This window comes from Cyprinus carpio, chromosome B5 (assembly GCF_018340385.1).
Source record: "Cyprinus carpio isolate SPL01 chromosome B5, ASM1834038v1, whole genome shotgun sequence".
Taxonomy (NCBI): Eukaryota; Metazoa; Chordata; class Actinopteri; order Cypriniformes; family Cyprinidae; genus Cyprinus; species Cyprinus carpio.
Genome location: NC_056601.1, coordinates 2,288,794 through 2,349,741, shown reverse-complemented (window position 1 = coordinate 2,349,741; position 60,948 = coordinate 2,288,794). Strand labels below are relative to the sequence as shown.

General features: G+C 35.7%; 1 long non-coding RNA gene across 1 annotated transcript; it reads left to right on the top strand.

Moving 5' to 3' along the window:
• The first annotated feature begins 3,857 nt into the window (after nucleotides 1–3,857).
• Nucleotides 3,858–58,105, top strand: LOC122137415. Its single transcript, XR_006154815.1, has 3 exons — nucleotides 3,858–4,095; nucleotides 56,809–56,878; nucleotides 56,993–58,105. It is a non-coding gene; the product is annotated as an uncharacterized LOC122137415 (long non-coding RNA).
• The last annotated feature ends 2,843 nt before the right edge of the window (nucleotides 58,106–60,948 follow it).

Sequence of the window (60,948 nt, the reverse complement as noted above, 5' to 3'; positions counted from 1 at the left end):
ATAATACCTGTGTTTAAATGCAAAATATTTCAAGTGTACCTAAAGTACATTTGCAATAGTTACAGTTTAGCACAATCACATATACTAAGTATATCTTTAATTGGACTTCACCACTACTTCATCAAGTGCATTAAGTGCAAAATTAGTTGTTCCAACTTGGCAGACTTTAAGTATACCAGTTTAGTATACTAAAAGTACAATTGCAGGGCTTTTTATTTAGTACGTAAATATGAAAATGTATTTGTAGTATACTTAGCATGAAATAAATGTATTTAAAATACATTTAAATATATTTATTTTTCACTAGGGTGGTTTAAATAGTATACATTAGAGATCTCATTTTTATTTATTTTTTCTTTCTAATAGGTTCTTTCAGTCTCCTCTGTTAATTCAAGGTTGAAGGAAGGCTGCTTGAAAATCTCGATTAAAGCTCAATGCTGAATGTTACACGTGTGAGTGTGTGTTTGGGTGAAGTTTCATGCTTTTCCCACACTCTCTAGCATGATTTCTCCTCTCGTCTGTTTGCTCATTAATAAACTGACCTTGGAGAGTCAGTGTTAGACAGGCTGCTGGAGGATTTAAAGATTAGCCTGCCTCTCGCTTCAGTCCATCTTTTGTGCTCCACCTTTATGGAAGTATGATATGTTTATTGGCCTGCCAGACACACGAGAGAGTCATATAAACCCCCACCAACAGCCTTCGCCTTCCACCCAATCTCTCTCTCTCTCTTTGTTTCATCCATTATCTACCTCATCTCTTCCAACCCTTCATGCACTCTCTTTTATCCCGTGTCTTTTCCTTATTAATTATCTCTGGCTTGTGATTTTCTTTCTTTTCACTCTTATATGAACTGCAGATTTACAGCTAATAATCAAAATCACCATCTTGCCTGCTCGATCTCTATTTCTGTCTTCATCTATTTCTGTTTCACTTTCTCTCTCTGTAACGTGAACACACTCAGACTCTTTATGTTAAAAACTAGATGTAAAAAAAAATAAAAAAATAAAAATCAAAGGGAAAAACAAAGGACTGGGGTTTCAGGGAATCAATCTATTATTGCATTTTTTTTTTTAATCATTGAAAATCTTTTGCATACATGAGCGCTCTTAGTGACTGTGGGATGTCAGTCTCAAGAAGAAGAAAAAAAGACTTATTACAAATCAGTTGAAGCTATATGATATTGTCTGTGTCATCATATGGTTTGAAGCAACATAAAAGTGAATAAATAGCAGAAATTTTTGGGGTGTACTCAATCCATTGTATGATTATTTGTAGATGGTTTATTACAAATGTAGGGTTAAATAAATAGAAAATGCTGAGAATTTACTCACCCTCAGGCCATCCAAGATGTAGATGAGTATATTTCTTCATTGGAACAGATTTGGAGAAGCATTGCACCACTTGCTCACCAATAGATCCTCTGCAGTGAATGGGTGCCGTCAGAATGAGAGTCCAAACAGCTGATAAAAACATCACAATAATTAATCCACACTACAGTCCATTAATTAATGTCTTGTAAAGTGAAAATCTGTTTTTTTTTTTAAGAAACAAATCCATCAAGTTATTCCATAATCCATAATAATCAGATTATTTTGCACATTTTGCACATCTCAAGCAGGTTTTCCAAAGAAGTAAACTGATAAATCTTCTACCAAGGACAAAAAAAAAAAGAAAAAAAAAAAAGAAAAAGAAAATGCTCTACACACTTATTAAAGAGTGTAAAATAGGTGGACGAGGTGAAAAGCATGTGATGCTTCTCTGATGAATAGCAGCATAGTTCAAAGGCACTTTAGCATAATATTCAACAATAAATCAGCTCATAATAGATTAAAAAAGCATTGCTGTGATACTGTAGCTCTGGTGGCATATGGCATGATGTCTTCAGTGTTTTGTAGTACAGATCCCTGACTCTGCCAGGGAAGTCATGCTTTGATAAACAGCCCAGCTCCATTCTCAACCTCCATCTATCTTAATGTTTTAGAAATCATCCAGCAGAGAACCAGAACCACTTAATCTTAACAGGCCTTTAGGTGAAAGAGAGCCGAGCCAATGGTGTGTGAGCAATCTGAGCTGGAAGGTCACAGGATAGACGTGAAAATAGGCTTGCTAAGACTATTACATCAACATTATTGAATGGTATCATAAAATGGACATCAATTATCTGAAATTTACAGCCTAAGTTGGCACAGGTATGTTGCATCAGGAGGGGTTTGTGTGATGGGGGGCTGCATGGGAGAAGAGAGGCAGAAGAACAGTGAAAACAGCTAAAAGGTGAAAACAGCTCTGCTAATTCGTTAAGACATTCATTATCACCTGTGGCTATGCTAGTGCATGCTTTGATATCTGAGTCTCTCTCTTGCCATCACATATACTTTAAGATCTCTAAAAATAGACATAGTGACAAACTGGAAGGAACACCTAATTATAAAACAGATTTGATTGTGAATGAAGCAAGACTGACCAGAGCAGCATTTGGAACCACACATGGACTGTGTCTCAAAACCGAAGGTGGCTGCACTGCTGGCTTGCTGGACTCCCAGTTAATGACTTCGACAATGAAAATCATGTCATTATGACTATAACTACAAACACTCTACTGTTCAAACATTTTGGGGTCAGCAAGGTGGTATTTATTTAGTCAAAAATACAGTAAAAACTGATTTGAAATATTATTACAATTTAAAGCACATAAAAGCAATTTAGTGTTTTCTATTTTTATATATTTTAACATGTAGTTTATTATTGTGCTGGCAAAACTGAATATTCAGCAGCCATTACGCCAGTCTTCCTTCAGAAATCATTCTGCTGATTTGGTGCTTAAAAAGCATTTCTTATTATTATAAATTTTGAAAACAGTTGTGCTGCTTAATATTTTAAATGTGAGGATTTTCAGGATTTTTGGATGAATATAAAGTTCAGAACTATGGAGGGCTAAATTACACAAAATTAAATCATTAAATAACTGTTGAAATTTATAAATATATAATTAAATACATAAATGCATAAATAAATATTCATCCATTCATTTCCTCCACGTTGGGAAATGCCGACAACCGTAACCTTGAAAGTGAAATGTGGATGAAATGAATGAATGACTGACTGAATGAATAAATAAATATTTATTTATGCATTTATTTCTGTATTTAATTATTTACTTAATGATTTATTTAATATATTTCAATATTTATTTAATGATTTAATTTTGAGTAATTTGGCCCTTCATACCAGAACAGCATTTATTTAAAATTATTACTTTTGATCAATTTAATTCATCCTTGCTGAATAAAAGTAATAAATGTTCAATAATTCAGAGACCCACTATGGGGTAAGAAGGCCTCCTTTTAGGTATTGTATAAATCACTTTTGGTATCCTTTTTATTAATGTTTCTATTTATACATTTTTTAGAGTGTCATTATTCTATTCTATTTTACTCTATTCTGTTCTGTTCTGTTCATCTTACAATCTAATGTTGTCATTTCTCCTTAAAATAAAATAAAAAAACTTTTACACAAATCCTCTGAGAAATAAACAAAATTACCTTTGATGCTCAACATAGCTTGTGTCAGATCGCTATTTTCCAGAGATACAAACTTAGATCATTAACATATAATCATATATAACACATAATAAATTTAAAACTGCTTTGATTAAATCTTACAAATATTGCTATTCAGTTTAATTACAGCATTAAGAATAGCATTAAATAAATTAATTAAATGTTTTATCATTATTATTATTATTATTTCACGATTTCTTGGCGTCTGCACAAATGTTAGTGGAGTCTAATAGCATGAAGACGCCTTTAATTACTAAACTGACCAATCAGAATAGATATTTAAATGACGCAACGTCGTTTGCTTCTGTCCAAAATGCGGCCTAAAGAGGCACAAGGTGGGTGAATGAATATTTTCTCGTTCCGCGTATATAACCGATCATCACAATCACAGGTGATGTTTTAATATACTGTAAGTGCGTCATCAGGCCTTCATGTGTTTAAGTCAAGACAACAGGTGAAGAGAAATTCTGCCAAAAATAACGACATACAAATGATTGGCCATAATGAAGCAGTGGAGGATGGAGTTCTTTACGCACAGGTGAGTAGATGTTGGATGGAATGGGGCCCTCCATTCACATATATTCGTTTATCAGTCTGTGTATTCTGCGCGATGTTGGTGATTGGAGAGATTGTAACGTGTCATTGATTATCGAGACTGTTTTAAGATATCAAGGATTTTGATATCTTAAATTTTAATATTTTTAAATTTGCTGCAATGTTTTATTGGTTATTTATGTAATCACTCCGACAAATGTGTTCCTGAAGTAACATTAACGTTAGGTGCAGCATGGATAAAAGTGTGCCAAAACAATATTCCTTGATTAAATTTAATAACAAGTCGAAGACTTAGACTTCGTTTTGTTAAATATAGCATTAAACCGTTTGTGTCAGCATGCTTACTAATTATGCGCAAAGTGATTGACCTACAGTCTCTGTCAGAGATTTATTCATAGAAATATTGTAGAGTGCGATGTTATGTTGCCACATTCAAATGTCACTAATTTAACAAGTATATGTTCAGCTGTCAGCTACTCTCTCAAACAATAAGCGGATATGCACATAAACAGCCTTTTATTATCTGAGTAGAATAATCATGGCTGATAGTTAGACAAGCAAACTTAAAGGAAAACCAAACTGGATGCAACTTGTTAATGAAAACAAGGATATAATCAAAGGAAAATTTGAAGTTGGGATAACCTTCCAAACCAAAAAAAAAAAAAAGATGTGTGGGAAACATGTTCAAATAAATGCAGTGTGTTTCTAAAATGTTTATGTTCCGAGGCAGATTGCTGGCAACAGCCATTTTATCCCTGCTAAAAAAAACAAAACAATATAAACCATTACAGAATTTGTAATGGTTTTACTATTTATAATGAGAATTGTATTGGTTTTAATGGAAACTGAAATGGACCCTGTGGGTTTCTGCTGGTAATTGGTCGCCTTCTAATGTTGACTTGTTAAAAACGCTAAATCCTAATGGAATATGTCTCAAAACATACTACAGGAAACCATTATTTAATGAATTTAATGGTTAAGAGTTGATGGTTTGTAATGGTAACCATTAGAATTGCTGTGATGGCTTGTATTTTATTTATTTTCTTCTTCAGCAGGTAGGATAGTTTGTGATTTGGTCTTAGTGACAAATGTCCTCTTCACTACTCCTAATGTTTCACAGATTTAAGAGCTAGTTTTAGCTCTAAAATGCTTTGTGAAATACTCTTTGGACTGACACGGCCATTATTTTTGAGATTTTCTCCTAAATCGGCAAGTTACTGTATGAGCTACTGTTTTGTGAATACAGGCCCAGATATATCTTAATATTCTATCTTAGGTCTAACTTTTAATTATTATTGCATAAAACTTTTCAGATATATAATTGATGGCAATAAATTGATCACCCCAAAGTTGACATTAAAATACGGCACAAAAAATGATATCATTAGAAAATGCAACTGAAAATGAAGTCCAGGGGACAAAAATGGCCTCTCAGTGGAATGTTATTTTCTGCCACTGGTTTGCACTAACACTGAGAACGTTTGCATGGACAACAATACTCCGATTTTACGATTAAGACAATACTCTGATTAGGAATCTACCATGTAAACAGAGATTTTTAATTACCTTAAATTACAGAAATCGTGTTAAGACGTGGAGTATTCCTATTTTAGTCGCATTACTGAAGTGCAGAATAGAGATGTTAACACCTTAATCACATTATTACCGTCGTTTAGGACTTTTTAGCCGCATTTTGCACACAGGATACACATGGCAGTGCTCAACCGTTTGACGGCAAATAAAAGAGCTTCAACACCGCCATACAAATAATTAACTGCAATTGAAGCTTTAATAAAATTCAAAATGAAACACCCAAAACTGTACATGCAATCATCACGAAGACAAACTGCATGTTTATACGTGAAATTCCGGAGGGGACATGATGGCGTCACAAGGGCAACTCATGTAAACACCATAATCATAATACTGGCTTATTTAGAATAAGGTAAATAATTAGATTGCTGATGTTCATCTAAACACAGTCATTAATGCACGTCAGCTGAAGTGTGCTTGGTCCAGACATGACTACCATGTGCATGGATGTGTGATTAGTTACCGTGGTCTCTTCCACACGAGTGCCCCCCTTACAAAGCCTGCATGTTCTGCTGTTTACAGCAGTGCCTTAAGTATCCCTCACAGAGCCATTAGCAGAATCTGCAAGCAGAGCATAATGAGAGACTTTGTGGCATTTCTTATTATTATTTTATGATTGTTAATCTCGGCGCATCTTTGTTACTCTGCAGCAGGCGTCTGTAATGTCCTCTCTTAGGACCGAGGTATTTCTGCTGGGCTGGTAGTAAATAATCTCCCTGTGATTGTGCTGTGTGTTTATGGGCTATCAGAGACAGCTGGGCCAACTAAACTTAATCAGTTTATTAGTAGAGTGCTGAGGAAATGTGATATACGATGTCTAGGGTAATCAGAAGTCATCATGCTTCACTGCCCGGCCTCAAAATTCATAACGGTGCCAATTATTCCTCAGTTATTAATTATAAAACATATTTTCCTTTATTAGCGCTTCTATCGCCCATGTTGTAGATTTAGGAGAGGATGCGTGCGGGAACAAAGCCAGTTGCTGGTACCTCTGGTAATATATGAGAAGAGATAATTAGCTTCCCCCATCCTGCAAAAGGTTTTACACCTCTGTGGGGGTGCTTGAGCGAATTGGAAACTTGGATTGTGAATTCGAGAAGCCTGGATTTGAATCCAAATATGCTGTTTTGAGTGAAAAGGAAAACTTGGTTGTGTTATACAGATTTTCTTTCCGCAAGTCACGACCTAGCATGATGTCATCATTTCAGATGTGCCACAATAGCTTTTCATCATGCTTATTTTTGCTTTGTGATGAGACTTGAGTGAGTTTGACTATATGTGCTTGAGGTCTTCTTCTGAGCCCATTTTCCTTTTGATCGTGTTTTCATTCTGGGTGAATTGCTGCAATTTCCCGGCTGATCTGACGGTGTGTTGGTGGCCCATGATCAGAAAGAGCAAGGGAGTTTCAGAATTTGGGCTTGCCAGAGGAAAAGGAGAAATCCTCTTTGAAATTCCAAAACATAAGCGCTTTCATTACGAAGAGTGTCAAAACATTGTCTAACAGCCAGAGCGAGTGCAACTCTGTTTAGAAAATGTTTATAATCTTCTACATCGACATTGGGATCGCTTGAAATCACTTGCTTTGCATGCATTGCTTTATGCCTTGAAGATTTGGTTTGGTCCGTGTGAAAGTTTTCACAGCCTTTAAGGTGCTGTAATGTGCTATTCTCTCAGACAGAAAGGTGAGTCATCGCTGGTCTAGTTAAGTCAAAAGTTTTTGGGGATTTTAAGAACATGGACCCATTTTGTTATTTCTGAGGAGATTAACAGAATTTCTACTCCAGCTTCTTTACTATAGCTTCAAAAACTCCCCATTAGCATATTCAAAATGCGATTTTAACTCCTTTGTTCAGAAATGGTGTTTTATAATATCATGTTTAATATTTCACAATTGTTTAAAGCTGCAGTCTGTAAGATTTGCCTCTTTGTCGCCATCTGTTTGAAACCTGCAATTATTGTATAAACATTATATGGAACATTAATCAAACTTTTTACATTGTTTCAACATGGAAATTTATATTGTGATAATTATCGTTATCTTTTTAACACCCAGCCCTACTTCGAAAGAAATCGTTCTTTAACCTCAAAAAGCAACTTAATGTTTGTTATGAGAACATTATTACAAGCTTAGCGTGGTGAATTGGGCTAAGGCAAGAGATTTGAACACTGAATTATGTACTTACTCAGTAATTGATTTTGATAATTTTCAACAACAAAAAAAGTTATGGACTGCAGCTTTGTTTAATCTGCTTTACATTTTTAATGTACACAATATTCCAACACAATACTTGAAGGCCCCCACAAGCAGTAGGTAGTATTTTACTATTTTAATTAATAGAAACTTGGAGTATTGACATTAAATTAAGCCATGACTTATTATGCGATTCCAGAAATTTAAATAAGAGGATTTTTAATTTTTTTTTTGAGGTTTATTTATGTACTCTTTTTTTTTTTTTTTTTATTTTATTTTTTTATTTTATTTTTTTTTGCTGAACCCACCATGAACCCTGGTTGTGGAACACTGCTCTAAATGATAGCTTGTAGCAGTTAATCTTTCTGTAGATTAGATGGTAGTTTAGCTAGTTAAACGTTTGAGTGGCTTTCCCAGCACTGCTCAGTAATTCATCACAGTAATCAATTTGTCTTAAAACCTTATCTGACTATAGCAAAGAAGGGAAGGGTACAGGACCCCTGAGTGATCTGGATCTAATAAGTCGAGGGGTCTTGTATTATCCAGAGGGGTTTATTTGATAATGACCATCTGACTGTGCATTATCCTTCTTATTAATTATTCTATAATGTGACAATAAAGAGACTGCGTGTGTCCAGGAGCACTTAATCTCCACAGAGTCTGCTATGTTTATTCTGCAGTAATGACTCTGGCTACTTAGTAAATATATGGATGGAAATGAAATATTGATTTGAGTTGACATTACTTTCTTAGCTTACATAGAGAGTCCATAGAGAGACAGAATATGAGCACAGCTATACAGGAAACTGGTTTTCCAGCTGAAAGGTCATTTATCCCACGTTGCTCTGGACAGCAGTCATTATTCTGAAATATTTTACAGAATACCACAGTTGACCAATCACAAGTGTTTTGTGTAAGGAAAATATTTGAATTTGTCTTTTTTTTTTTTTCCTGTAAATTCATCAGTGTTGAGTTAGCATCTCTGCTTTGAGTTTGTTGAGAATAGCATTGCGTGGCTTTGAAACCAAGCCGTATGAGGTGTATTTTAACCAAGTAGGCCTGAGGTTCATTAGAGGCTGTGTGTTTCTGCGCTCTGACAGTGTGTCAGCCGAGACGACAGCAGCTGGTGCACAACATCACCTGTGATGATGTGCCTCTAATCAAAGGCTTCCTCTTTGGAGGTGAGCCGTCTTAGATCTTACAGCCTTAAAATAAGGACAGAGATCTTTATGAATGTATAGCAGAGGCACTTGTGCAAACACTGCAGTTATGCTCAAAGATATTGTGCCCATGCAGAACTCTTCATTATTATCCATCTTTTCTGTAAAGTCCAGTTTAATTTCCATGGTGGTTTAAGCTGGTTTGTTGCTGGCTTGTCTATTTTAATTATATTAAAATATAATTGTTCTTGTATTTTATTATTATTCTTACATGCATGTCCAGCCCGATCTTACGGCAATTCGTACATATTTTACGAGGTGGCTAATTCGTACGAATTTGTACGAATTACCTACACCAAACCCCGCCCCTAAACCTACCCGTCAGTGGGGTCTAGGCAAATCGTATGAAATCGTACGAGTGAGGTCGTACAAATTCGTACGAATTAGCCACCTCGTAAAATAACAACTAAATTATGCAGAAACAAAGTTTTAATCTACTCTTTTGTTTTCTGTCACTTTGTAACTGTATCTCTCTATTCTGAGAGTTATTAGTTTTACTCAGGTAAGTAAGCGAACAGCTGTAGTGTCAACCTGACTAACATGTTCTCGCTGTCTCTGTCTCTTTCGCTGTCCTTCTGTTTCACAGTGGTACTTAAAGCAGTTCACTTTTCCACTGAGTGACACACACCTGAGATTTCAGCTGTGATTGTGTGAACGTTTGTACGTTGTTACCGATTTGACTATCCAGATGACAAAATCTGATGGCAGTGTGTTCATGTGTGCTTTGTGACGTTTCCTAGAGGTTTGAATCTCATTAAACAGTGTGCATGTGCACTCACACATGTTGAGCTCTAACGGTTTGTCACCTGAGGTGTAGCCAATTAAACTTAAAAATACATAGTCTATTAAAAATCTCTTTAACAGCTAGCAGACAAGCCTTAACCCTCTGGCTCTCTTCAAGAGTCACACTTACCTTCTTCGCGGTCAAAGGTGACCGAAGCCTTGAAATGTAACTTTTTTTTCTTCAGGAAAACCAATGTAATATATTTTTGTTCAATAATATTTTTTGATTATTATTTATGATTTTTAGGGAATTTTATGATACTATGCAATATTTATACAATTTTAATGAGCTATTTTCTCCATTAGAATTAATATATATTTTTTTATCTCTTTATTTATTTATTATTTTTTAATAAATGCAATATTTCACATTAAAATAGAGTGAAAGCATTTAAAATCCATTTTTTGATGTGAGAATTGGGCAACCTGGAGGCATTAAAAAAATAAAAACTTGTGTAATGTTGCGTAACCTCTTGTATTAGCACCCTATATAGATGTATACAGAGGCTTTTGGATTCCTGTAGTTTTTTTAGGTTTTGCATTTAGATCTATATCTAGACATTCTAAAAGATTACTTTTTGTCAAGGTTTAGATATTTTTGGTTAGATAAGTATCAGGTTTTACATTATGATTACAGTTAAACATTAAAATCTTGTTATAAAACTAAAAAACACAAAACACACACATTACTCAATAACTGATAATTAAAAAATCTAAACCATGAACGAAAAACAAAATAAGGAATGAAAAGTGATCATTCAAAACACTATACAAACATTTTGTAATTAATATTTTATTCAATGTACTTCAATAAATGTTAATAAAACTTCAGAAGGGAACAGCAATTATGATGAAACATAAACTAACAACAGCAAAAACAGTCAGTATCAAACAGCAGATGTCAAAAAGAGGAATAAAAATGTAATAATTTAAACAACTATTTTGCACTCCTGATATTCTGGAGAGTCACCCCTTGATTGCTGCACACTTTTTTCCTGACCAGTGGCTGATTTGTAGTTTGTACCACTAAAAGATTTACTGAGTTTTCACTTTTTTCGTATTTCCCATTCATTTCCTATATCGGTCATTTTTGACCTCGAAGAAGGCAAGTGTGACTATTTTTTTTTTTTGGACTCTTTAACATATCCAAATCATGTCCATGATTTTTTTTGTGTGTTCATATTGCTAATGTTACAAAATCACCAAGTGTCATCTCATTCCGATGAAGCTACGATTTTTTTAAATTTCAAAATATAAAATTTTTCGGTCAAAAATGACCGAAGAGGGCCAGAGGGTTAAACCAATGTTTGGCCAATTTAATTTGAGGGTCTTGGGTTTGACTTGCATGATTGTTTGTTCAGTTTGCTGATGATAAGGAAGATGGTTAGGCCTACAGTGGAAGATCTGAGGAAATATCAAACCTTACAAGATTTATGTAGACTCAATTGTAAAATTTAAATAAATGGTTTAATTTAATAAAGGTCAATGTGTGTCGCATGTCTCCTCCACATTAATACAAGTTTCAGCACAAAATAAACATGACTAAACATCTGAAGGTAAATTACAACTTAATCTCAATCAGTGTTTCAGCCACACAAGATGTCAATATTACGGCTTGTAAATAATGTCACGTAACGTCACATTTGCCTCAGAAAAAACATATTCGGTGACCATAAACTCATTAGTCAGCTAGAAAAATAAACTGTAGAGAGGGGCATTAAATATATGCACTATATAATATTTTTAACTTTTAATGTCCCTCAATGTTTAATTTATATTTTTTTTAATGACATCCACCATTTAAATGTTTATATTTAAATTAGAAATATTATATAATATTATTATATAATATTAAAGTAGAAATATTATGTAATTGTAACTTTTATTAAAAACTTCAAGTGTAATTTAAGCATTTGTATAGCCTAAAAAAATCAAATCAGTCAGTTTTAACCTTCAATATTATAGTAATGTAGTACCAACTGACTCTCATGTATATTTTAGAGCATTAGTTCAGAATTTTTTTCCTTGAGAAAATTTGGTATGTGTATGTCCAAAATAATCAAATTGAATTGGGAATTGAAACGAAATTTGTCAATTTGTGTCAAAACCCAGCCCTAATACAGTATGTGTAGATTACTCAATTCATTCTGATGTATTTTCGTCATACAGTTGAAATGTCAGTTGTGTAAAATCTCCAGATTATTATTAAGAAGAACTGTGTGTGTGTGTGTGTGTGTTTCTAGGAAACAATGCAGTTTAAGCATTACAGCAGAAAAAGTAAGTGGATTTTTGAGCATGCTATTTTATATTTGGTTTCTCAAAATAACCTTACATGGACATGCAACACTGTTCGTGTAATATAATAATGCATCTCTCAAAATAATGCTCTGCATCAGATACAGTTTTAGCCATATCCTCCTCAGAAAATTTGCAAAAGGACTTGGAAGCCTTTTTGGATGTCATAGTTGAGTAAATTGACATTAAAGACCATGGACCACGACATTTCCTGCATCCAACAGAAATAGCCAGAATCTTCCAGAGGTACTTGACAGAGGAGAGATTTTGAAAAATGGTTCATAGGTTGTTTGATGTGGTGTCTGATTTTGGCTCAGCACTTATATTGGCTCATGACTGTTGCTCGAGATTTGCTCTCTCGGTGTAAATATTTGCAGGAACAAGTGCACTCAACTCTCTGTCTCTCGCTCGCTCGCTCGCTCTCACACACACTCATTTTGAGCCTGGAAACAGTGAGAGGTGAGGTCAGAATGACACACGCACCTGACAATACTCCAAAGTCTGTCATCTCACCTCAACAGCATCTCTTCTTCATGTTGACATGCTTACTGCTCTATTTTACTCTTATGTATTGTAAACATAACACCACACAACTGAACATATAAATGCTTTAAAAACACAAACACACTTTATCAGTAAAAGTGGCATATTATGTGACAAGAAAATGTCAGATCATTGCATATTTCATTTATTATATGTGGTTGAAGTGACTGTAATTACTCTGTTTTATTATGGACACTGTAGTTTAACACATTATGCTGAATAAACACACTCTCAGAAATAAAGGTACAAAAGCTGTTACTGGGGCGGTACCTTTTCAAAAGGTACACTTTTGTTCCTATTAGGTTCTAATATACACTTTAAGTACTAATATGTACCTTTTAAGGTACCAAAATGGACCCTTTAGGAACAAACATGTACCTTTTCAAGAGGTACCACCCCAGTGACAGCTTTTGTACCTTTATTTCTGAGAGTGCACTATAACAAGTTACAGAAACGGATCACTTATGTATAGTGTATTATGTTATGCATTCCAGCACCTCATGCTAAAATTTATATTTGATGGCAGTACACATCCACATAGCTTTGACATATGCTGCAATACGACCATTCTGTACAGCAAGACCCGTCTTAAAATGGATGTATGTGTGTGTAAATCCGGCATTTCAGCGTTTGACTGTATGCGAATATATTCAGGGAGAGCTAGGCTGAGGTGGCCTGCTGTTTTTCATGAAAATAAATGAGGCATGAGGAGGTACGCTAAGGATTGCTGTGGTGTATGATCATGCAAGGCCTATCAGCCAGTCAGATTCTAGTATTTCTCCAAAGCTAGTTATAATGCTTGATAATTCACCAGCCACATATTTAAACAGACCCTTAATCTGCTCTCTTAAAGTAAATGAAACAGTGCTGTGATCAGCTGAGCTGCTCTTTAACAGGCAGAAAATGGGACTCCCACTTTGTCCCCCACCCTAGCTCTCTTGGCTATTGTGCAGCTGTCAGCACTAAGCTCCGCTGCCAAGGAAGACACGCCATCGGAACAGCACACAACCATACAAGCACCTCTTCTGTGGCTACAGAAATAGATAAAGAAGGGAGAAGCCAAAGGGGAGACGGGAAGGCTTGTGCATGCAGTGGTGTGTGTGTGTGTGTGTGTTGAGAGAAACTTAAAGCCGGAGAAAGAGAAGGAGCAGTGTGCAGGAGAACTACTTTGAAACTACCTCGCCAAGCTACAAGTTAATTATAAAGTACATTCTGCAGTTCAAGAAACTCTTTTAAGGGAAAAAAGTAGCTAACTACTTTGCTTTAATGTAATATTCTCCTAAAAACACTCTACAGGGAGTCTAATTGGAGAATCACATTTTGAATCTTTTCATTCCTCAATTACCAGTCATACGCAATCATTCATAATGTGTGATTCTAGCACACGTAAGTTTATATATGTTTATATGGAAGTGAAATTTACATTAACACACAGACCGCAACTAAAATGTAAGCCAGTTAAACTTTAGATGCATAGTGTTTGAGTTATTTTAGTTTCACAGAATATTTGATTCATGTAATAAGTAGGCCTAGTTTGAACTTCTTGTATTCAGTCAGTGACGTATGTTCAGTATCTTCACATGTACAGTATTTAACACGTACAGTGCCGTGAAAAGGTTTTTGCCCCATCACTCAAAAAATAATATAAAAGATTGTGATCATAAAACTAAATTCAAATCATTAAACAAATTTTAATATTACACAAAGATAATGCAAGTTAATGCAAAAAAGCAGTTTTTAAATTAAATTATGATTTCATTTATTAAGGGGAAAAAAGCTGTCCAAACCTGCCTGGCAAAAACTGCATTTTGTATTTACTTGTATTATCATTGTGTAATATTAAAATTAGCTTGATCTGAATCTTTTAAGTGTGACAAATATTAAAAAAAAAAAAAACACGGAAGGGAGCAAAAACCTTTTCACTCCACTGTATTTACACTACCTGCCAGAAGTTTGGAATAATTAGTATGCAAGGCTGTATTTATTTGATAAAAAATACAGTAAAATAGTAATATTATAAAATCTAGAATTTAAAAGCAGCAAAAACAGTTTTTCTACATTAGCTATGTTTTCATCCAAAGATTCGACTTGCGTGCAAAACTGGAATATCTCACAAAACATATTCAAATAAAGCACCGTTTCCATCCAACGAGTCAAAGAGAACAAAATCATCACTTCCTGGTAAACTGTAGCACTAAATCTCTAAAAATATAGGAGAAGCCACTGAATATAATAATTTTTATATATGATATAAATTACTTGCACCTCAGAGCAAACAGACGTATCACAACAAATAAAGTCAATGCTTTTGGAGTTAGATGCTGCTGTTTGGGAACGGTTTGGGAGTCGTTTAAGACAATTATACAGAAATACTTTGAGGACAGACTTTGCTCAGGCATTTCAGAATGACCAAAACAACATACAGATGCTGTGAACGAGATCGGTCCGCTGTAGTCAGGTTATCCCATCTCACATGACTTTTTTGATGCACATGGAGGAATTTATTTGGTAAATGTGTTTCCATCGTAATTTATGCAAATTTTTTCTTATCGGATAAAAAGTTTATCCTACTCAAATGTGTGCATACGTTTTGTTTTTTTTATGCACATTTTTAGAATTTACACGCATCTTGCCGTTTCCATCCAGCGTATTTATTTTTTTATGAGATATTCCAAAATGCACATAAAAATAGGTAGATGGAAACACAGCTATTGGTAATAATTAGAACCATTATTAATAATTGAGCACCTGTAATAATTAGGCAGCAAATAAGAATATTAGAATGATTTCTGAAGGATCATGTGATGTTGAAGACTGCTTAAAATTCATCTTTGCCATCACACAAATAATTTTCACAAATAACAAAAAAAAGCTATTTTACAATATTACTGTTTTACTGTATTTTTGGATCAAATAAATGCAGCGTCGTTGAGCATAAAAGGCTTTAAAAACATTAATTAAAATGGTAACTAAAAGATTTAAATACTGTGTGTAGATTTTATATGCTTTTATTTGTGTATTGTATGTTTCTGCATACATTCAAAGAAAAAAAAAATTCTTTGTGTAAACGTTATGCATATATACCAATGAATGCTTATAAGATCAGTGTTCATTTAAATCTAAGTGAAGAGATTCACCAGAATGAATTAGGTGTTCCAAAACTACATTAAAGCGAGGACCATTCGGAAGAGTGTTTGATTTTTCTCCCAGATCACTCAGATTGCTGATATTTAAAAAAACAGCAATGTAATGTTTGGTCACGCTGCAATTCTCCAGAAAAAGCATCACTATTTGAAAAACAGCCAAGACTGCCATTTCGCTTTCTGACGTGTTTAACTTTAGTAGCGTCGCTACTTTTAGTTAGTTACCAGCACTATGTGGGAGGCATTTTTTCCTTCATCCATTAAGTTTAGTTTGTTAATATGGGGTTTTGAAACTGTGAGTCAAGAGACGGCACACTCAGCGCTGCCTGTCCCACTAACAGTGGCATAATTCAGAAACCCACTGAAAATCCGCTCATGAAAGCAGATTATGAGACTTCTTTAGTTCCACATCAGCGCAGAATATCTTCATTAGAGTTTCTTGTCTTTATAGTGAAAAACTATCAACAAAGTCAATTTTTTTTCCCCAAAAATGGCACATTTGTTATAAGTATTAGACAAAGACATAAACCCTATACGTTTTTCCTTCAAGTTACCTTTGTAGTCTTAATTATACTGCGCTTGCTGCCGTCCCCGTGGGCGATCTTTGACATGGGAGAGCTCGAAGTTAGCAGTAACATTCATCATTTTTGCTTTTCATGCCAGTCGAACGGTTGACTCATGTTCATATACTCAGGCCTCCAGTGCTGCTTTGAGCTGCTTCTGTGTGTCAGTGTCTTCTGGTTTGCTTATACCTCACAGGATCGTCTTCAAGCTCTCCGTGCTTCTGCTGTGTGGTCTTGCAGGTCTATGCGTGGGATCCTCCCAAAACAAACTCTCTCTCACACACACACACACACACACACACACACACACACACACAGAGTATCAGGTGTATCAGTAAAAATGAGAGCTATTTATCTTCAATTAGTGGATCACTTGTTTTTACATTGATGTTCTCTGCAAATTAAAATTTGGCATCTTGCATTACTTTTTATTGAAGATAATGAGGATTTGAAAGAACTAGGCAACAGTAGTCATCGGGATTTTATGGAAGTCCATTTCTGTCACATACACTGTAAAGAAAAGGAATTATTTTTTCACGGTATGCGGTATTATCACGGTATTGAAATTAAGTTTTAAAAAAGTGGTCATAATACAGTATAACAGGTTAAATAACTTTTTTTCTTATAACAAAAATAACTGAACATTTAAATAAAGCAATACAAAAAATATATTTAAAGTTAAAAATTTTACACCGATTAAAGTGCAAAAGAACTTTAAAGACCCATAGGTATCACTTTACAATAAGACCTCATTAGTTAACCTTAGTTAATGCATTAACATTCACAATGAGCAAGAGCTACATTTGGTACAGAAGTTACTAATCTTTGTTAAAAAATACAAGAATAATCTCACATTAGCACATTAAATAACACAGTTGCAACTTTCGATTTTAACTAAGTGTTATTAAATATTGGAATACATAAGATTAATGAATGTTCAGAAGAATTTTTCATTGGCAGTTTGTTAACTAATGAAGCCCTAATGTAAAGTGTTAATGAACAATAAAGAATCAAAACACTTTCAAACAATATCTAGGACATGTTATAGTCCAGATTAAAATGGAAAAAAAATTATGGAAATATATAAATATTATTTTATATTATTTAAATGTTTAGAAAGTAGCAGCTGCTTTTATTTATGGGGTTTCCAGGGTAAGTTCTGCAGTTTAGCGCCGTCTGCTGTCAGAGAGTGAATGAACTTTCATTCAGCGCTTCTCTCACGTGTTCCTCCATGTGCTTCTTGTGCGTGCTTGTTTACATCGGGTCTTTAAAGCAGCATACAAACGGTGTTGTGCATTTTGACCAGTTGATGGGAAAAGTATTCTTAAAATGCATTTCAAATTCTGAATAATTTGTAATATATAATTATTCTCGGTATTTGAAAGTGCCCACGATAACAATATCGTGCATATTCATTACCGCGATATATCGCATTACCGAATACCGGCACAAGTCTAATTGAGTATGTTTTTCAAGAAAATACTGTTTCAGTCCCTTCCTCAAAATGTAAAAAATAAAGCTTTATTAATAAATAATTTATTACATTTCTTTCAATTATTTTTTTTCATTCTGTGTTGATTTTTAAATATTTAGTCCATAAATATGATTTATCGAATTATTTATTTAATTATTTATTTCTTTTTTTTTTTTTGTCAGAAAGGGCCTATCATAGGATTTTGCCGACTACATACAAAAAACTATTTATGTAAAAAAAAAAAAAAAAAAAAAAAAAAAAAACAATAATAATAATATAAGGGTTTTATGCCAGTTTAATATATTCTCTATCCAGTAGCCAACTGACCAGCTAGTTTAGGTTTAAGTAAAAGGATGTAGGTTTGGGTGTTTTTCACATTTGTAAAGGCATTTTAAAATTCATCCTCAGCAAATGTTTGTTGCCATGACAGAAAAACTGACTGTACAATGTGAGTTTATTTCAATGTCTGCTATATCCTTGTAGCAACACTGAGAGTGCAATGTGTACTTGCACTGTGCTTCAAAACACAATAAATCATGAATTCAAACTTGCATATCTAGAGGCATCTGCATTCATATTTGCATAGAGTATCTTTTCGGCCTTAGTGTTGATAATAGTGCTAGAGTCGTGATACTCCCTCACTAAGACGCTGTTGCAAAAGATGGACTGGTTTCATATAAATAACCATTAAGCCTTTAACACCATACTGAAATAAGAGCTAAACTAATGCGGCTGAAATTTAAAAAATGCATTAATCAAATAAATCAAATATTTGTACTCAACAAAGAGACATAAAAGTGAAACGGAGTACAAAATTGAGGCATTTAGATTAATTCTGCACCCTATGTGTTCGTAAACATCAAGCTCAAGGAGAAATTACAGGCTTTTGAGTGACAGGTAAATATTAACAATCAGAATGTGTCAGGTATTGGCGTTGATTGTGTGTTAACTCCTCCCTCTCTGAGGTGTTTCCCCTCCGAGTGACCCCGCTGGAGCTCCATCTGTCGTAGCTCTTTGTGTTGTTCCCTGTAGAACAGAGTGGAGAAGAAGTTTATCGCTTCAGATTCTGCCAGCAGGAGGCTTTGTTTGGAAACGGCTTTGATTCTTCATCTTGCTCTCTGAATAAAAGCTCCAACACACACAAATGACTCGAGGAGAAAACTTTGGGCAGGCATGCATCCTTCCGTTTTGTCTAGAAAGTGAATTGTGTGTCTTTAGAGAGTGTGAAAGTTTTGTATGGGTCAGCTATACAAACAAATTACCAATTACAAATTTTCTTTCAATCCCTTGTTTTCTTTTGAGACTGGGTTACTGAGAAAGCCAAAATGATGTCAGTCACATGTGGCAGATGTTTCCACAGTTTTCTGGGTTATCTAATTCTGTAGTCTCTGCCAAAACAGTGGTAAACTTCTACACAATTAAATCAAAACGTCTAGGGAAGATATTTTGAGAAATCTCAGTTTGTTTGTTTTTTAACTGCAACCCTGTACGGACACCTTGGCAACTGAATTGCCCTTGGCTAGTAAATATTTTAGTTTACTCGCCAGACTGATGTATGATATACATATATACATACATATATAAATACACAAATATATAAATAAAAAAATAAAAATAAAAAAAAAAAAAAAACACGTATAGATAATATAGAATACCATTTGAAAAATAAATAAATGCATAACTGTAGTATTTAAAAAATAGTATTATTTAATAATAGAACTTTAGTAATTAGAAGGAAACTTGATAACTAGGTCTGAATGCATATTAGTCATTTAAGTGAACATTTTAACTGGACTGGTGGTGGTGCTTTTTTGTCATTCAGTGTTTCTGTAAAAAAAAAAATATTGTAAACAAACTATCAAAAATACTGATAAGATAATACTGATACAATTTCTAATCATAAGAACTATAAAACACACTAAGGATTAATGAGCTGCTGGATTCATGAATATTAATCAGGTTTTGTGCATTAGCTCGAACTGATTTGCTGAAATCAAAACAGGGGCGATAATAGGTGAGCGGCAGCCAATGAGATTGCCGTTTGCGCATTAACTCCACCCACTACCGGAAAACCCGGTTGTTCTTAAAAGCTGAAGACTTCCATAGGAACGCCGTTATTTCAAAAGTAAAATACAACAAAGAATATTGTTTAAATGTAGCTCGTCAATTCTCTCGCACTCTGCGTGTGTCAAAAAGAAACCAAAAACTAAATACACGCCCGCACACCATACATTACGGTACATTAAATACAGGTGCGCTGTGCATCCATCGAGATAAACTGAAAAAAAGCACAGATCGCCTGACGGAGAGTGAAACTGAAGCGCTCAGTCAGAGAGTGTTCGCGAGTGAAAATATCTATGCTAAACTTATACTTAGCCTCTAACTAACACACTGGCCAGTAAAATCTGAGAATTTATTAGCCATTGGCTAATATTAGACATCATATAGTCGCCAGAATGAAGATTTAGTCGCATATGCGAGTGATTTACTCTCAATGCAGAGGGTTGAACCGTAGTGTGGAAATCAGTAGTAACCAAAACAGTTTCGTTAAGATTCTTCCAAATATCTTTTTTGTGTTTCACAGAAGAAAAAATGTCATACAAAATTATGACAGAATTTTCATTTTTGGGTGAACTATCCCTTTAATGCTACAATATTGATTACACTTGGAATAGCATTTAAAGGGATAGTTCACCCAAAAATGAAAATTCTGTCATTTACTCACCCTCATGTCGTTCCAAACCTGTATGAGTTGCTTTCTTATGTTGAACATAGAAGATATTTTGAAGATTGCTGGTAATCAACAGATGGCGGTTGCCATTGACTTCCATAGTATGTTTTTTTTTTTTTTTTCAACTGTGGAAGTCAATGGCCACCACCAACTGTTTATTTGTATTATTTTAAATGTCTACTCTAGAGCAAGTTACAGATTTTAAGCAACTTATGAATTATGATATGTTTAGCGACATTTGATTTGAAATTCTTCCATTTTGCATTTTTTTGTAATACATTTTTAATTGCAAAGTATTATGACCGTAGTAGTTTGAATTAAAGTTTTATATAAACATATGCCAATGCACAATATTTCATTAATTTCTACTGTTCTTACAAGTGGCTTGTTTTGTTTCTGTGACAGATGTCAAGGTATACAGTATGTGATCCAAGCTAATGCAAAATAAGAATTAATATTAAAGCTTGTGACAGTTGGTGACACCAAAACATATTTCTGGATAAGACGTGACAGCCATAGCTTCATTAAAATGTCATATTTTCTAGAATGCTAATTGTCTCTGAGGTACTTAAACATTTTTTATGTTATAAATGTAAACAGGCATGACCTTGAAACGATCCAGCTAGTTTAGATCCTACTTTGAATATTGTGTTCAGTGTCTAAAGAACAAATGCTGATATTTATAGATGCAACTATTTTATATATATATATATATATATATATATATATATATATATATATATATATATATATATATATATATATATATATATATATATATATATATATATATATATATATATATATATATAGTACACATTTTTAAAGAGGAATTGTATCCTTTTAAACTATTTTTATTCCTAAATGTGACCCTGGACCACAAAACCAGTCATAAATAGCACGGGTATATTTGTATCAACAGCTTCTTCTGATAATCAATACATTGTATGAGTCAAAATTATCAGTTTTTCTTTTATGCCAAAAATCATTAGGTAATATTAAGTAAAGATCGTGTTCCATTAAGATATTTTGTAAATTTCCTTCCGTAGGGCTAAATATCAAAACTTATTGTTTGATTACTAATATAGATTCCTAAGGACTTCATTTGGACAAATTTAAAGGCGATTTTCTCAATATTTAGATTTTATTTTTCAACCTTAGATTCCAGATTTTCAGATAGTTGTATCTCAGCCAAACCATACATTCATGGAATGTTTATTTGTTCAGCTTTCAGATGATGTATAAATCTCTCTCTCTTTTTTTCTTTCTTTTTTCACCCTTATGACTGGTTTTGTGGTCCAGGGTCACAAATGTATTTTTATATTTATCATGTTCAAATGGTCTCTCTTTAGTTGGTAAAAACGGATACTGCTTGATGGCAGTCTTTGGAAAATGTTGCTTTTAACACATTTGTATATGAAAATGGCTGCTTTACCCTTTTAGCCACAGGAGTTGTAATTTCCTTTCTAATATTTTTCTATTTTTTTTTTTTCAGAAGCTTTCTGTTGCTTTACAACTGCCTATTTTCTTTGTTCTGTAATCATCTCCCATTTTTCTCCTGTTGTTCAGGTAACTACAAAAAAAGCACTTTTTTTCCTCCGCCTGAAAATGGATTTCCCTTCTTTTGTATATAAACTTTTTAGCATTATAGGTATTGACATTGGTTTTAAAGGCAAACGTATGGCATGTTTTGATCCATGAACTCCAGTGAACTTTAGTGTCACACGATCCTTCTGAAATCAGTCCCTCCAGAAAAACGCGGATTTTTTTGTGATTGTTGTGGGCAAATATCCTTGATTTTGCGGCACGTTTTCTTAAAAAAATGCGATGGAATATGCAGGATATTTTTGCAATTTTATGCAATGAAAATGCGGGAACTTGCAAAAACTGCGGTTTGATGAAAAAGAGAAAAAAAAATGTGATTCCCTAGGCTACTACCTTAATGTAAAGAGTCATTTCTAATTACTTCCTATGATAAGCAAGCATACTAAATCACAGAATATTTAAGTTCTCATTCTGTTTTATTTCAGACCTTAATTAACACATTATTTTAAATTAAAATTATTAATTCAATTATTAATTATTAATTCAACGTAAATTATTTACACCATGGTTTCACCCTGGTTTCACCGCGGGGTTTGCAGATGATGTTCATGTCGTGGAATTACGTCACTTCATAAGGTTCCCATGGCAATGGGGGAAATAATGGCGCTTGTGTGAAGTAAACGCAACATTTTTCAACTTTCTGCTAAGATATATGTGACCTTTTTGCAACGAAAATACAGGGATAATGAAATCATGCTAGCCCCGCATATTTTGCTTGCTGAAATTGGCAATTTATGTGGCGAAAGTGTGGCGTATTTGAAAAAATGCGACCCCCGCATAAATATGCGGCCTTTGGCTGATTATGCATTAAATCAGGCGATTGCATAATCACATTTTTCTGGAGGGACTGTGAAATCACTCTAATATGCTGATTTGGTGTTCAAGAAACATTTTGGATTATTTTCAATCTTGAAAACAGTTGTGCTGCTTAATATTTTTGTGGAAAAAGTGATATAGAACATCATTATTTTTATTATTATTATTATCTTTATTTTTGATCAGTTTAATGCGTCATCGCTTGAATAAAAGTAAATTTCATCATCATCCCAAAAAAAAAAAAACCTTTTTATATGATTTTGTTCATGTATTCATTTTTTTTATAATTTTTTCGTGATTGTCCTCTATCATTGTGGCAGTGGAGAGAGCCAGATGCATGTTGTGAAGGAGATGGAATCATCTGGAGATGTCAGGCTTGGCTTCCTGCATGGAGGCAGCGTGTATGTCTTCGCCAGACTGGAGAATGAAGTCTTTGATCACTGCGTTGGGCAAAGCTTTAGTGCCCACCTCTGCCAATTAGCAGAGCATTGCCCCAGCTGCCTCATGCCAGTCAGCTCTGCCAGTTTGGATGATTACGACTCAGGTCAGAGAGGACACAGGGACGTCACAGACTTTGGCTCTGTGAAAAATATTAGAACTGTGTCTCCTTTCTAAACTCAGAGCGACATGTCTTTTGCTCTCTTTGCTTTGATTTGTCCTGCTTTATTTTTAGGGTCTATCTCAGCACTGTAGCAGCTTTTGTCAGCTCTCGTTCAGGGGCCAATTGGATAAACATAGCAACTATGTTAACATTGTAGGTGATCAGTCTTACTTTCACATTCAAATTAGACCATTGTACTGTTTTATGCACTATACCAGTCAAAACTGGAATATTTAAGATTTTTTGTTTTTGAAAGAAGTATCTTATGTTTACCAAGGCTGCATTTATATGATGCAAAATACAGTAAAAACAGAACTATTGTGAAATATTTTTACATTATTAATATTATTAAAGAACTGTTTTCTATTCAAATATATTTTAAAATATCATTTATTTCTGTCATAGCAAAGTTGAGTATTGAAAGCTGAAGTAATGCTAAAAAAAAATCAGCTTTTCCATCATAGGAAAAAATTACATTTACAATATATTCAAATAAAAAACCTTCAGATTCACTTCTGATACAATTTCAGATTGTAATATTTTTAGTTATAGGTTTTTTTTTTTTTTTTTTTTACTGTATTTTTTATCCAATAAATGCAGCCTTGGTGAGCATAAGATACTTTTTTTTATTATTATTCCAAACTTTTGACCAGTAGTTTAACTGACCATGTTAGTTATGACCAGTCTTAAGGCAGTCGCACAATAGACAAGAAGCATAGCGCCGCGCCACGAACAACAAATACAACATGATGTAGTGCCGGTGTGTGTACACTAAAATTCAAACACATTATTTTCTGAAAGATGTGGCGTCTGGTGTGCAATTAGATGACTAACTTTTAAGACTAGTCTAAGCTGATTATGCAGCTGGCAACAGACTTCCTTTGTTGAGTTTGAGCAAGGCCATGCGGTCCAGCACTGGCAGCGTTCAGGTCTGGGGAGGGTGTGCGTATCTTTCACGATAGATGCTTCCGCTGCCTATTATGTTTCAGCGAGGCATGTTGACATTTCTGGAGCATTTTAGAGATGTTATGTTTAAACGTTACCCATGGGTGTATTCCTGGTAAGAGACAGGCATTAGGAACGGTTTGGGAATGTAAATCTGTCATAATAGCTTGGCATGCATATTTAAAAGCCTGTTGTGTTTTGAGGGGTATAAAACAGCTGTGGAGAGACATCCTGTATGTGTGTGCCCGCATGTGCTGGCAGATTCTCAGGCTTTTATACAGGAAAAAAAAATAAATAAAAATGGTGGCCTGTCACTGGCAATGAAAGATTTTAGCATTGATGGAAACCGACAAACTTGTGTATGTGTTGAATTCCACACACACACAATGCTTTATATTTAGAAGGAATTACACAGGAGCTACTCAATCTGTTTTCTGTGGCTCAACCTAAACATCTGTCATTTAAAAACAACTCTTAGGCAAATGTTTAGATTGTTTAGTGGGACATTTCATGTAGTCAGAGTATGAAAACTAGTCCCATTAGAGACTATAAAAATTATGACACCAGACTCTTGAAGAGTAATTCAAAACAGTGATTCACAGTTGGCAGTGACAACCTACCGATCTTTTCCTTCCTTCCATCCTTCTTTCCTTCTGTCTCTACAGTATAGGGTACATGGTTTATGTCAAGTCCGTTGCATATGATGCAGTGAGTTTGCACTGGTATTTCCTTTCATTCGTGTCTAAAACTGATGCTTTTAGACACAACATGGCAAGTTGGATGTCAATGTGATGTGACAACATCATCAGTGACAGCTGTGTCACAAGACCAATAGTGATGCAGCATGTTTTTGTTTTTTTATTTATTTATTTTTTGAGAGCTTAAAAGCAGCACAACTGTGATAATAATATGATTTTATTTTTGTTCTAAAAATTTAGTATAGAAGGATGATTGCTGAAGGATTATGTGACATTGAAGACTGGAGTAATCAACTCTTCCCTCAAATGAAGAAATTATGTTTGAAAACATAAAATAGGAAAGTTACTCAAAATTAATCAAAATATGTTATTTTTACTGTATTGATCAAATTAATGCAGCCTTGGCAAGCATAAGAGACCGTTTTTTTTTTTTTAATACAAATGACAGATCTATATATTTTCCCTGGAAGAAAGTCAGTCATGTGGGGTTGGAATGACATGAGGGTGACAAATGATGACAGAATTTTCATTTTTGTGTGAACTCTCAGCTTAAGATCCTATTTCCATGGTGCTTCCCCTTGATCTTCACTCTGGTATTCCACTATGATTTGTATCCTGTCTGACTCTCTGTTGCTTTCACTTCATCCTTCTCTCAGCACAGGTATTTCCCAGCCCCTCCACTATCTCAGTACAATTTCTAGCAAGCTAATGAAAACACTGATGGGAAAACCTCTAAGTGAGTTTGAAACTAACATAAACAAGCTTGCCACAGCACTAATAAAAATGAAAGCTTTGGCCATTCTGTTTTTAAACTGTTCTGACAGGAACATAGCGTGCATTAAATAGTTAGTTAGACATTTAGATCTTTTTCCTTTAACTGCGGCGAGCTGCTGCTCCGCTGCATTTGTCAATATCGCTCCTTTCATCCAGGTCATCAAAATTCTCTCTTTTCACGCTGCAGAAACAAGCTCTTTTATGTAAATGCTCTAACTGCTGCGTAGCTTGATCAAAACCACGTTGACGTTCTTAAATCTGTGATTAGGCTTGTCGGAAAGTTCCCTGCAATATTAATTTATCACGGTAGACTTGAATTGTTTCCTCTAAATTGTTGTTTTCTCAGTCAAATAGCCTACTCGTCTAACCACAGAGTCCACTGGGGAAACGAATGGGAACAAACAGTCTAAAACTCAAACATGCTGCAGAGACTATTAACGATTACTTTACTATAGATCAAACCCACATGGAGAACAGTCAGGGGTAAGTACCAGAAACTGATTTTTTTTATTTATTTTTTAAATAAAATTTTACAAACCCCTATTGTTTTGATAGTGTAGATATTGATTAATATGTTTATGTTGACATATATAAACTGTCGTACAGAAATGTACCCCCCCCCACACCCTATTACAATTATGGCAAAAGGGTTAGGGCCTTATCATGATTTTGTTTTTGTACAACCCAACTTGTTCATTTTCTTATGGTTTCTTCAACTTGAAATACCATGATATATAAAGTATCATGGTATTGCACCTCTACAAAACCTCTTCACAAGAAAATATCCAACCCAGAAGTAATAGCTAGGCCTATATATAAAAATCTTACCAGCCCCAAGCTTTTGACCTTTGCAGTCTCATGATATTGTATTTTCTATCATACTTATGTAGCATGCATTCAGAACATATACTCTGGTAACATGTAGTAGTTACGAGTTCTTAAAAGGATAGCTCAAAATTAAATTCTGTCATCGTTTACTTACCTTCAAGTTCTTCCAAACCTGTATGAGTTTATTTTCTAAAAGTGTGTGTGTGTATATATAATATAATATAATATAATATGAGATTTTAGAACATGCAGGATTCATATTTAAATAGGTTTTTTTTTTTCTTTTTCGCTTAATATTCGCAGACACGAGTCCATATCTCATTTTGATGTAAGTGTTTCTCAAATTCCGTGATATTCCGCGTTATTCAGTAAATTCTATTTTTATGACTGGATACTGCGATTCCGTCCGTGTTTTCCACATCATTGAAATCAAAGCGCTCGAACTATGGAAGACAGTGGGGATCTGTTTGGTTACTTATATTCTTTAAAAAAATCTTTCATGTTCAGCAGAAAAAGTAACTTTTTAGGAACAACTTTGGGTAAACTGTCCCTTTAAGTAACTAAATTTTCTTCCCTGATTGTGTAAACTAGTTTCAGACTCAATATTCAAAAAGTGAAGACAATTTCTTTCAGTTGTATTTGGAGCATGTGAAACGGTTCTCATAGCACCTAATCTCTTTTCCTGAATGTGTAATTTCCTCACATTTGTCCTTATCAGCCAGTGTCTGAAATGCCCTCATGTACCCACAAACATACATAGACACATCCAGGTCTGTTTTTGTGAACGGCCCGAGGGAGGCAGCGTCTTTAATTTGAGCTGTGGAGGCAGGTGGTGGAGATAATGTCTGTAGGAGGAGAGAAATTCCAGCCACCGTTTCTTCTCCAAATAGCTGCCAGGGGAAGGAACGTAATCTTTGACGTAATGGATAAACTAATCAACCTGCCAGAGGACACTGCGTTATATCCTCGTGAAGACTGGGTTATTCACATCTCTGCGCTAGTTACTGATTAGCAGGAATGCTACGTGCCACTTAGCATTAGCTGTAGCGTTTCTCTTCTGGTGAGGGGAAAAGACCAGCAGGAGAGCAACATAGTGTTGTAGCACTAAGTACATTGTACATGTCACAATAAGCACTACTGCAAGTCACTATTGTAACTGTCGCACTGTTTGTGTTATAAGAAAACGTCATACTTCTCATGTCAAACCGAGAAGATCTATACCTGAAGAAAGCTAATCATTCCATGCTTTTAAGAGCCCTCCAAAACATAAAGCATCTACTCTTTAGAATAAAATCTAGAATAACATTATACAATAATATATAAAGAAAATTAGAATATACAGTGTTTAATACAATTATGTATTTATTTGCTTATTTCAAGTATGGTACATAGGTAATTTTGTATACCCATCAGTATTTCTTTTTTTCTTTTTCTTTTTTTTTTTTTTTTAACCAGATGGCGTGCAGGAATTCTGAACAAGAATATCCCTTCAGACAGAGGGACAGTCTGGAATAAAATAGCCTTTTACTGCCCTGAAATGATAAAAGATCAGATGTGAACCCCTCAGTTGGCCTTACCTTCCATAACCTGATAGATTAACATCAAGCAAAGGCAAGAAGACAAAAAACATCCCCGTCACCTTTAGAGAGAGACCCAGACCCAGAGCTAAGTGTTCTCTCCAGGATAAGGGGCTTATAGTGAGAGGCCATCTCTCAGCATTTAGTCGAGTGAGAGGTATTTTTCTAACCCATAGCCTTTGTTTGAGAGAAGCCAAACATTTGTTTTGTAGATATGGAGAATATTACAGCATTGACCTTCAAGAATTTGTACATGTAGTATTTTTCATAACTGTACATGTATGTTTAGTAATCAAATATCACTAATATATACTGTTTAAGAAGGCTATTCATGCTTCCTATAGAACTTTCTTTTGACTTGTCTACATTTTTATAAACAACAAAATCTGTATATACATGCATAAAAGTTACGCCCTCATATTATTTGGTCAGCTGCAGGAGTCATTTCCAGCATCAAACTGAGATGCCAAAGACTGTATTTAAAATCAAGTTCAGAATGGCTTCATGCTGATCAACAGTACTAGAACTCCTCTACTTCTGATTAATATAAATAACCAGTTTCTTTCTTTCTTGCACATAGTCAAGTCTAATTGTCAATTCATTTTTTTTAGCTAATTGTTCATTTCCCATGTAACAGCTGAGTTTTTAAAATGTGTTAGTGTGTTAATGTATATTTGAGATCTCAAACAGATCCTCATTATCTTATGTTTAATTATATACCTGTGAATGCATTAGAAACACCTTCAAATGGTCTTTTCCCCTCATTCCATTTGATTTTACTGTGGACTTGCATATATTTTGACTTGTAAAACAATAGGAACATAGGATGCATATTTTAACCCATTTAAATGAACTGTATTACTACATGAGGCAGTGGAGGACAGGGCCGGTGTAGTAAAACCTACATTATGCTCTCATTGTCAAGTCTCTCGGCTTTGTGCAGGGAAGGTGACTTGCCAATACCACTCAGGGTTGTTTCTGAAATACCTGTACCTGAGGCAAAAACTAAAAATAGGCACTGTAATCCAATATAGTGTGTGGAAAAAAAAAATCTTGATATTTTTCCCAGTGAGAAGGCATATGAGACTGGTCCACCCAGTGATATGAGACAGAGGGGATACTCATGGTGGCGCAACACAATAAAAGATAAAATAAGGATATTTTTTTTGTGTGTGTATATGAGATTCATGTGGCGATTTAAGAGGCAATTTTTAATATTAATATCAAATATTGAGTATATCAGTACCACACTGTATATATGTGTGCGTACATTTCCTATTTGTGTGTGTCTAATATAATATTTGTGTGTGTGTGTGTATGTATGTGTATATTTATTTATATATATGCGCTGTAATACCCTGCAAAAATTGCAGCTGCATTACTTGTCAGTCACCATTTAAATGTTACACATAAGTGCTAACAAAATTAAATGTATTGCCTTTTCATTTTTAAACTTTTTTTAGAACTTTTGTCTATTAAAGCATATCTTTTTAAAGTAACATGTCTCTAATGAATCTCTTTGCAGAGATCTGTGAATTGTGCCTTTCGAGCATGTCTGATACAGGAGTCCTAATGATAGCTACTGTATCTCACTGGTAGGTCTTTCAGGGTGGCCTGGGATGGGGAGGTATCTAAAGCACATCAACTGGTCACTGGGGTTCCTCAGGGATCAGTTCTTGGACCCCTCCTCTTCTCCACATGCACTACATCACTTGGTCCCATCGTACAGGCACATGGCTTCTCCTACCATTGCTATGCTGATGACACACAGCTCTATCTCTTATTTCAGCCAGATGATCCAATGGTAGCACGGATCTCAGGCTGCCTGGTGGACATCTCGGCATGGATGAAAGAACATCACCTACAGCTCAACCTGGCAAAGACTGAGCTTCTTGTCTTCCCTTCCACTCCAACTCTACAGCATGATTTGTGTCTTGTGTTGTATAGTTGTCCCTGTGTTGGCTTTGTCTGCTTACATTTAGGTGAAGTGATAGTTCACCCAAAAATGAAAATTTGCTAAAAATCTACTCACCATCAGGTCATCCAGAAGATGTACATGAGTTTGTTTCTTCATCTGAACAGTTTGGAGAGATTCTGCATTCCATCACTTGCTCAACAATGGATCCTCTACAGTAAATGGGTGCCGTCAGAATGAGAGTTCAAACAGCTGATAAAAACATCATAATAATCCACGGTTACACTTTAGAATACTGTTCAATCATTAATGAATTACTACACTATTAACGCAATATTAGCACTTTAGTAACTTCTAGTATCTAACAAGAAACTCTAATTTAGTAAGTAATAGTACTTAGTTAAATGTGGTAGTTCACTATTAGCTAACCAGTAACTACCATTTTTTTTATACCTCCCCAAGATCTACTAAGAACTACTGTATACAGGTTCATAATTAATATGAATAATGCATAATGTATTATTAATTCTAAAGAGAAGGTCATGGTAACCCACTAGTAATGACTCGAGTACCACGCTTACCAAATTCTTCAAAAAGAATGACTAATTATTTGGATCAGTATTCTAACCTGATCATTTTCTATGACTGAAATTATTGTAAGCTTTTGAGGGTTTTGTAAAATATTGGATGCCAATTATTCGGGTGTTACTACATCCTTCTAGAGGAATTGCATTTTTTTGGGGTCAGTATTCTAAAGTGATGATCGTAACTAATTTTCACTGGAGAAAGCAATATTATGGATAGAGGAATGGTGTGAATAAAACAAGGGAAGCAACGTTGTGAAGTTAAAAACATTTAATGATGGATTTCAGTGTTTCCCATACATTGATTTATTTGTGGCAGACCGCCACAATATCAAACTGACCGCCACAAATACGTTTTCCAAAAGGATTTGACTTTGTTGAACTAAACATAAGCACTGCATGTTTCAAAATCAAAACCTGGCGCTTGTGTTTTTATGTCACTGTATCTCTGAAGGAAACCAACTTTCTTCAGAAAATGTTCGATTTCATTTTCATTGCATCTTGCATGTAATTGCCTGATAAAGTTTGTGAGCAGTGCGCTGCTTTGTGTGCAGCCGTTACTGGGGAAATCTCTATTTCTCTTGCTCCAAAAGCGCCGACTGGATTGATTATAAACATGCCGCTTTTTGCTTTACAAGACAATAATTGATGGACTGGAGGTGTGTGGATTGTTTGTGGATTGTTGTGATGTTTTTATCAGACTCCCATTCAGCCGGCACCCATTCACTGCAGAGGATTGGTGAGAAAGTGATTCCATGCTAAATTTCTCTTCATGACAAAACAAACTCATCTACTAGTCTTAGATGACCACCGGGTTCCTTTCCTATTCCTTTAATTATTTATTTGAATTATTTTATTTATTTTTTTATTAAAATTTCAAACTTTGAGTAGTGTGGAGCCACTTTAGAGGTCCCTATCTGATGAACAAGTTATTTAAGTACTAGTAAACCAAGCGACTTTGAAAGCTGCCAAGGAATCCGTTTATCTCTGGTTCCTATCGCTGCTTCATCCACACTTTCTCTTTTAGTTGTGTCCGGTCGTAGAGTGAAGTCATAAATAGATTTAGTAACTGGACCCTTGGCATCGCTGTAAGTGCTGTTCAACGAGAGGCAAATGTTTTCTGTGCAGTTAGCGCCTCGATGCTCTGGGGCCGATGTATCTTTGGGTTTGTTCATGCGGTGCATGTTCAACCGCCGCGCTGCAGTGCACTCCCATAATAGCCTGGAACAAATAGATACACACTGTTTGTGTTTGTTTTTCCGGAGTCAGGGAAGCGCTTTGTCATAAACCCCCACCTACCAACATCATTAGAATAACACAAAGTGACAAACTGAATACTTCCTTTCCGTTCTTTTTCATTTCTCTCTCAGGCCGCCTCGCTCTCTATAGCAGGTCTCTCAAATTTAAATCCCTTGTTTTCCAAACAGCCGTGTTATTGCTTATCCCCAACTTCTTGTCGCTGATTGCCCTCAAGATTCACAAAAATCCAATTTAAGGCTCGTCTTTACCCGTGCTCCCAGCCTCCCTGTTGTGAGACTCAAGACAGTGGTGTCGCAGCTGTAATTAAACGCTGAATCGCTGATCCGTTGATGTTAGCATGAGACAGCGGGTGGAGTGGTCGCTTCAGTAATGGCCCCATTAGAATTTCAGAAATCCCCTTATCGCCACTGAGATGCCGGGAGCTCTGTCACTTCCCCTCTGCCGCTACGCTCCAGCTGTAAGCATTTTAACGGCACATTCGTCAAGAACCGTAATGAATTCTTGTAGTTATGCGCGCTGTCAGAGGAATCAGTGAAGCTGAAAAGGGGGAAAAGTGTGTTTGTGTGTGCGAGAGTACTCCAGACAGATGCCAGCAGTGCTCATATTTTGACATTAGATGGGCCAGGAAATGTTACACGGTCTTTACAAACCAGAAAAGTCCTAACAGGTTTCCTTGGTTACAGTATAGGTTAGAATATAGTGTCATAGAATAAAAATAAATTAAGAATAAAAAAATAAGCTGAAGCAACACAATTCTTTAACATTGGTTTCATTTGGTTTCATTACATTCACAATTACATGTACAATGAAAGTCAACTAAAATGTAGTTCCAAAACAAAAGTATTATGTTGACGTTAGTTTAGGGTCCAGTTCTCACATTTAACTAATTATTAACTAGACTTTTGCCTCAAACTCCTAATTTGCTGCTGCTTATTAGTTAGTAAGGTTACCATATGTCCCAGTATTGCTTGAGATTGGATTAAAGTAAATGGAAATTAAGTATTGTTAGGGCTTTCTTCATGGTTAAGAATGTTTAATGTAATTAAGGTTTGTTTGAGTTTCTGTTATGTTGACGTTTTTTTTGTGGTTCTGTGTTCTGGGTGTTTTTGGTTGTGATGAATGTACACTTCTTACTGGCTCCTTGCATTCATTAAATGTAAAAAAGTTATGTTTGGCATGCTCAATTCTAGCTAATTTTTCTAGCTCTGTGACACTTTACACTCCGTGTTTTTACTATGATCATCTAAAGCAGCAACAAGCGTGTGAGGTTGTCATGGCAAAAAAATGATAAATGATGATAAAAGAGAATGATGCATTGCCCATATATTATTTGTGCTATGTCTATTACTAAAGAAACTGGATAAACTTTCACAGATAAGAATGTGCTGGTTTGTGTTTTTAATATGTATTAACTCAATATTACAGATTTTTAAAACTAAAGTACCTTTTAAATGCCTTGTAAGCTAACTGCTGTCTTTTTGTATTGTGTTAGTTTAGCAAAAGCATTTGCTAAAAAGTGACGGTGGTGAGTTGTTTCGTTTTACCCAAAGTTGAACATTCTTTGTCTCTCAGCACTGAGAAAAAAAGCTTCTCGTGTTTTAAAAAAAACAGCGCTCCCATTGAAAACAATTGAAAAAATACACTTGCATCAGAAAAAGCATTTTGGTGGACACATGGCCTAAATGGATCAGCGAATTATTGTCAGGTGAATTTCCCAGTTTGAGCCAAATGGAAACGGATGTGATCTCGGTAAGGAGTTTTACTCTTCAGCCCAGTATAAGTTCTGATAAATCAGTTCAACTGTGTGGAAATGTGTCAGTTTTATTAAGTTACTCCAATTAATTATTTAATTTATAATTTTATCTTGAGTGCATTCCCTGTCATGGTTTGGGATAAAAACCTAAAGGCAGGATTTTTAAAAGCATAAGTTAATGGACAGTTTTTAGTCAGGTGCATTACGTTTTTTTTTTTATACCTCATAAAGTCAGTGAAGCAAGAAGGAATATAAATAAAACAACTGCTAAGCATTTCAAGCAACAACTGAAAACTTGTCCCTTTCATCACTATCGGACTTCATTCTAATAATAATAAAAAAAGCTTCTCTTTTCTTTACTTAATCTCCAGTCTAGCTTGTACTTCTTTGAACAATGCCTAAAACTTGGTGTTACGAGCACTTCCTTGTCTATTTCCCTCTTTAAGATAAATCACTTGATGTATTACCCAAAATTGTAAGTTGCTTTGGTTAAAAGCTTCTACTGAATAAATAAATGTAATGTCCTCAACTGGCATTGGTTTGTTTTTGTGCATTATCAGATCGTATGTTTATAGTTGCAGCAGGCCTAACATAAGTCCTGACAAGAAATATTGTAGTTAATTTCCTAATAATATAGTTAGATAATTGGCAAAACTATAAGATATGAGTTATATAAAATGTTAAACTTTTTCCCCACATGGAAACAAACTAATCAACACCGATTTCACATCAATACAAACTGGCACTGAAGCACATCTGTGTTGTATTGATTTGAGATATTGTTGGTACATATTAAGATATTGTCTCAATTGCAGTAAAAATCATGCAGTCTCTTAGCATTAATGTGATTCACTCAAATAAATTATAGGTTTATTGTGAGATTGTGATGGAATATTTCTATCAAAAAAGAATGCATTGTATTAAATCAATGCAGTAAACCCTGCTGCTTTCCAGACTTACTTGTTGTTGTTATTATTCCTGTAAGTTCACTGAAATGCATTTTAGGGAGCTTAACTCTGCTGTGTAAAAGAGCACATTGAGAGTCTTTATTTTAAAAGAAAGTCAGTGTCCTGCTGAGTCTGATTGGCTCTGTAATGAAAATCAATTCGAGAGAGAAAGAAATGGAGAGAGAGGTGTAGTAACAGTATGAGAGCAACTGCTTTACCCATATACAGGCTAACTGCTTCAGTGTAATGGGTTGATGTTACATTAAGTTCAGTTAAAGCTGTTCAGAATTAATCAAGCACTTGAGCAGAATAAATGCGAGTCATTTTGTTAAATTTCTGAGCTTTTAAAACAACATTTTGAGAGAAGGACATTGCTGAATAACATTGTGTCTTGGCCTATACAGATAAATGGAGCACTGGACTCCATACTGTTTTGACCCTCAATGAATTATAAATTTGTAGATTAAATGTCCTTTATAGCTTTCTGTGTCCAGTATTTTTTTTTACTTCTACGTTTTATTCTATAGCATATAAATAATTTCACTTTATAGGCATACAAATCAGTCACAGAATTGAGACAACAGGAAAAACCACTGAGCCAAGAAGAAATATGTTGTGTTAATAATGGAAGTCATTTCTAAGAATAGATTTTTCGACATTAAAGGTAACCGATAACTAGAATCTGTATTTTACTTAAGAGAAGTAGAATAATCAATGAAAGCAAATTTGCTTCAACGCATCTGATTGAAATTATAAATGGAACAGTTAAGAATGAATAGCGCTGTTAGAGATGCTATCGGAGTTCATTGAAATTGCAATCAGTAGCTGATTTTAGAAGCTTTCATGTGCAGTAATGCAGGAAATAAAATAAAAAGTTTGGGTTCAAGTGATGCGGCTTGCATTTACAGTACATCATCTTCAGCTGGAATACTAAAGAAAAAACATGGCAGATCTTACATGTTAAAAGAAAGGATTGATACGAACAAAAAATGAATCACATTCTTCACAATTCTGGTTTTATAAGGTTAGGGAAAACATCCGGAAACTCCTCGATGTTTATTTTTTAAATTACATAATATAACACCCAGAGCTTTAGTAGGATATCAGCCGCTTGGAACCGTGTGCAACCCAATGGGCTGCAGCTTTTGGCCTGTAATATAGCTGCCACAGCTGTAGCAGGCTAATTATCTGTTGGTGGCAGCTGTTACCTCTCCAGTCCAGCCTTTGAAAGGTCAACGTTCCTCTCTCATGAGCGGAAGAACAATGGCACTGGGCAACTAATAATGATTTTGTGGTCGGGTATGCAGTTCCACGAGACTCATTCACATGCTAACTTGACTGTGGCAGCCTATTGTTTTTAGACTCTCTAGGATCTATAGGATTTCTGTATCTAATATCTATAGGCAAATTGATAGATATAAATATTTTATGTATCATATTTCTTTCTTTTTTGTATTTCAGTTTGCTGCTTCCTTTCAAACAGAAACAAACACCTTGTAAATAGCTGCTTTATGGATCTTAAGGGGCTTTTTTTAACAATGTCTTTCAATTACCTGCTATATACTATACAGTGTCTATAGATTGTTGTGGTCCTAATAACTTTAGGGTTTGATTACACAAGCATCCTTGAAAGGCAATGGCTTTTGAGTGATCACTCTCTTTCGCATCAAAAGCACCACCCCCGCATCTCCCTTTCCTCTCTTCACATTTCCTTTCCTCTGGTTTCTTCCTTTCATCATAGTTATACTGATCTACCTCTGTGGATGGCTTTTGCTCGCACTACATAATCATGAAAATTGAATAAAAAAGTAAATATGTTATAGAAAAACCCCCACTGTACAATTTTGAAACATACAGTTGGGGGCCAAAGGTCTGAAAGCACATTGATCATTGATATTGATTGTGTGAAGTATTATAAAGAAGGTCAGATGTTCTATTGATGATGCTGTTTGGATCATTCTCAAATCAGACTGGTGGAGTTCATTCTTGAGTGAAAAATATTAAATACTGAGAAACTGTGAAATTTCAATGTCTTTATATATGTGGTGTATGTTGATAAACTGATGGTAGTCTGATAACTGTTTAGGCTTAATAAATATTTCAAAATGTCAATACATTTATATAAAATACCTATAATTATTCATTTTATTCTCAGAAAAAAAAACTGTGTATTAGTTTTGCATTTAATATTTAAATATTTGTTTGCAAATTGTAATATTAGGATTGATTGACAAAATAAATGAATAATAATAATAATAATAATAATAATAATAATACATTTTAGTATGACCTGTGAAATTTGTAAAATAATAAAAAGTGATTAATTGATCACGGTTTTGTTATTAATTGCAATGTACCCTAAAGTACATCAACATAAAATAACTATTGAACACATTTATCCTCAACCACCAACATCACCAAAAACAAATGTCTGTTAGTTGCATGTAATGAAGATATTTTTCACGTTCATGAGGTATTGGTAGACTGTGCGTGTATTGACTAATTTTGGAGTTTCTTGAGATTCCCGGACCTCATGCTGCTGAGCTGTATATCTGAAGTGCAGCGTCTATATTGGCTGCGATGCACCTCCTGAGCAGGAGGTCAAGTCAGAACACCCGCACAACCTCAATACAATCACAGCACATAAATCCAAACACTTGTTCATTCCCCGCGTCGAGCGGAGGCCGGCCAGGCTGTAGAAGTGAGGAGAGGGCATCTGAATCCCTCTCGTCATCTTTATACAAGAGTCTCTCACTCTTTTTTATGGATTCAGTGAGTCATGCAGGGAAAGAAACAGTTTATTGATTTTAGATTTGGCAGAAGGGAAGGGGAGGTGGAGGGAGCTCAGCCTTGCCTTTCCTCCCTGTTTCCTGCTGTCTCAAAAAGGGATTTTAGTCCAATCTGGCAGCCGGGAAGGTAGAGGGAGGTGGCGAGGTTTCTCATCAGAACAACTATGTTTCATCAGGACGAGATAGGCCTCCTGCCAGAGAAGGAGAGAGAGGAAGTGATGTAATATGTATTAGGCTCACTGTGCATTAATTGGGATCCATTTACAGTACAGAAACGCTAACAGTATTCTACTAAACAGGTGTCTTTGGCAGTGACCTAACCTATTTTTTCTTTCCTGATGCACAGTGAAGTAAATCATTGTAAAGTATTGATTATGTGTGAGATGAATTTGATAAAGACTGCTTGTAAGCATTTGGATTATATGACCTTAGTCAGCATTTCTTAAAGTGTGGAGGATATTCGTTCACTTTCACACATTCAAGTCTAACACATTGACAACCGGCGCAAGAACCATTGTTTTGCATGCAATTTCTTATTCTCTTCTGCCAGAGTTTAGAGAGATTTTTTTCATTGAGATATTATGTTTTTTTGTTAACATTTTGAATCCGTTTTTTATTTATTTAATCCTCTTTCATTTTAGTTCTAGTGAAAGTTCTCAATAAAATCTGAAAACATAATATCTAATGTCAGCTAAAACAGTTTTCATTATTCAGCTTTTTTATTGGTGGGGTGTATGCATAGTTGTTTCTGGTTTCTGAGAGAGACATCACTAAAAAAAAAACAGCGAACAGAGAACCACTGGCCAAAGATCTGTGACGGAGAGGAAAACCTGTGTTAGCAGTGATATGAGTGATATAATACATTGTCCATGAAAATAGCCATTATTATATTTCCTTTAAACATGATAAACAAAATGGTGATATTTTGTGCAGGTCATTTGTATCCTAAAGTTTGAAGAGTCAGAAACATATTTTAGAATTGCATTTTTCCACCACCTTTGGGTGACTTCCTTTCTAGAGAACTACAGTATGTGCATTTTTGCTCCTACTATTAAGCACAGGAGCAGACATTCAGCATTTTCCTATGCTCAAACTGCCAACATAATAGATCTATTGGACCTGAAGTGGAAGTAGATGGGACTCCTGTGGATTTGCTTGCTGTCTCTCTGATCGCTTGTGTGCTTTGCTCAGTTGTGGTACTTTGTGCCTTTTTACTGAGTGGGTGAACATTCTTCGCCAAGTGTGGACCTCAACATATAAAGGAAGTGTGAATGGGGTTTGTGCATAGTTTGTTTAAAGAGAGTCTCCCCGCACTGATTTGTATTCAGTATTTTTGTCTATAGATAGTAAAAGTGACTTGGAAAAAAACTTATCTATACATGTGTAAATGAGAAACCTTCATAAAATAGCCTTTTTATCCAAACTTCATGCTTAATCAACACTAGTTGCACTAATTTCAGATCTACATTATGTTGGTCTCCTGCTCTAATCCTAATGTAACCTAATGTAGTTACTAAACTAACTGTGATGTATAATAGTTCATCGGAGTTGTTTTTTTTAAATCACATGACATGGACGGGTCAACATTTTTTCAGCTGTTTTTGCATATTAAAAGTGAAGTGTGCATTTTTTTTATACTAAGTGTAAATCTCTCTTTTGCATGTTAAGATCCCCGTTTTTTCAAGTAGCTGTATCTTTGAAAAGCCCCTATTTAAATGTACATGATGGACCAGGATTTTGCTACAGAAAGAAAGAGACTAGCTTGAGATGTGAAGCAGAAGCGCTGACATATTCTGAAGTCTTTCCTTTGAGCAGAAGAACATTTTCTGCACCTCCTCAGGTTCCTGGAATTTGGTTTGTTCTGCACATTGTTCGCTGACACCATATCTTTGAAACGGGCTTGTTCTCGACAAGATAGACTTTGCTGAACAAAGAGAATCAAGCGTGTCAATAAAAGCCAGAGCTTTATGGAGCTCAGCCCAGAATATTAAACATGGCCAATTCCAGCTGTCTGCATGAAGCCTGACTGTTTCATATCTGAACGCTCAGTTTTTCCACATAATTAGTCGTGCTTTTGGTTGGAGATTATTAAGGAGTGCTGATATGTGTTCAACCCCAGGTCATAAACCCATGTCAAACATCTGGCTGCAGGCGATGTTTGCTGACCAGAGTGTATTGGTTAATAAAAGCTGGAATAATCTAAGTGTAATCAATAAGGTTAAATTATTTCGACCTCATCAAGTGTTTAACCCAGATGCCAGATGTCATAATGACTTTGAAACAGATTGTCATTACAGATGATGACAGATGTGCCATGTGCATAAACATATGCATACGAATCGAGCATTTGAAAGGGTGCACACTCGTTATCACCTCCAAAGACCGTAGTGTGTGCAGAGAAACTCTTTAAAGATTCTGCTAATTAACACAATTACATTAATAGTGTGAAATATGTTATTGCACCCATACAGTGTGTATTTTAGGAATCTCTCACTTCACCCATCACATATTCAATAAACACTCAACTCATTTGAACAAACTGCAACTTTCTCTTTTGGAGTTGAGCGAGAATGCGGCAGAAGAGATCCTTCCGGAATGCTATTATGATGATTTCAGCATTTACATTTAGATGGAAGAAGTTTTTGAAAGAGAAGAAATTTCCCTCTTCTGAGAATTCTCAGAAAACGGTTTGTCAGTTGAACACTTTCTCAGGTCTATGCCGACCAAAAGGAAAGTTTCAAAAAACTGATTCAAGCCCGCAGCCAATGTATGAGGTCCCGAACTATTTTATGTCTGACACTAGATTGGATTCGGCAGCAAAACAAGGTCTTCGTAATAGTCCTCGCTCAAACTGGACTCGATTGGTGAATAGAATTTAATAAAAGCAATATGCTAACATAAAACAAATTGATAAATGTATTCGTAAAATATTTAATTTACATACATTTTTGTACACAAATCTATTAATTTTATTTTTAAGCAAATATTGTGTACACAATGTTTTCTATTTAGTTTTTATTATGTATATTTACTTAATATTCTTATTATCTCTCACTCTTTTGCTTTGTTCTCACTCATTCACTCTCAAGAATAAATAATCTTGGTAGGTATGATAAGCAAGAGTTTACATTACCAAAGCATTAATAAACATTGCACATACACCCGCACACATATGTACACATCACAGAGGCATCAGTGAATTCCATGTTTGTTTCATTGCATAGCAATTGTATAATAAGTATTTCTTTATATGCAAAGTGAACAGGCTGCTTTCATGCCAAGACAGGCGTCGTTTACCATCCACTCAGATTTTACTTCAGCTGTTGGAGTTTTTCATTGGGTTTGATTTCAGTTGAAATTCTTTGTGGTGGTTTGAAAAAGGTGCTGATCATTTGCATGTAGTTTGTAGATCGCCATGAGGTCAAGAAGAGTACTGGCATATAATATTGTGTTTCTTTTTTATAGTGCATCTTGTTTTCATTTTTTTTTTTCAACTGTTTCTTAAAGCAGGAGCCCTTTATTTCACTCTGTGGATATCAGTTGCTCCTTTGTGTCTATCGCAACATGTCTGGTAACGGTAACTTTCGTAAATAGACTGACATATGAAGGTTTCTTGTCCACATAGCTGTATTTTACCCCTTGGTAGAGAGAATAGGTTGTCCTTTTGTAGCGGGTTTCCATGTGAAAGCAATGTTAACTGAGTTCTATATGAGGCCCTTTCTTAGAACAGGGCAGCGGATAGTATTCGCCTGCTTAGTATTAAAGGCAGAAAGCATTGATATGCTGTGCTGTAATCGCTGTCCAATGTCTTAAGTGTTGGTCTTTTTAGTTTTTTAATAATTTGATTTAGTGTAATTGAGTTTTCATTCTGGAGCTACGCCAAAAATGTTTTGCTGAATAAATACACACCCCACCCCCATTCTCTCTCTCTCTCTCTCTCTCTCTCTCTCTCTCTCTCTCTCTCTCTCGATTCATGTTCAAGTCAACATGAATCGCTGTTTGTAACCTATTTTGCTTCTGTAATGTGACATTTCTCTTTGAAACAAATTATTTAACAAGAAAGAATCGCAGGCATGACTTTATTTTAACCTTTGGTAATTATTTGAATGTTGAAAAGTGGATGTTAAATACCATAATGGAGCCTATTTGGCTCAGGATGAGTGAGCTTACATTTTTATTAAAAAAATTACTAAAGCAAACTTTTTTATTTTTTAAACATTCACTGATGAGTCTTTCACAGTCAGCATTTTAAGAATTTAAATTTGACTTTAAACATACATTTAAAGTCAACGTTGGGGGTCATTTTAAAAAGATTTGAGAAATTTTCCATTATTGTTGCATTGACAGCCTATAATTTATTTTTAATACAGCAATTCATTCCTTTGTATAGTTCCTCTCGGATGTAGCCCCATTGTTATCGCACAGATGAAGATATAGGAACGCAATCTGTGCATAATTTCATCAGTTCTGAAACAGCAGTTATTAATAATTTATCAGTATGAATTCCTTATAAACTGATAGAGTGCTGATTTTCACACACGTTTCTGCTTTATTTCTTTGTTCCACAAGCAGGCTCAAAGATTTATACATCATGTGATAATAATCTTGCACTAAAAGGCTTTTTTATTCCTCCAAATCACCTGAGGTAAGTAGAGCAGGTACATCCGTGTGAATACTGATGATTCCGTCATATTTCCGTATCTAATACACACACACACACACGATTCCATCATGTTCCCACTTCATCAGATTTGCCATCAAGAGGTGAGCTGTGTGTGTGGTGGAGGTAGGCAGCCATTACTCGGTTCTTTGGAAGCACCTGTCTCCATGACGATAACAACCCTGCCCTCCTTTGTCTACATTAAGGTGAGAGCCGCATCCTCAGAAGCACATGAGCGGAGGACAGGAAAAAAGAAAGATAAGACTGTTTTTCTCTGTCTGCCCCCGCTCCTCGTTCCCATGTGCTTTTTCTCCCCCCTATTGTGTCTTTTTCGCTCTTTTTATCAGCTTCAGAAGAAAAATGTGGCCGTGCCAAGTCAGAATTAAGTTTTACAGCACTCGTATCTGTCTTTTATGGAGGGAGCAGAACTCAAATGTGAGGTACAAATTCCTTGCAAATTGGTTCAGAAGGCATTTATCTTTAAGGAGAGAGGAGACGAGCGTGGAGAGTTAGAATAAGACGCTTTGGAAAAGTTGCCTCGATGAATTTGCCTTCTCTTGCTGATAGATGAGCCTTCTTCACCTCTATTGAAACACAGTGTGATGAATGGGCAGGTCATTGATTCTGGCATCGGAAACACATCCTCCACCCTTATGCATATTCTCCATAGGATACAACCGATCACACAGGTCCGGTACATCCATCACTCGCAACGGATCATTGTCAAAATCTCAGTGAGTCATACAATAATATGATGGACAGGAAGAGAGTTGGGTGTTGGGTTAGTCTGGATGCCGTTTCACGTGTTGTGTATCTCTGCTGGTGGGGTGATGTTGTATTTGAAGTCATATACATGAACATCCCTTGTGAGTTTGTTTCTTACCTAATTTCATTAATCAATTTGATCATACTTTCTGCTTCAAAAATAAATCATCCAGAAAATATTTCACCTCAAAATGTAAAAGGTGATATTCATTCAAACGTATTAACGTTGTTCTATTGTAATACTGTCAAAATATTAAAGGGATACTCCACCCCAAAATGAAAATTTTGTCATTAATCACTTACCCCCATGTCATTCCAAACCCGTAAAAGCTTCGTTCATATACAGAACACAATTTAAGATATTTTGGATGAAAACTGGAGCTGTCCCATAGACTGCCAAATAAGTTACACTGTCAAGGTCTGAGCCTTGGAGAATCTGAGCTGGACACAGGCAGCTTACGCTTTTCTGTGTCAGCCGCGCTGCACTGATGCGCTGTTTTCTTTCAAATCAAAGCATAAGAAAATGTATCCTTGTGGCGCGGCAGACACAGAAGAGCGTACGCTGTCTGTGTACTGCTCAGATTCTCCAAAATGGCGCTACGCTGATGTGGAGAGACTCAGAGGAGACGAATTGTTGAATAAAGTTATTATTTTTGTTTTCTTCACGTACAAAAAGTATTGTCGTCGCTTCATAATGTTACGGTTGAATCACTGATGACAGATGTACTATTCTGACGATGCTTTTCATACTTTCCTGGACCATGACACTGTTATTTATTTGGCAGTCTATGAGACAGTCTCAAGCCTTCCGGTTTTCATCCAAAATATCTTAAATTGTGTTCTGAAGACGAACGAAGCTTTTACAGGTTTGGAATGACCTGGGGGTGAGTGATTAATGACAAAAAATTTCATTTTGGGGTGAAGTATCCCTTTAATAAAAAAAAAAAAAATGGAATCTGATGCACAGAACCACATGGTATTAATGTTCCAATGGGGAAAAGGTTAATAAATAAATTAAATAAATGAGTGAGTGAGTGTGTGTGTGAGTGTGTGTGTGTGTGTGTTTGTGATCCAAGCATGTTTGACAGATGTTTTTTTAGATTTAACTTTGTAACATATTGTATTATATTTAATTCCTCACATTTTCTGACACAATCAACCCAGAAATGGGAAAGTATTCATTGTACTGGTTACAGCATTCCCTGTTGTTATAACATCAGGTGTGTGTGTGTGTGTGTGCTGTAGCAGATGTGGATGTGTATACATGGTAGGCAGTGATCAAATGGGGGGTGCCTGTGTAGGCACACATAGCAGTATATACACTTCTGTTTGTGTGTGTGTGTGTGTGTGTGTGCATGTTTGCACTTCTTGTATCTGTGATGAGGTGACAGCACCTAACGTTAATTGGACCGTCTTCCTGTTTCTGTCTTTCTAACAGCTTGTCTTCTTCCTTTTGCCCCCTCTATCTTCTCTTCCTTTGTAAAAGAAAAGCATACACTTTTCAAAATCCATCCTACTTGTTCCTTTGATCAAAATAACACACATACATACTGTACTAACTAAACAAAGATCTGTTAATTTTCTTCTTATAGTCTAGGAAAAGAAAGAATTGGAATTACTTTGAATGGAAATAAATAACATTATTTAAAATTAATAAAATAATGTATTTTAATACAAAACTAAATATGCATGTAGACAGTATTTACTTCATAAAGGAATAAAATAATATAAAATAAATATAATTTTTACATTTGTATTTTTTTTAAATAGTATTATGTAAATCATGTACATTTATAGTAATTCCAGTATGTGTGTATGAATGTCGTTTTGTGTCTGTATATTTGTTACATCATACAGACTTTGATCACAAATGGCCGTTTTTAATTTCCAAAGCACGTGGCCACATGTGAAGATTTAACGGGATGATTCAAACGTTTTTATTTGCATTTATTTTAAATGCAGTAGTAAAAGTCTTTTATTAACAGTAACTTTTAATAACTTTCTTTATAGAGGATTTTAGTGTTGCTCCAAGCCACCACAAAAATCTGCTTTTCTGATAAACCATGAAGCGTGGTTGCTTATTGCATGGCATCACGGTCATTTCATATTTTTTAGATACTGAAATGGAGTATTTGGCCTCCATGCTTCTCCGTGTTGTCTGCCAGTCCGTGAGCTTCCTCAACTCTGCTCCTCTCTCTTCTTGCCCAGTTTTATTCACCCACCTAAGTGGGCAGGGTCATCATCTCCCCCAATCTCTCTCTCTTCCTCTCTTTTTAACCTCTCCTCTTATTAATCAAGACTCTAGACAGTTCCACAGGCTCCAATTCCACTTCAAAGCCAAACCATTTCCTGCAGTCTGAAAGGCCTGTCATCACAGTGTATGAGAGAGAGGGAGAGAGATGCGAGATGAGTGGGAGGAAGCCAGGCAAACAGATAAAGCATATCCTAGAGATGCATGTGCAGAAGGTCTGCACCACCCGGGAAGTCGAAGTACGTCGGGATATGTGTGCGCTTCAGAGGTCGGGTGAAAAAAAAAAATAAAATTCATTCACTCGCTCCCGTTCTTTTCCCCCTCGCTCTCTTTGAATTCCCCAGAAGTGTAAGTGGTGGTATCTTCATGTTCGCTGGCTCTGCATGAATTACATTGCATCCCTGTGCCATTGTTGTGATAATGGGTAAAGTTATCTTCAAAGCGGAATGGGGAGCGCCGCGGGGTCGGAGAGAGGCAGCCTTCATACCGCGCCTAATCCGTGAAATTACACCTGCCACCCGCCTCCACACTAGCCACATTCCTAAAACTATTAAAATTAACAAAAGTTTCAGATAGAGACTTAATTAACATCCTGGCCTCTCTAGAAGCACCTTGCAAGCTCAGGTACTCTTTCATGTTTGCGAGAGAAAGGGAAGAAAGAGAAAAAAAATAACAGCGCTAAATTAGATTTGGTTGAGAAATTGCCGAGGGCTTGAGGGTTCATGCGCACCTGCTTGACGCTTTGAGGAGATGAAACAAAACGGACGTCTTTTTGAACATGTTCTCTCTTTTACGTCATTAATGCCGCTTCTGGTTATACGCAGTCAAAATGGAAATTTAATAACTTTATTGAGTGTTACATGTTATTAATTTCTAGATTTAAGTTGCATATACTCAAAAAAAGAAAAGAAAAACTACAGTAGTTTACAAGCTGCTATATTTGTCAAACTACACTAACTGCTTTGGCTTTGCCTTCAAAAGAGTATTTAAGGCCTTAGATGCAGTATGACTTTCCCAGACAAATTAAATTGATCAAAAGTGACAGTAAAATACTTTTGTTTAAAAAAAATTGTAGTTCAAATAAATTCTGTTCTTTTGAACTTTCTGTTCATCAAAGAATCTTGAAATAAATGAATAATGGTTGCCACACTGTCAGAAAAAAAGGTACCGCAGAGGTACAATAAATTACAATTTAAACTATTTTAAAATGTTAGCAATATGACTGTTTTTAGTGTATTAAGATAAAAAAAATACAGCCTTGTTGAGCATTATAAAATTTTTTCAAAAACATTTTAAGTCTTACCAACCCCAAAGTTTTGTATTTTAGATTTTAGCAACTTCACTATCTCTGTCCCTTTGCAAACAACAGTCCATGTCCCTTTCCTTCTGAATCAACCTTCATCCTAACTAGCAGATTTCACTGTCAAGCTAATGGTGTTCACACTTAATGAAGCAAATGAATATTATTGATGGACCTGTCACCGCTAATTAATCAGAAACTGATATATGTAATGATAATGATTGACAAAATGGCCATTCATTTTACAGAGTATGGCAATAGACGTGTGGAATATGGCCAATCCACTTTCACAGCAGATTAAGAAGCAGATTTAAAAAACCACTACAAGGACCTTCTTGAGTTTTCATGTATACGTGAACACAATGGATAAATAAGTGAGAGTGATTTATGTGTAACTTGTAGGTGTGTATAATTAAAGAGTCAATGAGTGTAACACCACTGTGGTTTGATGGGAAAATCCATTTTTATTCATATATAGTTATAAAGACTTTGGTCTGCAGAACATTTCATAATCTGTGTGTGTTTGTCAGTCAGGCTCTTCCCACTGTAAAACCTTGATCTGTGCATATTTGTGAACCATCATCCAAATGAGAGATGCATTTTTGGATTGCACTGCTGCCTCACATTACTACACATCCCACATCCCTTGTGTTCATTTATTAAACATTTTGGCTAAATTCATTATATTTTTAGCTAGCAATGAGAGCGACACATTTACCATGTTTAAATCCATCCAAAGCATCTACAGATTGTTCTCCCAAATCAACATGAATGATTTATTTATTTATTTTTTTTGTGGAACACAAAGGTGCAAAAGCTAACTAAAAAGTTTTGGTTCCGATTGACTTCCATTGTATTTTTGTTGATACAGTGGATTGTCAATGGAACTAAATTTCCAAGAATTTTTCAAAATATCTGTTCCTCTAATATAAGAAAGTCATACAGTTTTGGAAAAACATGAAGACGAGTAAGCGATTTACATAATTTTCATTTTTGAGTGTACTAGCGACAGATCTTCTCTTGCATGTTGTAATGTACAATATGGAATATGTAACACATATTCTATATACAAACACATATTGTATATACAAATGTATGACATTTAGATTAAAATATTACGAGGCAAACCTATTTTTAAAAATTTCACATACGTGGATGAATCGATCACAATAATATGCATTAAAATATGCATACACTGTAAAAGAAAAAAAAATCAAAGTTGTAAATAAAAACTATTAAAGTACAGAAAACACTGTTTTAGTCTTTCTACTGTACTTAGATTAATATTAACACATCAAATTTAATAGTCTCTGGCTTTTATAATATGGACAAAAACAACTGGAACTTTCTTCAAAATATCTACTTTTGTGTTTCACAAGAAAGCAAGCCATGAGAGTTGTGAGGGTGAGTAAACAATGAGAGGATTTTCAGTTTGAAGCGTTTCTTTTATGCTCTCACTCTCAAAGCCAGGTTTTGCATGCTGAAATGTATCAAAGATTGCCTCGTTGTAAATTAAAATAACATCCTTTTGAGCAGGCAGTTCTAGGCCTCTGTGCTCCACAGGCAAGTCCTAACAAATTTCCACTCTGCTTTGGTCCACTCCGCGCCGATTTCAAGCCCTGCTCTTTATGAAAACAGCCTGTTGCCGATGTGTTCCTGCGTCGGAGCAGCAGGTGGTCAAGCTAACGATGCTATCACACGCGCTCTTACGGCACTAAGCTGACAGCTCAGTGTCTGGACTCTCACTGCACTCTCCCGCTGCCAGATCCGAGACTGACCTTGATAATGTCCTCATTAATCAGTAAGAGCTCGGAAAATTCCTGTAATTTAAGTATGAGCTGAAAACCAAGAGGCTGCATTGCATTACTTTACCACTAACCTCTTGATTGAGCAGTTTGGATGCATTTGGAGGCTATAAGTGTTAAACAGTCTGTGTGGGATTGTATATTAGAGTGGATGGAGAACGTACAGTGTATTTTATCCAATGCTATATTAGATGTCAGATGTGATGGTCCAGATGTGAGATTGTATGTGCTTTTTATGTTTTGACTTGAAGGTTTGGACCTAGAGGAGCAACTTTTCATCAATTATGAATCTCGGCTTGAGCTCAGAGCAATAAATAATTAGAGCCATCTGCTTGGAGTTAGTGTCATTCTGCAGCGGTAAATGCTGATCGCTGGATCCAGATGCCTTTGAAAGCGCATTTCCTTTCAACTGTCACAGCGCGCGGCTCAAAAGGGCTCCAGTGCCGCTGGTACAAATTCAAAGCGATGGTTGGATTCATCAGGTAAATACAACATGAATTTATTAATGCAGACTCTTTGGCTCAGTTTTACATGTCAGAGCGAGTCTCAGTGAGTTATAACACAGGAATAGCAGGTCAGCTGGCAGTACAGAGTGCAACACATCATCATCACAATATTTTAGATTGATAATCTGTAAAGTCTTGCCATACAGCGTGCCATCTTTAAATAAAATAATGCATAGTTTTTTTTAATATTGTATACATTTTTCTATTTACAATTTATCTCTCCAAGTAATTAATGAGTCATGACTGTGAATGTGATGGATGGACTGGTTATGAGCCCCTTTTCATAGTTGTTTCTTTGGAAATAGGTTGTTTTATGGCTGTGCCACACTTGTTTTATTGGACCATGTTGAAGGATGAAACCTTCCTTTTTACAGAGAGGTGACACAGTTGTGTACACACAGTAAATTGGAATTTACAGCATGATTATCCAGTAGAATTATGGGGGGGGGACAACAACTAAAGATCTTTTGAATATTTGGTGATCTCGTCAGAGCTCAGTAAGACAGAACAACAAAGGAACTAACACAGAAGTGAAAAAGTGGAAGTGAAATGACATACAGCCAAGTATGGTGACCCATACTCAGAATTCGTACTCTGCATTTAACCCATCCAAAGTGCACACACACACTGTGAACACACACCCGGAGCAGTGAGCAGCCATTTATGCTGTGGCACCCGGGGAGCAGCTGGGGGTTCGGTGCCTTGCTCAAGGACACCTCAGTCGTGGTATTGCCGGCCCGAGACTCGAACCCACAACCCTAGGGTTAGAAGTCAAACTCCCTAACCACTAGGCCACGACTTCCCCTTAAATTTAAATCTATCCATCCATCCATCCATCCATCTACTTTTCAAAAACAGTTCTCAGAATTTCTTGGTATTGTTCTTCATTTCAATTCTGCAACTTTCAAATTGCAATCCTGCATTTTGCTTGCTATCTCAATTTAGTTGAAATTTAAGAATTGAAATGGAATTCTCAGTTCAATTCTGATTGTCTTGATCCAAAATGAGGTACATATATGTGTAGTAGCCTATACTAAGCTTTACAGTATATAATATAAATAAATGTATCACAAAGTCTTTGTGTTGATCTTTTTAGGTAAATTTTCTGGTAGGCAAACAAGTATTTTGAAGGAATACCTTAGGTTATTGCCATTACTGTGGCAGCCAACAACAGCACAGCTTAACCCTCCACATATATTTATATTTAGTTTTTTTTTACCCCGTTTTAACATGGACTTATAGAGACTGGCCGTAGTTGTCAGGCAAGATGTCGGATAGCACCGGCGGCACATAATATCCGCGTTCTGATTGGTCAGATCACTTGTCAATCAAGCTATTTGCGGTAAATTCCATCTTTCCATTTCTTTAAAATTTTTAGACCATTTTAAAGCGCCAATCACATACAGTCATTTGTGTTAAATGGTTATCTAACTGCTATCTTAACAAAATGGATGGCCTGTAAACAAACTCATCATTAGCTGCTCAGCACACTTCGATTCTAGACATGCAGTATGTGGTCAGACTGAAATGGAGAGAAGTCTTACATAATTGGGGTCTTGAGAAAGACCACTACACAGACCAACTACCATGGGAGTGTTACAGCTAAAAATGAATATCACATTGGTGTGCAAAAAATAATGCAGAGGCCAAATCTGTTAAAAACTGTAGCATAGTTGCTGAGAAAGTTTATTGGAGAAGTTTTTCCCTTTAAAGGCGAGTTTTATTGTGCACAGAATATCACTGTATTCTATCAATAATACACATCCTAATGACTGCATATGTAATTTATTTAAGTGTGTTTTGCACACATAATACTCATTAACTGAAGTCACTAGAAGCTCTGTGAATCACTTGTTTCGCCTAGCTTTAAAGCTGTATGCCTAGCTTTTTTTCAGCAATGCTAACACATGTAGGCATAATTGTGTAAATTACATACTTTTGATGTGCAAATGCACATAAAGTAGCACCTATATAGTGGCCATTTTGTGATATGTGACCCTGGCCCACAAAACCAGTCATAAGTGTCAATTTTTCAAAATTGAGATTTATGCATCTTCTGAAAGCTGAATAAATACGCTTTCCTTTGATGTATGGTTTGTTAGGATAGGACAATATTTTGTTGAAATACAACTATTTGAAAATCTGGAATCTGAGGGTGCAACAAATCGGCTTTAAAGTTGTCCAAATTAAGTTCTCAGAAATGTATATTACTAATCAAAAATTTGTTTTTAATATATTTACAGTAGGAAATTTACAAAATATCTTCATGGAACAAGATCTTTACTTAATATCCTAATGATTTTTGGCATAAAAGAAAAATTGATCATTTTGACCCATACAATGTATTTTTTGGCTGTTGCTACAAATATAGTATACCCCAGTGACTTAAGACTGGTTTTGTGGTCCAGGGTCAAATATATTGTAAAGCGATGAATTCTTGGAAAGCAATAGCTTGGTGTGCAGTTTTATTTTTATGGAAGCACAATTTATTGATCCCTTTTACAGGCCATGTAAAGATTTGTTGTTGCTTCGCTTGATATTATTTGCGTTGCTTGTTAATGGAAGCATTGGAAGACTTTGCTACTAACTCTGAAGCCAAATACACCCTGTGCTCATTCATTCAACGACACACTTTATTACTTACTGTAATGTTACGAAACAGAATCGCACAGAGAATTCACATTTTAACATTGTTGTGTTAATGTCAGTGTGGTCAAACCCACAGAAGGATGCAGAGAGATATTCTACTTCCAACAATGCTATCCTGAATTTGTATATTGTGATACTGAAATTAATGACACAAGCCATCAAATGTAATTACATTCTGCATTAGGCTTACCATTTATATATCATACAGCCCATAATATGTAAATACCATAATTATTTATACTTCCCTGTAGTGCATAACTCACTGACTCATGAGTTGACTCTGATTATCGCAGTTAAGAGATTCTCCTCAAATGTATCTTCTATACCATTCCCAGATGAAATGCACAAGTCCTCATTTCATTTGAATCTAACACTGGTTCATTAAGTTCATGATTTATGTAACAAGTCTTTCTTTTTTTAAACCTTCTCTTTCCAAAATCTCCTAATTTAGTAGGAAATGTATGAGACTATTACTTTTGGCCACAGTGTTGTAACAACATCATTAATAAAGATGACTTTTCCCACAGCAGTTTGTTAATCTGCAAAGCTTTTGTTTTAATAAATAAAAATAAGCATTTGAATTAATATGAAAAAAAAAAACAGAAATAATAAATATATAAATTTTCTGTTTCTTCATTTCCTTTTTTTCTTTATAATTAAATATTTCCCTTATTAATATTCAGCTATTTTTATTGTTTATTATTTTGTTGTTGTTCTGAATAATGAGCTGACCAACAGCACAATTGTGAGTGTGATATTGCTTTTATACAGCAGTTCAATAAACAAGTGAGAAACTTTTTAGTATTAGACATATTACTGGTTACTTTGTCTAGTTTTGCTTTATCTGCAGAAAAAGTTCCAAACGAAGAATTAGATGTTGCGGCGGCTGACTAACTACTGTAGTACATCTGAACTGAATTCATACTACATACATTTGTACTAACATACTTTTTTAACGGTCGCAAATTAATTCTTTATTCGAAAGAAGTACATACAGAGTATGCGATTTTTGATGCTTTTATGCGGCCATTATCAGTGTTTTTGAACAAATCGATGGAGTGACTGAATTCAGTCTCATAATGAAACTCATAAAGACCCAGTTACTAGTCGCCACCTACTGGCCTAATGATGTAACTGCAGAAAGAAAAAATCACCATCTGAAAAAAAAATCACCACCACTAATGCACAGACTAACCTGTCCTGAACTTGCAAACACAGAGAAGCAGATACAAACCAATCAAATTCAAAGAGCGGAACCAACTGTTGTATAATTAGCATTTATATGTGACACATTATTTAAGGCTAATAGATACTTGTCACACTGAAGGGCCCGATGGTGTTCAGATAAATGTCATTTTGGGGATAAGCCATAACCTGTACCCTGAACTGAAAAATGAGTTTTGACCCACAGATGCTACATTACAATAAATGCATTTTTCATACATTACTGAAAGACACCCCCATTTCATCTGACCCAGTGTCTCACTGTGAACAATTTGACTGTCCGTGGGAGAGCGAGAGAGAGAGAGAGAGAGAGAGAGTGATAAAGAGAGCTTTGGGGCTCAGAGTGGATATGTCATTTCCCTCCTCTCTCTTTATTTTTCCAGAGAATGATGGAAAGAGAGAGAAATAAAGGTTAAGTGACAGGGCCGGTCTGCACAGACGTTGACTGCAAAAAGAGATGGTGGGGAAAAAACAGAAGTCATTTGGAATTCTTTGACCAGGACACAAGGCCGTATCTGCGCTGCTACGTGTGTGTTGAGGCTGGATAAGCATGAGATAGATGACATGGTGAAGTGTGTGTGACAGGCTGGGAGGTGCACGTCTGTCCGCGCATGTGTGTGCAGGAGAGTGAGACTTTTGTTTGAGCGGGTGCCGATCCCATCCATCTCACTTAGCGAGCTCGCATCCACATGTCAGCGTCAGCGGCATGGCAGCCTGCCCCAGAGGCCTTTGTGAGAATCTGATAAACACATCCGGTAGGGACCCACGCGCCCACGTGCGTGCATCTGTCTGGCCTGCCAAAGTCATCAGGGCCACCAGGAAATGGCATTCAAATGGCATCAGATGAAACGTCTGTTCATGGGACTCTGGAATATTCATGTATTAGTCGGGGTTAAAATGATAAAAAGAATTTGGCTCGATCACAATATCTGCGCTCTGCTGTGACATCTTAAAGGTGCTGCATGTAGAATTGACACCGAGTGGATGAACTAGGTATTGCAGTCCAAATTCAAAATATTGGAGAGGTTTTTTTTCACTCTGCCCCTCCTCCTCAGACTTGACACACGCAGGTTGCCAGATTGATGACACCAACAAGAACGAGCGCACTTGATGATGAAATATGCTGTGTTTTCCGCCAACTGGCAACCCGGGGTGCCTAAATACAATTGGGTAAACTGGCAGTGGATGGGTTTCACAAACCAAAACAGAGACATTCCGGCCCGGAACACACATTTTCAAAGGAGAATAACTGACTGTAGCATTGTTTTTCAGATAAACAAGTATGTTAACTTAGCATGTTTCTTAAATATCTGCAAACATATTATGGTATTTTTATGCTTTAGTAGAGTCAAAAACTTACATACAGCACCTTTAAATATACAGATTTCACATTTGGCTCAGTAAAGCTACCTGATTTTTATTTTAGCCACAATGACACAGAAGTTGGGTGGCATGATTATTTGAAATAAAATCGAAAGGCGGCATCTCAGAGCGACTTGGTATACAGTAAATGCTGCTCCATGCAAACTCCATCTTTGCATCAGAGTTTGGGTTACTTTAGCATGCATTTGCGAACATGAAATGCTCCATACGTAGAGAGAAAAGCTAGTTTGAGTTTTTCCGTCAAAATAAAAGTTAAAATTTTTAACGTCATAAATATTAGTTTGTAAATATTAATATTAGAATTTTGCAGTTGTAATGTTAAAAATAGTTGTTGTTATAATAATAAATATATAATCACACAATTTTGGCCAAACTGCACAGTCCTACAAACAAGCACAGCAAACAGTTTTTTTTTTTTTTTTTTTTTTTTTTTTTATAAAGTCGCATTAGTTGCAACGTTTATCAGAAAAATCACAATTAAATTGTTCCTTTTCCCCTGATCATGCAGCCCTACAGAGAACTGCGGCATTGCAGAATGGGTTTGTCTGTTGTGTGTTGGTGTCACTCTTTCCTGGTGGGCAGACTGGTGTGTAATTGCATGTCAAAATCTCAACTGTCTTTGATAGAAAACTGTGGCACTGGAGCACAGACAGGACATGTACAAGCAATAAGCCTTCTATATTTGCATCTCATTTAAATAAATCAATGAACATTATACTAAATAAATCCCAGCATTCTATATGCATTTAAAGTTTGTGTAAAACTATGCCCTAAATCCGTTCAGTTGATGATATCATAATAATAGACATGGGTGCAACAAAGCATGTAGAACACTGTAAAAACTGTGGACAATATAGCTGAATATATACAGTACAGGAGTGGTTGAGAATATTTAGTTTACTTGCTACAGTACCACTCTTTTTGCCACAAACTTCCAGCCAGCCAATTAGAATAGAACTTGATAGTTTGAAAAACACCATTTTAGTGTTGGATACGCATCAGATGGTCAGTAAATGAACTGTAGGCGGTCCATGATTGTGCTTTGGGAGACTTAGAGCTGCTCTGGTCTCTAAAATGTGTCTAAAAGTACAGTGACTGTGGTCTGATTCTCCGAATTTTGATATTCTGCCCATATTTGTTCTTCTAGTTTGGGTTTCAGCTTTGAGATATACCAGTTTTCTTTGTTTCCCTTATTTCAGAGGGAAAACTTTCTTTCTCCCCCGCTTTCTCTCTCTCTCTCAGCAGTGTGGGGGTTTGGGGAAGTGTTCACGGTCTCAGGCGGTCTAGAGGTGTTTCATTTTCTCTGGATAATGGTCCTGGAGCAGTATAGCTCCAGCTGTAACACGTGTGTGAACACACACATACACAAGCCCAAATTAACGGGAAAACAATTTCCTTAAATGGAACTAGCGTTAAAATTATGCAACAGTGTAACAAAACATTGAGAGGGAGGAAGCTGGAGAAACGGTTTCCCTGTATTATATCAAAAACACAGTGTTTACTGCAAACAAACCCAGCACACCACACACTCAACATGCACTGCATCCAAATATGTTTTTCTTTGACATGTCTTGGTTTCAAATGCTATTCCCAACCAGCCAAGATCCTCAAGAAAAGTCTGCGAGGCATGTCTGAATGAATATTCTGTCTGAAATTATCAAATTAGTTTGCATTTCTCAGATGTGTTACAAATCATATAGCTTTTTACAGTGTATGGAACAAACACAGTGATGAATGTATTACAGGGTTTTTATTTTTAATATTAAATAATAAATTACATTAAATGAATAATTACAACTTAAGCCTAATTTTGTTTTAATCTTTTTGATCCAGACAGAATTTTCTTTTCCCAGAAAATGCTAGTTAATGTTATTACATTGGACTAAACTCGACTTAATGAGTTTGATCACTTGGGATATAATGACTTCCCAAAAAACATTTTGAATTTTTGTACTTGTTTATTTATTTTGTCTTCTTCTTTTTTAAAGATTTTTCCCCCCTTCCTCTTTAATTGTTCTGAGCTTATGCACAGTGAACATTGCCAAAATGATCCACAAATAATGCTTTTTCACTCAAACTGAGGTGCATAAGCTCAGTTCATTGAGGCCTATGAACAGTCAGCGCCAAAGAGAAATACAAAACCTGTGCTAGGTGAAAGAAAAGGCAGCAGAAAGATTGAATCCCAGATTTGGTAAAAATATAGCGTGAAGAGAGATTGACAAGCCATTTTTAAAAAGCTAGTAATTTTTGACTGGGAACATCAAAATAGGTGTTTTCAGCACAGTACAAGGGTTAAATGGAAAGAATGGAAATGAAAATGCATAGAATTTCCATAAATTTCACTGTTCATTGAGGTTCTGTGTGGTTTTCATTCATAGCTGTTGTTTGCAGTGTACAAGAAGTGAATATTCTGAATGTATCCTGTTCTATTTGCCAATTTCTTTTTCATCCTGACCACCTTATTTGAAACACTTCTCTAAAATGCTTTCATTGATCCCACCATATTTCTTTTTCTCTTGCCACAGCGATTCCAGATGTGCCAAATGTCCTCTTCTGATCACCAGTAAATCCACTCCTTCCTCTGCTGATCATAAGGTGAGAGTGTGTCAGACTGATTTGGCTTTAATTGATCCGATGGTAAATTTCTGATCTGTCATGCCCAATTATTCCTAAATTAATTTCCATAACCGATGAGTCTACGGTGCACAGCCCTCTCAGCAGCTGGTGTCAGAGTGAAATTGGACGAATTTCGAGATTTTCAGTCTTGTTATTCATCCCCTTATCAATATGTCATCTGGAGATTGGACACATCAGAATGACTTGAGGGGGAGAAATCATCTACTGCCATGTTCGCTTCCCATCAAACTGTGAGACTGGCACAAATAGAGGTCTGTACAGACTGTTCAGGGCACAAGGAGTCATTGTTGAGTTCTGCAGAGGTTTTAATGAAGACTAGTCCCTTTGTGATTATTTATGCCAATGCAGTTGAGATCCGCACAAAGATTCTGATGCGATGGAGGATAAGTAAGGATTTTGTATATAACTGTGAGCACTGAATGCATTTAGATGGAATTAGTTTTAATACTGTACAGTAAAAATCAATAGCAGCTCTGTTGCTAAATGGGAAAACTGTGAGTTTGTGGTTTGTGGGAAAATATGAGAAAAGAGAACAGATGTGTTTGAGAATATCTAGTTTACTTTCTGTTAAGTACCTTAAAAATCATAATCATCCTAATTATTAAATCTCAAATGCCATAAATCTCAAACTTCACAAACTTTTCCAACTCCAGTGAATAGTTCTTTAAAAGTAGAGCTGGGTATTGATACACATTTTCTGATTCGTAGCATGATTTTTGATGATTTATGCTTTCCTTGCTCTCAGTTAGAGTTTGATTCAGTTTAATTGGATTCCAATTAATTTTGTGTATGTTTCATTTACAGTGTCTATTTTGCTTACATATGGTAAGGTGATCCCTCTCTGCTATGACTATAAATGATATAAAGAACCTTCTAATTTGGTACATTATGAAATTAACAACAGGGCCCAAACTCTGCAGTTCATATTCTGTTTATTTAAATAAACACCTAGAAAGTAACGTTCACCTCAGTTATGAGCTCCCATGCAACAGTATAGAAAGGCTCTGAATAAAAATCAGGCAGCTTATGAACAAAGAATCATTTGGTCAACAACCAGAATCAGGTTACACTGAATGCACCGTATATTTTTTGATTCCCTGAGAAGAGAAATATGATAATGAATTAGACTTTTGCAGTAGCAATGCCACTGAGAAGCAAGATGCTGAAGGATCTTGGGATTTTAAGAACCGGTAATGAGTTATGATCGCACATAATAATAGCAGAATATCAAGATTTATACCCAGGCCTAGTTTGAAGTGTTAATTGTGGCAGCTTAGAAACAATGTTAATTTCTTTCAGACTGATAACAACACTTGCACCATGACTCTCAGGTCAGATTAGAGTTGATTAGATTAGAGATCAGTTCTGGTATGGTCATTTTATGCTGAATTTATCAGATGGTCAATGAAAGGTCTGTGGCTGGCCATCTGAAACCCAGTAATTAAAACTTAAATCAATTACACAAGTATGCGAGTTTACACAGAATACATGAACTGCCAATTTGATACCACCTATTTGTCGCTTGTGTTCATGTCTACATTCCCAGATTTGCATGGTTGATGTACACATTGTGCAATATTCTTAATCACGCACGCCAACTGTAAGCACGCGAGTCTGTGTTTACAGTCAGTACGTGTGTTCGCATGGCACAACTCATTAAAAGAGCATTAGCGCTTGTATTTGTCCAGCGCTGTCATATGGGTTCGGCAGGCCTGCGTTCAGGGGAAGCAGATGGCAGGAGGGTTAGTGAGATCCGCACACTCCAAATCTCATTAAATCTCGTTTCATCCCTCTGCAGTTTACTCTTGTGAACACTCAACCGGAAGCTTCGGAAATGCCAGAGTGCATTTATATCAAGCGTTAGACTGAGATTTGTGTCCGTTGGCAGGGGAGAGTGACACAGGAGAAAGCGCAAGGCCGCATCTGCTCTTAATGTGCCAGCTTCCCATCCAAACCTGTCCAATAAACTGTGTTTATCATGCAAATGCTAAACAATCATTTTCTGTGTTTATGCAGGACTACCTGTTTAAAATTAAGGACAGTCCAACTGCCTGTTCTCATGGCAGATGTCAGAGTAGTTGTCAAAGGCCTGTTCTTTTTCGTCTTTGAGGTGGTGATGTTGAAACTGCTAGGGACGTAAGGTTACTTTGATATGATTGCCCTGCAGGGCCATCCACCCCTGGTGGGAAATGACCAACACCTCGCTGGTAACGAGTGAGAAAGCGATTGACTGATACCTGAAGTGTTTGCTGCTGTAGATCAACACAAAAGGCCAAAAAAAGGGGGGCTTGGGGGAGTATGTTGATTACCTGATTTCACCTAACGTAGAAAGACTGTCTTTTCCTGCTTGGATATTTGACACATATATGACTGAGAGAGATGTGATTTAGTCGATGATGCTGAACACAAAGTGAGATTTTATCCACAATTCAACTGGATGTTGTACGTTTCTCCCTTGAGCTTTCTGCAGAGCTGTAGCTTCCAGGTTCTTTCTTGACTACAGTGAAAAGAGTGTTTTTTTTATATACATTCTTGGGTCTCTTTAGTAAAAGTAACGCTTATTGCAGCACTATTGTTTCCTCTGGCCTGTGGATACACAGGTGTGACAGACAAAGACGTCAAGCGAAACGAGAAAAACAGCAAGAACAAGGAAGGTGATTCCTTTGATGTTCTCATATAGCCAGCTCCCTGTAAGTCCCCACATTTTTTTTCATTCTTTTGCCCTTATCTAATTTCTTTTTTGTTCATACGCAGGCAGAATGACAAACTTCCAGAACAACTTCCAGAAAAAAAGTTCTCTTAAACTTCTCAGACATACTTCCTCCTACTCACCTCTACCACTAGACTCATTTCAGATAACTTAATTACTAAATTAAAGCATGCTTTGGAAAATTGAAAGCCATGATGCAAACAGTAGAAATAACTGCATTTCTTCTTTTATCAATTATCAAAAATGCCATTCATCTGACCTTTATTAAGTGATGAATTAACCCATACAGCAAAAATCTTTTATATATATTTGATAAAATATGGTGGATAGTTATGCATTGCATATACACGCATATGCTTTGCTAAAATAATTGTGCCTGCAATGCATACATTTTACTCCTACTACTACTACTACTTTTTTTGGTGTGTGTGTGTGTGTGTATATGGCCATTCGAGAGAATATGTCCACAGGATAATTCATATAAACATGATCATAACTTTATCCCTTGTCATTTGAAATGTAACTTAATGCTTATAGAGTTAGGAATAAGTACGTAAAATGATTTATTTGCCAAATGGCAGTAATTTTCCTTTAATCTAGCAGTTGCTTCCAGGCGAGTGGATTCTCCACAGCTTTCTCGCCTCCGCTCTATTGCTATGACTCGTCAGGATTGTAGCACATTCTCAGTGATTTGCTGGTCTGCGGCTGATTTCATGTGCGAGGTAAGCTGTCCACAAAGCGCTCGCCCAAGCGAAAAAAATGTGCTGTTTTTCTCCATTGCCGAAAATCACATTGTGTTTGATGCAAGACCAACTCGACTAAATCAAAAGAAAAAAACACTGTAACTGTATATTTTTGTTTTCTCAAGAAAAGCTCATTTTAAAAGTCCACTGAAAACATCTGAAAACATTTTTGGTCATAGACAACGTATGTTGAAGATATATAAGTTTTTGTCAACGTTATTGCCCAATAGTTAAATAATAAAAAATATATAATGTTTATTAAAACGTGGGCTATGTAAAATTTTAATAATAACAAACATCATATTGTTCCCTTTTTGCGTATGCTCGGGTCACTTACAGTTAAAGTCCTTCTCTGATTTTATTTTTGTTTGCAAGGTTGCAACGTTACTTTGCAATATTTTTAATATTTTGGGGGTTATAACTCCTATTCACTGGGAATAAAATAATCACCCAGCAGATACATATAACACATACCCACTGGGAATAAAAAAATCATTTAGCTGATGCAGAGAGACATATAGACCGGGGAAATCCCCCCATCTTCCCACCCTCTGATTATAACGTAACTACTTGTA